Below are 51,140 nucleotides of genomic sequence, written 5' to 3'. Positions count from 1 at the left end.
TTATTTCTGTGTTGATATTTTGCCTAGTTGTGTATATAATATTCAAAGTGAGATACTGGAGTCTCCATTTACTGTTGTTTTTCCCTTCATTTCCCTTTTGCTTCATTTATTTTGGCACTCTGTTATTAAATGCACATATAAATGTTATAGCTTCCTGATGAATCAACCTTTTTCATGATACAGCCTTCTATATCTCTAGTAATATTTTTTCTTTTAAAGTCTTTTTCCCTCCTGGTATTAGGAGAGTCTCTCCAGTTTTCTGGTGGGTGTATTTACATATATATCTTTTCCTGATCCTTTTACTTTCATTCTTTTTGCATCTTTGAATTTAAAAGCATTTCCTATGGAGAGCATGTAGTTGCCTCTTTTTTTTTTTTTGTCTTAAACATACGGTGATAATTTCTGACTCTTGATTGGATTATCTTACCCATTATATGAGTATTTATATTGCACCTGCATTTTACCTTTTTTTCCCCAACAGTTCTCATGACTTCTTCAGTCCCAACTTCGCTTCTTTATTGATTTCTTTTCCATTAGGTTGAATATGTTGAATGTAGTATTTTACTTTTTAAATAAATTTTTCCTAAACAATAGGACAGGCTTCACATAGTCCCTGAGGCTTAGGCCAGTGAGTGGGGTTGCAAGGTCTGGAGAGAAGAGGTGAGGAGGTAGGTGAGCCAAGCCTGGGGACCAAGTCTAGAGACAGCCTTGGAGTCAAAGGCACTGCTTTGGAAAAGGTCCTTTATGAACACAGGAAAATGGACAGATTTAGTGCTGTAAACAAGGAGGAAAGAGGCTTAGGGCTTTGTGGCATTTTAGGGTCCAATGGGGTCTGTGCAGTCCTGTGGCTTTTCCCCCATGTTTTATTATTGTGGTAAAATACACATAACATAAAATTTACCATCTTAACCATTTTCAAGTGTATAGTTTATTGGCATTTACATTTATACTGCTGTACGACTATCACTACCGATCTCCAGAACTCTTTTCATCTTCCAAGATTGAAATTCTATGTCCAGTAAACAACTACCCACTCCATTCTGCTTGCTCCCCTGCAAACCACCATTCTACTCTCAATCTCTATGCATCTGGCTTCTCTAGGTACCTCATATAAGTGGTGTCATACAGTATTTGTCTTCATATGAATGGCTTACTTCACTTAAAATAATGTCCTCAGGGGCTTCCCTGGTGGCACAGTGGTTGAGAGTCTGCCTGCCAATGCAGGGGACATGGGTTCGTGCCCCGATCCGGGAAGATCCCACATGCCGCGGAGCAGCTGGGCCCGTGAGCCATGACCGCTGAGCCTGCGCGTCCGGAGCCTGTGCTCCGCAACGGGAGAGGCCACAACAGTAAGAGGCCCGTGTAACACACAAAAAAAAAGCCCTCAAGCTTTATCCATGTTGTAGCATATGTTGGAATTTCCTTATTTTTTAAGGTTGAATAATATCCCATTGTATGTATATACTACCTTTGATCATCCATTCATCAGTCTATGTACATTTGGGTTGCTTCTACCATTTGCCTAGTGTGAATAAATGATGCTAAGAAGATGGGTTTACAAGTATATCTTAGAGATTCTGCTTTCAACTGTTTTGGGTATATACCCAGAAGTGAAATTGCTAGATTATATGGTGATTCTGTTTTAAATTTTTTGAGGAACTACTTATTTTTTTCCATACTGATTGTACCATTTTTATATTCCTACCAACAGTGCACAAGGGTTCTAATTTCTCCACATTCTTTCCAACACTTCTTATTTTCTGTTTTAGTGTTTTCTTATATTACTCATCTTAATGTGTGTGAATATACCTTTATTTTAATGGGAATCATTACTGTTGCCCTCACAAATGCTGGATGGTGTCTGTATCACACCTACTATTTATATTCATACCTGAGCAATTCCTGAAACAGTGTTAATTTAATTTGTATTAGACGGTGGAAACATAAATAATTCCTGATGACATCCTTAATCATGGAGGCCTCTACCCTCCATAGAGGAAATACACAAAACACCTCTGGTTTCCCTGTTATCTTACATTCATTGTGAACTTTCCTTCAAAGCTCTTATTTCTGATTGACTGACTGATTGATTGGACGCTGTTTTTTTCTTTCCTTTATTATGCTTCCATGGAAGGGAGAGCAATAGATACAAATAAGGCCATGTCTATAAAGCTAAAGACAAATTGAACTGGCTCCAAAAATTCATTTTAATGACATTGCAACAGAGTCAGATGTTCAATGGGGCCACATGTTTTCATAAGGTTTTTGCCCAGGGCTTGAAATGGGAGAAAGAAAATATCACTGGTTTTAACAATAAATCTCTTCCAAATGCAACTTCTTTTTTTTTAAATTAATTAAATAGGTTGCATCAGGTCTTAGTTGCAGCAGGCAACTTACTTGCCAGCTCTTTAGTTGTGGTATGCAAACTCTTAGTTGTGGCATGCATGTGGGATCTAGTTCTCTGACCAGGGATCAAACCCCGGCCCCCTGCATTGGGAGCGCAGAGTCTTAACTACTGCACCACCAAGGAAGTCCCACAAATGCAACCTCTAATTCCCTCTCTCTTTTTTTTTTTTGCGGTATGCGGGCCTCTCACTGTTGTGGCCTCTCCCGTTGCAGAGCACAGGCTCCGGACACGCAGGCCCAGGGGCCATGGCTCATGGGCCTAGCCGCTCCGCAGCATGTGGGATATTCCCGGACCAGGGCATGAACCCGTGTCCCCTGCATCGGCAGGTGGACCCTCAACTACTGCGCCACCAGGGAAGCCCTAATTCCCTCTTTTAAGTAGCAAAAGCTATTATCTCCTTTTACTTTCTACTCCTAACCAAAAATATCTAAACAAGTTGTAATTACTGATAACCCCAACTGTATCATGCAGATAGACAATGCAATGACAAAATCCCAGCATCCACAGAAGCTTCTGAGCAAACCACCCTTAAATATACACAGACCCTCACAACATGTTACCAAATGTCAAACGTTATATGGGAGTCAGAGTATGTTACTCTCAAATAGGAAAAGAGATGAGGCAAAATATTAAAAATGAATATTGTATGTGGGGATAATGAATCTTTTAATATCTTACTTCTGATTTATAAACCAAATTTTATTATTCTTAACAGTATTTCTTTCCCCACAAACCTAAAAGCACCAGAATTATAAGAACTTGTTTCATGCTACTATATCCAGACCATAGAGTGCCTTGATTAATTTTGTGCTTAATTACATAAGTTTTGACGCTAGAGTGCTGGGTAGAAGAGGGATCATCAAAAGTTAACACTAAGACTAGGTCCCTCAGCACTGGACAGCTACATGTAAAACAATGAGATTAGAACAATTCCTCACACCATATACAAAAATAAAAACAAAATGGATTAAAGACCTACATTTAAGATCTGAAACCATGAAACTCCTAGAAGAGAACATAGGCAGAACACTCTCTGACATAAATTGTAGATATATATATTTTTGGATTTGTCTCTCAAGGCAAAAGAAATAAAAACAAAAATAAACAAATGGGACCTAATTAAACTTAAAAGCTTTTGCACAGGAAAGGAAACCACCAACAAAACGAAAAGACAACCTACTGAATGGAAGAAAATATTTGCAAATGATATGACCAACAAGAGGTTAATATTCCAAATATATAAACAGCTCATACAACTCAGTATCAAAAAAACCCAAACAACCCAATCAAAAAATGGGCAGAGGAACTACATAGACATTTCTCCAAAGAAGACATACAGATGGCCAAAGGCACATGAAAAGATGCTCAACATCAGTAATTATTAGAGAATGCAAATCAAAACTACAATGAGGTACCATCTCACACCAGTCAGAATGGCCATCATTAAAAAGTCTACAATAACAAATGATGGAGAGGGTGTGGAGAAAAGGGAACCCTCCTACACTGTTGGTGGGAATGTAAGTTGGTGCAGCCACTATGGAAAATAGTATGGAGGTTCCTTAAAAAACTAAAAAGAGAGCTACCATATGATTCAGCAATCCCACTCCTGGGCATATATCCAGAGAAAACTCTAATTTGAAATGACACACATACCCTAATGTTCATAGAAGCACTATTTACAATAGCCACGACATGGAAATAACCTACATATCCATCAACAGATGAATGGATAAAGAAGATGTGGTACATACATACAATGGACTACTACTCAGCCATAAAAAATGAAATAATGCCATTTGCAGCAACATGGATGGACCTAGAGATTATCAAACTAAGAAAATCAGAAAGAGAAAAACAAATACCATATGATATCACTCATAAGTGGAATCTAAAATATGACACAAATGAACATACCTATGAAATAGAAACAGATTAACAGACATAGAGAATAGACTTGTGGTTGCCAAGGGGGATGGGAGTGTGGAGGAGGGATGGACTGGGAGTTTGGGATTTGCAGATGCAAACTATTATATATAGAATAGATAAGCAACAAGGTTCTACTGTATAGCACGGGGAACTATATTCAATATCCTATGAGAAGCCATAATGGAAAAGAATATCAAAAAGAATATATATAGGGCTTCCCTGGTGGCACGGTGGTTGACAGTCCGCCTGCCAATGCAGGGGACACGGGTTCGTGCCCCAGTCTGGGAAGATCCCACTTGCCGCGGAGCGGCTGGGCCCGTGAGCCATGGCCACTGAGCCTGCGCGTCCGGAGCCTGTGCTCTGCAACGGGAGAGGCCACAGCAGTGAGAGGCCCGCGTACTACAAAAAAAAAAAAAAAAAAAGAATATATATAACTGAATCACTTTTGACTTTTGGTGATTTCAGCAGAAATTAACACAACATTGTAAATCAACTATACTTCAATTTAAAAAAAACCCAAAAAAACAAACCCCCCAAAGAAACATCCCGCTTTCCTCAGCTACCGCTAAGGTGGATCAGCCCTTCAGAGGAAGATAAGGTCTGCATTGGGGACCAGCGACTAGCATCACGCCAGGCAGCACCACACGTAGCACTCACTTGCACTGTGACCTCCACTGCCTTGTAGCCCACCTGCACCTACTCCTGCACCTACTGGGCCCTCATCCTGCATGACAATGAGGTGACGATCACGGAGGATAAGATCAATGCCCTCATTAAAGCAGCCAATGTAAATGTTGAACCTTTCTGGCCAGGCTTGTTTGCACAGGCTCTGACCCATGTCAACATGGTGAGCCTCATCTGCAATGTAGGGGCTAGTGGACCTGCCCCCTCCACCACTGCCGCCCCAGCTGAGGAGAAGAAAGTGGAAGCAAAGAAAGAAGAATGTGAGGAGTCTGATGATGACATGGGCTTTGGTCTTTTTGACTAAACCTCTTTTGTAACATGTTCAATAAAAAGCTGAACTCTTAGAAAACAACAAAAACAGCACAATCAAAAAATGGGTAGAAGACCTGAACAGACATTTTCCCAAAGACATACAGATGGCTAACAAGCACATGAAAAGATGCTCAGTATCCCTAGTTATTAGATAAATGCAAATCAAAACCAAAATGAGACATCACATCATACCCGTCAGAATGGCTATTGTCAAAAAGTCTACAAATAACAAATAGGGTGTAAAGAAAAGGGAACCCTTGTACACTGTTGGTGGGAATGTAAATTGGTGCAGCCATCATGGAAAACAGTATGGAGGTTCCTCAAAAAATTAAAAACAGAGTTGCTATATGATCCAACAATTCTACTCCTGGGTATATATCCAGAAAAGACGAAAACACTATTTTGAAAAGATACACGCACCCCAATGTTACAGTAGCACTTTTTAAAGTATGGAAGCAACCCAAGTGTCCATCAACAGATGTATGGATAAAAAAGATGTGATATATATATAATGGAATATTACTCAGCCATAAAAAGAATGAAATTCTGCCATTTGCAGAAATATGGATGGACCTAGAGAATATTATGCTTAGTGAAATAAGTCAGATAAAGACATATACTGTATGATATCACTTATGTGTGGAATCTAAAAAATAATACAAATGAACGTATATAGCAAAACAGAAACAGACTCACAAATGTGGAAAACAAACTAGTGGCTACCAGAGGCGGAGGAGAGGGGGGAGGGGCAACTTAGGGGTATGGAATTGAGAGATACAAACTACTATGTATAAAATAGATAAGCAAAAAGTATGTATTACATAGCAGAGGGAATTATAGACATTATTTTGTAATAACTTTTAATGGAATATAAACTATAAAAATACTAAATCACGATGCTGTACACTTGAAACTAATGTAATATTGTAAATCAACTATACCTTAAAAAAAAAAAACACTAGGTCCCTCAGCAAGAAAGGCCTGATTTGAATAGTGGTCAGTCTTTGTCCCTTGCTAGCATGTATACCTGACATTTAATCTAAATGCGTACACCTCAGTTGACTAAATGTGTTAAAATAATCAAAGAGAACAGTTTAGTTGATCTAAGCAAATTTATTTCATACATCATGAAGCAGGCGGTCTCTACTCTCAAGAGTCCAGAGAATTGCAAACCAAGGAACAGGGCTGCAAGCTTTTGTAGAGGAAGGCATTCAGGGAATAAGGAAAGAGTATGTGTGTTCAGTTCATTGGCGGGGGTTGCATATCTGAACTTATATGGAACAAAGTAATCGTTATAGATTCTTGGCAGTTAGAGATTGGCTGGCTGGCTGTACTGCATTTCCAGTCAAGTAGTGCATTTACAGGAACAGGAAAGTTATCTCAATTTTGGTTTATGTTTTGATGTGGCAGCTCCAAATTGGGCCTAGAAATTTACTTCCACAAAACATAATGAAAATACTATGGAGTCTGCTAAGGAGTGAATTTGTATATTATGAATAAGCTACTGTTTGGAAACACTTAAAAAGCATCAACTACACAGTAAGAAACATCTAAATGTTTAGATAATATGTAAGAAAGGAAAAACAGCACTGGACTGGCCCACTCAATAGTAAACCAAGTCTTACTCTGTTGAAGGGAAAAATGTCACAAACCTCCACCATCACACAATGCCGTTGCGTGACCATGCTTGATAACACAAGATCAAGGAAACTTTATATAATCATTTCTCTAAAATGGTAAAAGAGAACATAGTATCTACAACAAAGATGACCAAATTCTCAATGATTATGATCACCAATCACAGAATTACATTTACCTTCTCACAGCATCCAATAGAGAGTAACGTCTTGCTTCATCAAACATCAAATCACTAACACTAGTCCAAATGCTGTAAGGGTGCTCAAAATACCCTCTTACCTGTACACCCAGTCATTTATCGCTTGTGGTCATGCCTATTACTACAAGTCAACACGTAACTCTATGTGACTACAGGGGGGTCCTGGTTTTCTTTGGCAAGAGGGTACTGACAGAAACGTGTCTGTGATATTATGAGTGAATGAGAAGTTAGGTTAATCACAAAAATTTAAACTATATAAGAACAAAAATAAATTTTCCTGAGAATAAATTTCCCGAACTTGTATTACATGCTGGTATTGACTCAGAACGTATAATGATTAAATGGAGAAAATTAGAGTGGATCTTAAAATCCATAATTGAAGGGGGATATTTCAACATATGCTCCCAGTAAGTGAAAAATAAAGATAACATGTTAGTATAATTTGTATACGCAGCTAATAGAATATTTATAAGAAACATCCACATACGGTTTTGACCAAAAAATTGCATGTTGTTATTGGTGTTTTTACAGTATGAGAGGTAAGTTGAATTATTCTTATGATTTTGAATTTTGTCCCAGGTTTTTAAAAGTTTTTTCTTGCATTTTTACTTATTTATTTATTTACTTTTACTTTTTTTTTTTTTTTTTGGCCACACTGTGTGGCATGCGGTATCTTAGTTCCCCAACCAGGGGTTGAACCCATGCCCCCTGCAGTGGAAGTGCAGGGTCCTAACCACTGGACCGCCAGGGAAGTCCCTCAGGCTTTTATTTTTGCAGCTTATCTGCTTATAACGTTTGAAGCATATATACATTTTCGCTTCAAATGCAGATGTACATATAAAATGTCTATCTTTAATGCTCAAATCCAACACTTACCTGTCTTCTGGTTGAAATTCCAAGGTTCGGATAATGTCTGATCAGGGAACTTGAAATTTGAATACTGTTTATGGAAAATAAGATGCATATGGTTTATGGAAAAATGAAACCAAAATGCATATGGCTTATGGAAAAATGAAACCAAAACAATTTTAACAAAGTGAAACCAAAATGTTTATGGTTTATGGAAAAATGAAACAAAAACAATTTTAACGAAGTGAAACCAGGGAGAACATATGTTAATTTCCACGTTTCTCAATTTTCACAAGATTTGAGGTAAATAGGCCTTCAGTGTGACATTTCTTTTTTTTAAAAAATAAATTTATTTATTTTTGGCTGCGTTGGGTCCTCGTTGCTGCGCGCAGGCCCTCTCTAGTTGCAGCGAGTGGGGGCCACTCTTTGTTGTGGTGCGCGGGCTCCACGGCATGTGGGATCTTCCCGGCCCAGGGCCCGAACCCGTGTCCCCTGCATCGGCAGGCGGATTCTTAACCACTGCGCCACCAGGGAAGCCCCCAGTGTGACATTTCTTAAATAGGAATTTTAATGTTTGCCCTAGCTGTAGGTTGGGGGCTTTAATATACTCCAGTGTCCTTGTGTTTTTCTCCCCTGCTGTGTCTGGGTATCTCTAGAAACTCATTAGTAAGTAGGGTTTGGGTCTTGCATCTGTTTTTTTAATACACTGTTTTTCTACTGGAGCCTTGATATGGTGGGAAGGCATGCGGTGGGAAAAGGTTCTTTTATGTTAGAATTAAATCTGTAATGTTTTGGTGGGACAGAATCCCTGGACTATGAACTTCAGAACAGGTTCTTAGCATGTATTCCTCCTTTTTGTTGGAGAAGAAACCTGAAGGGTCAGGGAGCTGTCTGACTGCTCTTTCTCCAATCAGATTAGGCATTGGCAAATCAGTTTCCTTTGAGGAACCACGTAAGTTACAGAGAATGGAATGTTTTGTGAATATATGAAAATGCTTCCCTCCAATTCCTGCATGAGACAATTTTTGCCAATCTTCTCAGGAGAACCTATTTGGACTCCTGCAAGAAAAATTCACAAACTTTGTGTGTGGGGGAGTGGTCCCTTAACGTCCTCCTCTTAGAGCTCAAGCTAGTTCATATTGTGTCCAGCAATTTATCTATTACAGTTTATATGTTCCCAGAGGATGCTGGCTCCAGTGGCTTCTCTTCTCAGTAACGTAATTCTCTATATCCGCCAATCACTTGTTTTTGGAGCATTGGTTTGCCATATAACCTCAAATATCTCATGGATATATGAAGAGGTGTTGATTTTCAGTTTCTTCAGCATTTTTTCTTGTTCTAAAGATGAGAATGTTGACTCCAAGGTCTTTACTTATCAGAACAGAAACCATCCATTCACTTGTGTTGCTCTGTATTTTTCTCTTGTGAGATGATACCATTTTCACATAGACTGTACTGTAAGTGACCACGTGGGGGTTTCCTTTGTGATCAATGCATTCAAAAGCATTATCACACTGGGATCTCTGCATTTGGATGTCTTATCCTCATCTTCTCAAAATTCCCTCTCCTGTCACCTCTGCATCAATAAAGACATTTTCCATGGGTTACCTTCTGTTTTACCATTGCCCTTTTGGGGGGCAGGATTAATACCCTACTGAAAATGTCACCACATGCATCAAGGTAATAGAAATATGTTTATTACTCAAAGGTACTTACTAAGGAGAGTAGGGCAAGGGTAAGTGGGTTGAGGTGACTTGTGCAAAGGTTAATGGTTTGGCCCTTTAAGGTGTATAGGGGTAGAGGCTACAGGTCTTCACAGTTTGACCGTTGTACTCACTTACACAAAAATAAAAGGGGCGTGGGTCACCTTTCCTAATCTGTTTACCCCTTGTGGGTCAAGCAGGGTGAGCAGGTATCTGGAGCCAATTAAGAGTCAAACAACAAAAATGAGGTCAGGGTCTTTATTAAAGTTCACTCTTAGCTTTGTTGACTGAATGATGCCACATCTCATTTAAATGATTTTGAATCTGAATATTAATTTAAAGTACACTAATATGTACTTGTATAAAGCACAAGTACATATTACAATTAAGATGACAAAGCTTCAAAAGAACATTTGAATCCAGCTGTCCCAGTGTACTGGAGAGATCCAGTAAAGTGTTTAAGTATGATTCCAGAACTACATTCGAATATTTTCATTATGTTATTTGTCTCATTTGTAATTAGTGGCACCTTGCCAGTGTAGCCAACATACACACTGCAAGCAGCCCTTTTAGGGCAACAGAATTCTCTGGCTAATAAAAGTCCAAAGCTCATCAGCTACCATGGCTGCCAGAGAGCTGTCCTTCATGGAAAACATCTCAAACATTACCTGTATGCTACATGTATTTTGAGTAAGTTTTGGACATTTCATGATTGGCATTAACAATGTATTTGATATCATGTGTGCATAGGTCAGTACCAGTGACTCCCATGACATTGAGCATGTGAGTACAAATGGTAGGAAGACAGCACATTTGTGTTGGATGGGCCAGAGGAGTTTTAAAGGAGGGTACCCAAAATGAAATACTGACCTGCAGGGTACACAATACAGGTGATGTTGGGAGTGGGATATAAATGTGGTGGCCAGGGTGCACTATTACAATAAAACAAAGACAGAAATGTCTAGTATAGAAGGGCCTCTACTTCTCTACTTATAAGGTGCCAGTAGATTTAATGATCAGAATGAAGTAGTTGGCTCCAAAAACTGGGGATTGAATGTACCTAAAGCCTAGCACAGCAGAAAGACCTATTTAGAAGTAAGATTTGTCTAGGTAAACTATTAGGCCATCTTCTGAGGGCTGTAGCTGGGATCTTAAGAGAGGTACAAGGTCCCCTGAATACTTTTTTCAAGAGCCTAGTACTTTGTATTTTGAAAAATGAGTTGATACTATCAGTATTTTCTAGAGTGTCTTGGTGAGTCCTTACGTTTTGGCTTCAGCAGGTTGTTATAATAGAATGAATAATTTGTCTATATACAGTTTCTTAAATGGTCCAATCATAGCAAGTAGTCCAGCAGAGGGGGTAAGGGGCCCTACAAAGTCTATTTGCTGTCAGCTGTAGGGAACACTTCCTCAGCCTGGACAGTAGATGCATCAAAATTATATTAGCAGTGGTGCCTTTTCTTTTCTTATATTGAAGTAGAGTTGATTTACAATGCTGTGCCAGTCTGCTGTACAGCAAAGTGTCAGCAGTGGTGACTTTTCCTACATCAGGTGCATTAGTCAGTCACTAAGTTAGCCATGGCAAAGGAGGGAAGTCTCTTGAATTTTTTTAAAATTAATTAATTAATTAATTTTTGGATGCGTTGGGTCTTCACTGCTGCACAAAGGCTTTCTCTAGTTGTGGTGCATGGGCTTCTCCTTGTGGTGGCTTCTCTTATTGCGGAGCATGGGCTCTAGGTACGTGGGCTTCCATAGTTGTCGCTCGCGGGCTCTAGGCGCGCAGGCTCAGTAGCTGTGGTGCACGGGCTTAGTTGCTCCGCGGCATGTGGAATTTTCCCTGACCAGGGATTGAACCCACGTCCCCTGCACTGGCTGGCGGACTCCTAACTGCTGCGCCACCAGGGAAGTCCCGTCCCTTGAATCTTGCTTAAACTTTATGCTAGAGACCTCTAAATCGTTACTGATTACAGGAGCTCACAGGGCCAAGATTAATACCTACCGTAAGATCTCAGGTGTAGGCATGTGTCTCAGAAATACGAGTCAATTTGTCATCCTGAACAATGAAATGAGCCTCTACAGATTGAGGCAGTATGTGTAGGGTAAGCAGTGACCTTGATTTGTACTTGGGTATTTGAGGTGATATAGTCCCAGAGTTCTTTTGCTCAAAAGGGTGACCTTGGATAAGTTGTTGCTATTGGATGGATGAGACAGCTAGATCATTGTCAATGGCCAAAGAATCTGTAATAATGTGCAGATGAGTTTGATTCTTGGCCAGGGAATTCTCTAGTGCTAGTGCAATGGCCTGGAGCTTGACTAATCCATCTGATGCTTGGGTCCAGTTTTTGATCACAGGTGCCTGTTTGATCTAAAGACAGAACACAGCATCTCTGTAGTAGACTCCATCAGATTTGGTGACAGCACAATGTCCATAAAAATATGAACTCCATGGTAACTCATGTGCTTCTGACTGATTCTCAAAGACACCAATATATCTAGAAAGGTGACATCTTCCAGAATGGATTACATCAATCAGAGGACAGGGGGACACACATCCTCTTCAGGTGGGATTATGTTGGAGGTGCCAATTTTGGCTCTGTTTTGTAAGTACCAGTTTATGTTCAGTGAAGAGGCTTCTGGTTAGAAAGCGTGAGGGGTCCTGCATTTATGACCCAAGGACAAGTGAAAAGCTGACTTTGGAGGATCAACTCCGTTTACAAAAAGACTCTATCAGTTCCTAGTGGTGGCTTCTGTACTTGTGTGCAGCACTGGCTGAGAATAGTTTCTGGTACAAGAATGCCTTTGGCAATTTAAATCCACCATGGGTGATTTAAAGACTCTTAAGAGGCAAAACAGGAGGCTGCAAAAGCCTCTATGGTAAAGGAGTGTGGGGAGGGAGACATGAATGAACTGTTAAGTTTGAAAAATACTAGAGCCATTTATTTCCCAATTGTGTTTGTGAATAAGTAAGCAAGCAGATCTGATAAACATGCGATGCCTGTGGTCTCTGTGGCTGACGGAATGTGCCCATGACATGGATTCTGCCAATTGCTTCTGTCACCCTCGCAACTCACAGCCCCAGGTATTGCCTCAGATAAATTTTCCAGAGTGGAATAACGCATGGATTTCTAAAGATGTTTCCAAGTAAGCAGGCACAAGTAGGCTTGAGTTGGGAAACAATGATCTGGAAACGGTCTATGGATGGCCAAGGAAGGAAATCATGCTGGTTTACACGAATGAGGATGTCCCCAGGCAGATCCCACTTGGGACACACCTTTATGTTTCAGAACCACAGTATTTCCAAAGATCTGTCTGAGGAATCTGACTTACTCAAAGATAGATGCGGGAGCCCTCTCTCTTCACTCTTAGTTATGTGATGAGGTAATGAGAGGACGGGTGCAGCCCTAGTGGGTGTTAAGACATGGTTTTAAGAAAGGCCTGTTGTGGTCCATGTCCTTTTTCCCCAGCCCTTCAATTCTTCCTGGAAGGATCCCAGAATGGTGGGAAAAAAGGCTGAACATAATCAAAGTTCAGGAGAGTTTAACCATCTCCTAGCATATGAAGGCATTTGTGTCATTCATTTCCTCCCTCCCTCCCATCTATCAATCTATTTTACATATTTATAAAACTTTATAAAAACTCACAGCTATTACTTTTTAAGATTGAGGTATAGTTGATTTGTAATGCTGTGCCAATTTCTGCTGTACAGCAAAGTGACCCAGTTATACACATATAGGCATTCTTTTCCATCATGGTTTATCACAGGATATTGAATATAGTTCCCTGTGCTATACATTAGGACCTTGTTGTTTATCCATTCTAAATGTAATAGTTTGCCATCTACCAACCCCAAACTCCTGGTCCATCCTCACAGCTATTACTTTTGTCTCCTACTCTTACACAACACATGCTCGAAGTCTAAGCATATGGAAATGAAACCTCTGAATAGCAAAATGGGCCAATGGATCACTGATGCACAAAACTTCCAACCACTCCTGCAATAAAAAGACATTGGAAAATTTCTCATTTCTCCTTTTATACTAAATTAGGATATTACCCGAAATAATACCCTCTCTCTACAGCTCACCTCAATTATTCCTTGGATGACTGCATCTAAACGTCCACAGCTTTTTTTCATGTTTCCACTGGGAAACCACAGCAGACTTGCACAGTTATCACTCTACTCATAGGATAAACTCAGGATGGGCTAGAACAGTGTAGATGAATGTGCTTCCCTAAATGGGAGGAACTCCATGATTTAATGGGGGTAAACATTGTGCTGCTTAGTGTGTAAAGGAGCAAAATGAAAATGCCAAATACTGTAACATTTTAGAAAATGTAAAGGTAAATGAAAATTCCCTCAAATGACATAGCCCAAATCAATAGGAAGTCCCAAGATCCAGGTAACAATGTCCAAACTCATGAGCACATATTCTACATACAAAATGTTTAACAGTTGCAAAAACGAAGATGAACCATGTCTGTATCTTTTATCCTTATGAGGAATCTTTACCGTGAATCACAGGAATGCAGGATTTCTATACTGGTGCAATCTATTTAATTACACAGCCAAGCAGTTCCTGAAAGAGTGTTTAAGATGTATTATATGGTAGAAATTCAGTGATCAATAATGACATCATCATTCACTGAGGCACTTACCCTCAGAGAAAAGATATATACACACCGCAGGTTCCCTATTTTCTCACATTATTGTCTTACATTCCATCAAAGCCCTTATTTCCATCTATAAACCAAAGCTTTATCATTTACCATATCTCTTTTCCCACAAAAATATAAGCACCAGGACTGCAAGAACCTGTTTGTCTCATGCTGCTGTATCCAAATCCTACAGTGCCTTGATTATTTGTGCTAAATGGGGTACGCTGACTCTAAAGTACATGGCAATGAGGGATGTTGAAACATTAGCATTAAGAGTATAGTCAACCTAGCAATCCCACTACTGGGCATATACCCTGAGAAAACCATAATTCAAAAAGAGTCATGTACCACAATGTTCATTGCAGCTCTATTTACAATAGCCAGGATATGGAAGCAACCTAAGTGTCCATCAACAGATGAATGGATAAAGAAGATGTGGCACATATATACAATGGAATATTACTCAGCCATAAAAAGAAACGAAATTGAGTTATTTGTAGTGAGGTGGATGGGCCTAGAGTTTGTCATACAGAGTAAAGTAAGTCAGAAAGAGAAAAACAAATACCGTATGCTAACACATATATATGGAATCTAAGAAAAAAAAAAAAGGTCATGAAGAACCTAGGGGCAAGATGGGAATAAAGACGCAGACCTACTAGAGAATGGACTTGAGGATATGGGGAGGGGGAAGGGTAAGCTAAGACTAAGTGAGAGAGTGGCATGGACATATATACACTACCAAATGTAAAATAAATAGCTAGTGGGAAGCAGCCACATAGCACAGGGAGATCAGCTCGGTGCTTTGTGACCACCTAGAGGGGTGGGATAGGGAGGGTGGGAGGAAGGGAGATGCAAGAGGGAAGAGATATGGGGATATATGTATAACTGATTCACTTTGTTATAAAGCAGAAACTAACACACCATTGTAAAGCAATTATACTCCAATAAAGATGTTAAAAAAAAAAAGAGTATAGTCTCTGAGAAAAAAAGGCTTGATTGCAACAGTGGTCCTGTCTTTCTCTTTTGCTAGGTATGTGTTCTCTCACAAATTACCTAAACTTACAAACATCAGTTGAGTCATAAATGAGATATTAAAAAATACTTGAACTTTATAGTAAGGGGTGTCTAATACACTGTAGGAAGTACATCAGTGTTTGGATAACAAGTAGGAAAGGCAAAAGCTGTTCCAGAGGACAGGGAACTGGCCTGCATTCTTTGCAAGGCCAAGTCTTTTCCTGGTGAAGAGAAAAATGTCACACACCACCTTCATCAAAGGTATTCGTTGACTATGATGGACCAAGAGAAAAATTAGGGTATTTTGTAACCATATCTCTAAAAATGATAAAAGACAAAGCTCCAAATAATAAAAATGACCAGTATACCCCTCTTCTTTCTAATGTAACTGGGGCTTCTTATGAATTAAATTTAGCTCCACTACACTGTTTTTGCCTTATAGAAAACAAGGATTATGATAACCAACGAAAGAATAAAGTTACCCTCCTCACAGCATCCAATACAGAAAAACATCTTGCTTTCTTGGGTAGCAGTCAAATCCTCTAACACAAGCCTATAAGAAGAAGTATATAACTCCTATAAGAAGAAGTCCTTCTGAGCATCCTGTACTATTATACCTCACATCACTTAATGGTTTGTGCTCATTCTTATTAGAATTCATTACACTCCTCTCTTTGACTACAAGCGCAATCCTGTAGGTCACTGACAAGAGGGTGCTTAAAAAAACAACAACATTTAAGTATCTGGTACTAAGAATAAATGAGAAATTAATTTCATAATAAATATCCTAACTACAAAAGAATAAAAAATAGAACTTACCTGAGGAAAACATACCTGAACTTGTATGTACGTAAAATTGACTTAAAATATAAATGATTAAGTGAAAGAAAATTGGAAAGTTTATCTGAAAATACATAATTATAAGGGGATATTTTAATATATCCTGTCAGGAAATGAAATACATAATAATATTTGTTAGCATTGGACAGCTTAGAAAACAGTTAATAACATATTTCTATTAAAGAACTATAGAAGCATTCCTGTAACAAAAAAATATACATAGTTTAATCACATACAATCAAACAAAATTGAAAACACTGAGGTATTACATTGAGCTCCAAGAAACAAGAAAAACTCAGTCTCCTGACAGGAGAAAGGTGCTTATTCTCACATGGAAAGACCAAGTGAAGGCAGCCAGTGAACACTGCAGTAGAGAAAAAACTCCCATGTCATTCTTTCTGATTACATCATTGCAGATGTCATGGTGAATCAGGAAAACATACTCACTAGGACTGTTAACAGCACAAGGTGTTTCCTACACAAATCAGACCTTATATGGATATAATCTAGAGAAGAGGGGAAATCAAAGAATACTCCCAATCATGACAATCTGATTAGTTTCCTGGTGGACACAAGAGACCCTGGAGAAGCTGGATTTTTGATGTGGATCTTGGGAAGACATCAGTTGAAACCAGAGCTCTCAGAAAAATTGATATCATACAGTTATTTGTGGTTTTGAGGATACTCTTGACTGGAAGGGCAAAAAATATGGAAATGGGCTGGAAGATGGTATACCTGAAGCTCCTGTGCATCTGTCTCTCTCTGTATGTGAAATCTGATTACTGCCTTCCTCACTTCTGCCTTCCAAATCTCATGCAAGTCAGACTATTGGTGGATTCTAACAAGGAACCACAAAGGGGATGAGTTCTGGAAAATCTAGTTCCTAACATTACCTACAGGGGGAATAACTCCAGCTCTAGATTTTGTTGCCCCATCAGGCCTCTCTTCTTAATTCAAAGTCTATTCACCAAATTATAGTCAGAAGGAAGGACATAAAGCAAAGACTGAAATATGAAAATAATAATTCACATGGAAACTATATTCTTTTATAAGTGAGGCATACATAAATATTTATTCAACTGTTTATTAGTATGGAAAATGGAAAAAGGCTCTTATACTCTTCACCCCCAAAAAGGAGCTTTGTCAGTAAGAAAGATAAATATATATACTGGAATAGGATATCCAAGAACTGTCACAAAGCCATTAGGAAAATCCAAATACCAAACTCATTTTTCAGTGGCCCCTTAACACAGAACAAATGAAACATTATAAAACAATGTTAACCTAATTGCATTATTAGAAATATGCTTCAATTCACCTATGATCCAACAGATTTCAAACAGGAAAGAGAAAATATTATTAATTGATTTAAAGAAAAAGCACTACCTATTAATCTTATGTACTGCTGTGGAAACATATGACTTATATTTACAACTTTAATAACAACTCTTTCCTATTTTCTGGAATGTTATACATAGATTAGTTTCCATCAAGCTTTCTCATGTTACTTACATTTATATTCTTTTTCACATGTAAAGATGTGGGCTCACTGAAATCTTTCCCAGGCTGTTTAACTCAAGAGTTTTTGTCCAGTGAGTCCTTTCATCCTTTCAGAACTGGGATGACAAGGCTTTCCAACATTCTTTACATTTATATGGTGTCTCTCCAGTGTGTGTTCTCACACTTCAAATGGTCTTCAAATGGTTTGTGACAAATGAGGGGTTTACCACATTCCCTCTACTCTGATCTTTTTCACACCTTCAAAAAAAAAAAAACTCTGATACCATCTGAAGGCTTTTCCACATTCCTTACAGTCACAGGGTTTCTCTTCACTATGAGTTCTTTTGTGCATTTCTAATGAAGTGTAATCTCTGCAGGATCTACCACATTGCTTACAAGGTTTCTCTTCTATGGAAGTCCTTTCATGCGTTTTCAAACTCTGAAAATACCTGAAGGCTTTCCCGCCTTGTTTACACTGACAGGCTTTCTCTCCAGTGTGGCTTCTTTCATGTTTTCAAAGTGAAGTTGATCAACTAAAGGCTTTTCCATATTCCTTATTCACAGAATTTCTTCTCAGTATGAACTCTTTTGTGCTTTTGGAAGGAAGTATAATATCTGAAAGCTCTACCACATTGTTCACATTCATAGGGTTTCTCTCCAGTGTGCAGTCTCATGTGTACTCTTAAGGTCTGGTGATGGGAGAGGGCTTTCCCACATTCCTTGCATTCATAGGGTTTCTCTCCAGTATGAGTTCTTCCGTGTGACTGTAAGGAATTGTAATAACTGAAGGCTTTACCACATTGTTCACATTCGAAGGGTTTCCCTCCAGTATGAATTTGTTTGTGTTTGTGAAAGGAAGGGTAATATCTGAAGGCTTTACCACATTGTTTACATTCATAGGGCTTCTCTCCAGTGTGCAGTCTCATGTGTATTTTTAAGGTTTGGTGATGGGAGAGGGCCTTCCCACATTCCTTGCATTCATAGGGTTTCTCTCCAGTATGAGTCCTTCTGTGTGACTGTAAGGAATTATAGTAACTGAAGGCTTTACCACATTGTTTACATTCATAGGGTTTCTCTCCAGTGTGAATCCTTTGATGTATTCGAAAAGAACTAGGAGAAATGAAGGCTCTCTCACATTCCTTACATTTATAAGGTCCATCTCCAGTGTGAGTGATCATGTGTGCTCGAAGGCTTGAGAGACCTCTGAAGGCTCTCCCACATTCTTTACATTCATAAGGCTTTTCCCCAGTATGAATTCTTTCATGTTTTCGAAAAGAACTGGGACAACTGAAGGCTTTACCACACTGCTTACATTCATAGGGCTTCTCCCCTGTATGAGTCCTTTCATGTGTTCGAAAAGTATGATAATATCTAAGGAATTTTCCACATTGTTTACACTGATAGGGTTTCTCTTCACTGTGAGTTGTTTCATGTGTTCGCAATGAAGAGGAACAATTAAAAGCTTTCCCGCATTCCTTACATGTATATGGAGCATCTCCAGTGTGTGTTACCATGTGTCTTCGAAACGCTGTGCTCCACATGAAAGCTTCCCCACATTGCTTACATTCATAGGGTTTTTCTCCTGTGTGAATCCTTTCATGTGTTTGAAAGGATGCGCGGGAATGGAACGCCTTTCCACATTCCTTACATTTATATTTTTTCTCTCGATTGTGATTTTTTTCATGCGCCTCCAAAAACTGGAGATAGCTAAAGGCTTTACCACATTTCTTACATTTATATGGCTTCTCTCCATGTTTCTTATACTCATATGGTTTACGTTCAGTGTGACAGCTCATGTGTCTCTTAAGGGATGAATGACGCGTAAAGACTTTTCCACATGTACTGCATTCACGTGGTTTCACTCCAGTAGTTTTCTTGTTCAGATTGAGATTTGGAATAAGGCTGAAGTTTTCTCCACACTGACTACCCTCTTTACTTTCACAGAGTCTCTCTACTACATGACTTCTGTAAAAAACAAGGAGTATATTATCAATGAGGTCTTTATTAACAATTTTATACTCAATAGTAGGATATTTGAAGTACATTTTTATCACTTATAGCAATAGTGTAGGTTTTATGCCTTGTCTCAATTGTTTCAAGTTGAATATAAGAAATGCTCTTGCAATCATCAAAACAGTGACATTCATATAGAGTTTATTTATAGTGTTGAACTATTTTGCAAACACTGAACATCTATGTCACATAAGAAAGTAATTTTGGTGAAAATTTTCTAAGAATAACTAAATTTGGAGCATGCGTTATTTCTTTTATTTCCTTCTTTTAAAATTGCATAACATAAAAGGATACTCACATGAGGCACTATTTTATATTGTGAGTGTGACTTACCTTACTTTTCTCCCCTGGTTTTTGTACTGATCTTCAATGTCATGATCTTCCCATTTTTCTCCTAAATTGCAGACCAGGAAAAATGATTCCAAGATATTAGAAGTTATAGAAAAACTATCTAAGTCCATTGTCGGCTGTGACCATGCCTAGTTTATTTAGCAACATCCTGCATTTCCACATTCAACATCTTGGAACAATGTTAATGAGCAAGAAACATGTGTTCTCTAATTGACAAAGTAAAGGTAAGTTGTCATCCTCACCTACTGAGGCCAGGTTCCTCAATGTTTCCCGCATCACATCTCTGTAGAGTTTCTTCTGTGAAGGATCCAGTAAAGCCCACTCCTCCAGGGTGAAGTTCACAGCCACATCCTCAAAGGTCACTGAGTCCTAAAATATCCCAAATATGTGTATAGTAGGATGTGTGAGACTAACAGCACTGGACATCTGTACACCATTTATACGAAGGTTACGTATGATTCTGTCATCTCCAAACATTTATTCTATGACTTGGTCATCAGAAACTTACTCTCTGTCCACACTTCCTCATAAGTTTAACAGCATTGTGAAAACATGCAAATTATTTACATAGTTTTATTGTGATCTCATCACATCTTATTTTTCTCTAATTGCAGGGTCCAGAGCATGTTGGGAAATGACAGAAACGCTACACACATGAAACAAATATCATTTTAAGATCATGGATTCCTTGTGAGGAAAACTCTTCCCTCACCCTTCTTATTACCCACCATTTACAGCACACCATGAGCCAAAGGGTCAAATTTGCATAAGACTTTACTAAATAAAAACATAGTGAAAACTAAAAGCTTTTACTTCTATTCCTATCACCAAACACGAGAATCCAGAACACCTGTAGAAATCCAGCTTTTAATAAGGTCCAGTTGGCTATTTCATCCCTAAGTACTCCAGGCCTTTAGAAGTAGTGTGGTATGATGTAGCTGGTGGAATGAAAATATCCTTGTCAGGAAGTATTGCTTTTAACTTGTGTAATACTTACGACAGGCTCAGTTTTCCCTTTCTCCCTCTGGTTTGATGGACTAGAAAGTTATTTGGAACTTAGAGTTCAGATACTAGGAAGAAGATGTCACAACTTAGACCACAAAGTTCCTATACTTGTGTGCCTTGGGGCTGCTTAGAGACACACAAAGTGTGGTAATATGCCAGAAGAGCTCTTTATGGAAGAACCAGAACACTGGGCCTTGTGCCTTGTTGACCTTGAGGAACAGCTGCAGACTGCAAGTGTGTTCACTGAAAATCATAATGGATTCATGGCTAATTTGCCCATAAAATATATGAAGGATTCAGCAGTGTTTTCCTCCAAACGACTCTAAAATCTCCATTTTCAAACAGCAGGAAGAAGTGTTTCCTAATCAGCCATTCTAGAGGCTGTTCTCCCAATTTCTCTAATTCCCAAGCTCCTATCTGGTATACAGAAGTATGATGGCTTGACCACTGAACATACGAATTCCTTAGTTGATGACACCACATACTACCAATAGTGAATGAAAGGGTTTACTTCCATAATTGGGGTCTCTGGGGAAAGTAAGTCATACTTCTCCAGCTGTCATGAAATGGCTTGAGAGAGAAAGGAAAGGTGCCTGGACTTTTTTTTTTTTTAATTGAGGTTAGGGGGTGGGTTTGGGTGAGGGTTCACACACAAGAACAGGATCTTATAAGGACTGACTGTTTTGCTACTGCCAAAGGAAGGAGCACCAAGGCACTCTTATTACTTTGTATAGATGTGGGTCAAAGAGAAGTGAGGGGGGATGAGACTTTAAGGTTGTCAGCAGCCAGTCAACAAAAACTGGAGTCAGAGAACTCTGGTTTCTGGTTTTGGATGCCATCATTCCCACCCTCATAGAAAAAAGTGAAAACACTTGAAATCAACAACTCTTCTTAGTTCCATCAGAGCTCTGAAGTCACAGGAAACCACTGGTTTCAAAATTTGGAAACAGAAAATAAAGATACAAGGCCTATACTGAAAACAATCTATTTCACCAGAAGCTAGTTTGAAGACAAAAATGACAAACAATGCAGAACACAATATCCATGAACTGTAGGACAATGACAGAATGTTTAAAATACACACAATGGAAATAACTGAAGGAAAAGAAAGACAGAAAGGAACAGAAGAAATAACTGAAATAATAATCACTGAGATTTTTCAAAAATTAATCATTGATGGCAAACCACAGATCCAGGAAGCTCAGAGAACACAAAATGAAAACGCTAAAAAATGTACACCCACGACACAGTGGTTAAGAATCAGCCTGCCAGTGCAGGGGACACGGGTTCAAGCCCTGGTCCAGGAAGATCCCATATGCTGCAGAGCAACTAAGCCCGTGCACCACAACAACTGAAGCCCGAGCGCCTAGAGCCCGTGCTCTGCAACTAGAGAAGCCACCACAATGAGAAGCCCACGCACCGCAACAAAGAGTAGCCCCCACTCGCCACAGCTAGAGAAAGCCCACACAGAGCAACAAAGACCCAATGCAGCCAAAAAATAAATAAAATTAATTTTTAAAAAAGCACACCCAAGTATATCATATTCAAACTGAAGAAAAAGAATATATTGAAAAGAGCTAGCAGAAGAAACACCTTAGTTATAGAGAAAAAAAGATTAAAAATTTTTTTTATTTTATTGAAGTATAGTTGATTTACAATGTTGTGGTTTTTTTTTTAAAGACTAGTCCTTTAACATTTTATTTATTTATTCTTGTCTGTGTTGGGTCTTCATTTCTGTGCGAGGGCTTTCTCCAGTTGTGGCAAGCGGGGGCCACTCTTTATTGCAGTGCATGGGCCTCTCACTATTGCTGCCTCTCTTGTTGTGGAGCACAGGCTCCAGACGCGCAGGCTCAGTAGTTGTGGCTCACAGGCCTAGTTGCTCCGTGGCATGTGGGATCCTTCCCAGACCAGGGCTCGAACCCATGTGCCCTGCATTAGCAGGCAGATTCTCAACCACTGTGCCACCAACCACTGTGCCACCAGGGAAGCCCAATGTTGTGGTTTAAAATATATATATATATATATATATTACATTTATTTACTTATTTAGGCTGCACCGGGTTTTAGCTGTGGCATGCATGCAGGATCTAGTTCCCTGACAAGGGATCAAACCCAAGACCCCTGCATTGGGAGCTCAGAGTCTTACCCACTGGACCACCAGGGAAGTCCCTATAATGTTGTGTTAATTTCTGCTGTACAGCAAAGTGAATCAGTTATACATATATATTTTTTTTCATATTCCTTTCCATTATGGTTTATTATAGGATATTGACTATAGTTCCTATACAGTAGGACCTTGCTGTTTATCCATTCTATATATAATAGTTTGCATCTGCTAATCCCAAACTCCCAATCCATCCGTCCCCCACTCCCTCTTGGCAACCATTAGTCTGTTCTCTATATCTGTGAGTCTGTTTCTGTTTCATAGATAAGTTCATTTGTGTCATATTTTAGATTCCACATATAAGTGATATCATATGGTATTTGTCTTTCTCATTCTGACTTACTTCACTTAGTATGATAATGTTTAGGTCCATTCATGTTGCTGCACATGGCATTATTTTATTCTTTTTTATGACTGAGTAGTATTCCTGTTTTTTTTTTGGTGTGTGTGTATATATTTATATATATATGTATATATATACACCAATCTTCTCCATTCATCTATTGATGGACATTTAGATTGTGAATAGTGGCTTGGCTATTGTGAATAGTGCTGCTATGAACATAGGGGTGTATGTATCTTTTCTAATTATAGTTTTGTCTATATGTCCAGGACTGGAATTGCTGGCTCATATGGCAACTCTATTTTTAGCTTTTTAAGGAAACTCCGTACTGTTTTCCATAGTGGCTGCACCAACTTACATTCCCACCAACAGTGTAGGAGGGTTCCCTTTTCTCCACACCCTTTCCAGCATTTGTTATTTGTAGACTCTTTAATGATGGTCATTCTGACCACTGTCAGGTGGTACCTAATTGTAGCTTTGATTTGCATAGCGAAAAAAAGACTTGAATTAATTCAGACTTGTTTTCACAAACAACACAAGGAAGAAGAGAGTGGAGTAAAATACTGTACAGGCAGGCATACTTCATTTCATTGTGCTTCACTGTATTGTACTTTGCAGATTTTGTGTATTTTACATATTAAAAGTTTGTGGCAACCCTACATTGCCAGATGACAGTTAACACTTTTTAGCAATAAAGTTTTAAAATTGAGCTTTGTAGATTGTTTTTTTAGACATAATGCTATTGCATACGTAATAGGCTACAATATAGTATAAACATAACTTTTATATGCACTGGGAAACCAAAAAATAAGTGTGACTCACTTTATTGTGGTGGTCCTGAACAGAACCCCCAATCTCTGAGGTATCCCTGTATTTAAAGTTTTGAAAGAAAGAAAAACACTCTCTTGGGACTTCCCTGGTGGTGCAGTGTTAAGAATCTGCCTGCCAATGCAGGGGACACGGGTTCGAGCCCTGGTCTGGGTGGATCCCATATGCCATGGAGCAACTAAGCCCGTGCACCACAACTACTGAGCCTGCGCTCTAGAGCCCACGAGCCACAATTACTGGGCCCGTGTGCCACAACTAATGAAGCCTGCGCACCTAAAGTCCATGCTCCAAAACAAGAGAGGCCACTGCAATGAGAAGCCTGTGCACCGCAACGAGGAGTAGCCCCCACTTGCTGCAACTAGAGAAGCCCGCACGCAGCAATGAAGACCCAACACAGCCAACAATAAATAAATAAAATAAATTAATTAAAAAAAGAAGGAATAAAGTATGGTTCTTTAAAAAAAACCCCCAAAACTCTTAGTTTTCAAATCCCAAAGCTAGTCCTTTGAAAATATTAATTTAATAAAAATGATAAACATCTAATCAAGACAACTGAGAAAAGAAGAAAAACAGAAATTACTAAATCAGAAATAAAAGGAGGAAATAACCATGAAAAAAGATTTGACACCATCCAACATCCATTTATGATAACAAACTAGAAATTGAGGGGAAGGCTCTCTTCTTAAAAAAGAACAACTACACAACACCTGTAGGTAAGATCATACTGAGTCGTGAGAAGCTGGATGCTTTACTGTTAAGATGGGAATAGGGCAAGGAAGTTTCCTTTCACTGCTCCTATGAAACAATGTACTGGAAGCCCTAGCCAATGCAGTAAGGTAAGAAAAAGAAATAAAAGGTATACAGAGTGGGAAACAACAAATAAAACTGTCTTTGTTCCTTATGACATGATTGTTTATGCAAAACATCTGATAGCATCCACAACAACAGAGATAACCCCTGGAATTAGTAACAGTGTATAGTAAGGTTGAAGGATACACAAGTCAATTGCTTTCCTATAGACACACATAAATACAGTCAATTGATCTTTGACAAAGGAGTAAAGGCAATTCAACAGAAAAAGTCAAGTCTTTTCAACAGTGCTGTAATAATGGATATTCACATAGAAACACACATGAGCATAAACAAAATGAAAGTCGACACACACACCTTTCACAAAAATTAACTTGAAACAAATCATATATCTAAATGTAAAATGAAAAAGCAAAAACCTTCTAGAAGATAACATATGAGAAACTGGAGGTGACCTTGGGTTTGGTAATAAATTTTTCAATAAGACACACACACAAAAATCCACAAAAGAGAAAAAATGCTAAGTTTCACTTCATTAAAATGAAAAACTCCCGCTCTGGAAAAAGTGTTTAGAGAATGAAAAGGCAAGTCACACACCAGGAGAAAATCCTTTGTAAAACACTTATCTGATAAATAACTGATACCCAAAACATCTAAAGAACTCTTAGGGCACAACAATAAGATTACAAATACTCCAAATAAAAATGGGCAAAAGATGTGAACAGACAACTCACCAAAGAAAGACAGATGGAAAATAAGGAATTTGAAAACATGCTCAACATACATCACTGGGGGATTACAAATAAAACAATAAGCCATCACTACATATTATTAAATGCCAAAAATTTTGAAACACTCAGAACACCACCCATTGGTGAAGACGTGAAGATATAGATAATCCTTATTCATTGTTGGTGGGAATGAAATTTGACATGCCTGTATTGGAAGACAGGAATTTTCTGTCGAAACTAAATACACTCTTACTTCTCATACTAAGATCCAACAATCACACTTGTTGGTATTGACCTAAATGAGTTGACCTCACGATCTCACATTTTCACAAAACCCTACATATGAATGTTTGTAGGCACTTTATTCATACTTGGCAAGGGTTAAGAGTTAAGCAAGATATCTTTCAAGAGTCAAATGGATAAAGCAGTGGTATATCCTTACAATGAAATACTGTTCAGTGATAAAAGGAAATGAGGTATCAAGCCATGAAAACACATGGAGGAACCTTAAAAGTATACTGCTAAGTGAAAGAAGCCAATCTCACAAGGCTACACACTGTATGATTCCAAGTGAATGACACCCTGGAAAAGACAAAACTATGGGCCAGTAAAAAGATCTCAGGCTGTGAAGGATTTGAGGGTTGGAGGGAGGGATGAATGAATAGGTGGGGCATACAAGATGTTTAGGGAAGTGAAACTACTGTATGTGATACAGAAATGAAGGACACAGGTCATTAAACATTTGCCAAACCCACAGATCTTATAACACAGAGTCAATACTAATGTAAACCAGGCAATTTACTGTATCAGTATTTGCTGAGCAATTTTAACAAATGTACCAGTTAAACAAGAAGTAAAAAGTAGTGCAAACTGTGGACGCAGAGGGGTTATGTGGGAATTCTCTATACTTTCTGATCCATTTTCCTGTAAACCTAAAACTACCCTAAAACAACTGAAGTGTATTAGAAAAAAAAAGATGAAGACAAACGAATTACAATTCACCCCTGATTTGACTGACTGATGACTGAAACAGGACACCTTTCATTCAACTGATTTGAACTTATTCAATAAGGCAGTATGGTGCTCCATGAGCCTGAGACCAGTAAGAGAGGTGAAAACTTCCACTGAATGCCATGTTGAAGAGAACTGCACTGCATATTCTGAGAAGTGCCATGGTTACTATCAATAGTGTCTAGAACTCCAACATGGATGAGGATTGTCCTGGCAAGACCGTGTGTTCTGGACCTAGGGCATGTTAGACGAGATTTACCTTGATTTATATTTTTGGTATCTCTTGAGTTCAGAGATTCCTGAAGTTCTTTTACCACAAAGGGGCAACTCTTAGACAACTGTCCAAAAGTCTGTGAATACAAGTAGATGAGGCCAATTTTGGTCAGTAGTAAGATGACTGCCTGATGTTTGGTTAGTGTGACCCTGGTCATTCATCAGGGATATCACAATTAAGGGATGAAGAGCAGCAACTCTCCACGGAGCTCATCATGTAGGAATGCATATTGTCATCCTTAAAGTCTATGCACACCCAAAAGCTGTGCATTCCGTCAATCCCAGGGAAGCCTCCATCTGGGGAAGTGGTGACCTTTTCCAACACCAAAGCAACTTTCAAGGGACTGAATAGGGAAGAGGCCACCCTCCTGCAGGAGGCATAGGCCAGGACAGGCTTGACTCCATCATGTCACATGGAGGTGTTGGTAGGCATGCTGACCCGATGGGGTGCTATTTCCAAGGTTAAAGGCATAATGGGCAGCTCAGCAGAGGATCGCATGCTCAGCACTTGTGAGAGCCTCTATTTTCAAGAGAGCCCGGTACATGGTGATAATTGAAGTTCTAAGGCAGTTCCTTGCACCAGAAACCTACAGACAACTTAAGGCCATCATGGGTAATTCCAGGAGGCATTAGCCTCTATACTGAGGGAGACTCCAAAGGAACTAACAGGAGTGCCTGTTGTATGGTCATTTAAACACAGTCCAGAGCCTTCTGTAGTAGGGGTGCCCTCAAGGTAGGGGCCAATTTCCAAGTAATAGTAAAAATGGGCTCAAGTAAAATTCATAAATAAGGAATATGCTGTCTCCCCAACACCAAAAGAACCTGGTAGATCTTGTAGGTGCTGAGAGGGATTACAGATATTTCTTCACATTGTCAGGGAGGGAGCAGCTGTCTAATTACCAAAAAACATTCAGGAACTTAACCAAGGGCCTTACATATGTGTGGGGTCAATGGCCCATACACTTTTCACAAGCTCCTTTTTTCAATAATTATATGTTCTGAATGAATGAGAAATGAATGTCCTCAGAGGAGGATGTCGTTAGTGTGATGTCATACCTGTGCTCCTGGAACAAAGTGCATGCAGTTCAGATCTTCCTGCAGAGACTGTGGGATGGCCAAGCTGCTGAGGTTCCCTGAGGGTAACAAGGTAAAGGTGTATCATGTCCCTTCAGAGGTGAAGGCAACTGCAGCTGAGAGGGTGTTGAAATAGGCACTGAACAGAACAGACTTATCAAATCTGTGAGAGCAGGATATTTACCAGCCGCTGACTGGATGGAGTAAGTAATTTCCATAATGCTGGAGACTAGGAACAGGGGTTAATTTGATGCAACCACAGCTCGGGTTGCTGTAATCCACTATGAGGTGTCATTCATCCTTTCCAGGTTTAAGGGCAGACCAAATAAGGCTATTAAAAGAAGAAAATTGGCAGTAATCACTTTTCCCTAAATACATTTCTTATAATGGTTTTCAATAATTCAAGGCCTTGGGCTTCCCTGGTGGCGCAGTGGTTGAGAGTCCGCCTGCCGATGCAGGGGATACGGGTTCATGCCCCGGTCCGGGAAGATCCCACATGCCATGGAGCAGCTGGGCCAGTGAGCCATGGCCGCTGAGCCTGCGCGTCTGGAGCCTGTGCTCCGCAACGGGAGAGGCCACAACAGTGAGAGGCCCGCGTACCGCAAAAAAAAAAAAAAAAAAAAAAAAAAAATTCAAGGCCTTGTTTAATTTATATCAGGCCATATTAACTAATTTAACTGATAGCTAAGGTCTCTCTCTGGGGTCTCATTTTGTCTAGCCAATTTGGAAGTAGAAGACTTAATTTAATTTTACTTAATGAACCATGGGTTCAGAGCTTCCCTGCTCACTATGGGATATTTTGGGACAATGGGCCATATGACTATGAGAAATTTAGGCAACATGAGAGTTCTGCTGCTGAAGGCAAACTATACCTATTTGTCCTTTATATTATATTCAGTAATTCTTCCTAAGATGATGAGGTAAATTGTTTAAATTTAGTGGGATCCCCAGGTATACCTGTAATTTGAAACATAGTTTGATTAATTACATGAAGTTTTGTGAATTAGTGCAGTACAGGAGATGTTAATATTAAATCAAACCCATATTATAGAGGACCAAAAGCCAAGCAGTCCCCTTCCATCTTTTTGCTATGCAAATTTTTTTGGCATACTTTGGATTTACAATCGAGTGAAATTGTGTTCCTTTGTTTCAGTACCTTTCTCCTCTTGTTCCCTCCCTCCAGTCCTTCCCTGTTTTGTATTTTAGGTCACTGGATATACTCTGGGGGAGAGGGTGTCCTCTCTTCTCTTGTATTGATAATTGTTTTCCTCCAGAGAGCCTCACCCCAGTGCCATCAGGGTCAGAGGCCTCCTTCATGATAACTGGTTACTTTATAGAGATTAAGCACCCTAGGCTTAAATTGTTTTAAATTAATCCCTCTGCTGTGCCACCGTGAGGCTATGGGTTTTGTCCACCATAACTCAGAGGGTCAGGATCTTTGTTGCAGTAGAGGCAGGGGCAGCAGCAGCAGAGGTACTTAAGGGTCCTGGTGAGCCCTCTGGTATTAGGAGTGGACTCAGCCTGGCACCTACTGGCTACCTTTACTCTCCCTTCTCTTTCTCTCTGGAATAATTGTTCTTTTCGGAGTGACCATCCAAGGGGCTCACCTCATTCACAGGGTATAATCATCCGAGTACCCCCCGAAGATCCCACCCCTGCCCCAAGGTCTGGGTGAACCCAGCCTCAGTCACACCTTCACTCCAAACACAAATAGGTTCCATCCATGCCATGGACTCAGGACCACTATAAGGAGGGCCCCAGTGCCATGCTCCTGTTCCCAAAAGACAAGGAATTACCAAAACTGCCTCTGTATATAGAGCCCAGGCTTGGTGGATCAGCAATGCCACACAGGGCAGCATATCGCACAGGAGGAGACCCCAGCAAACAGCAGCTCACAGAGCAGGAGCCTCCAGGCTTTCTTATCAGCCTGTCCTGATAAGAAGCACTAGGGGAAAAGGGAGGGGTGAGGCTTATCTTTCAGTAGTCAAACATCAAATATGTGGATCCTGACTACTCATTATAAGAACAAACCCAGGGCTTCCCTGGTGGCGCAGCGGTTGAGAGTCCGCCTGCCGTCGCAGGGGACACGGGTTTGTGCCCCGGTCCGGGGAGATCCCACATGCCGCGGAGCGGCTGGGCCCGTGAGCCATGGCCGCTGAGCTTGCGCGTCCGGAGCCTGTTGCTCCGCAACGGGAGAGGCCACAGCAGTGAGAGTCCCGCGTACCGCAAAAAACAAAAAAAAACCCAAACAAACCCAGGTAAGAGAAACACGCATTCGCACTAGCTTGTTTTTATTTTTTTATTTTTTATTTATTTTTTTTTTTTGCGGTATGCGGGCCTCTCACTGTTGTGGCCTCTCCCGTTGCGGAGCACAGGCTCCGGATGCGCAGGCCCAGCGGCCATGGCTCACGGGCCCAGCCGCTCCGCGGCATATGGGATCCTCCCAGACCGGGGCACGAACCCGTATCCCCTGCATCGGCAGGCGGACTCTCAGCCACTGCGCCACCAGGGAGGCCCTAGCTTGTTTTTATATAAAGAAACATTAATGGGATGATCAAGAAGTAATCAAAAACTGGTAATGTGAGAGTGGGTGGAGTAAGAGTACAGGAGTGGAGGAGGATATGTAGGTAGGGAGTCTTCTTAAGTTTCTTATTTTAGGAATATTTTTTAACCCTCATGTGCATGATTTATTTAAAATCAGGAGAGAAACTGATATATGTCATATTTTCCCATGCTTAATCATTATTTTACATTAATTTTTGCTTTTTAAAATTAATTTTAACTTTTCTACATAGGAAACCACTCCAAGATTTAATCCTTTAAATGCTAACAGATACAAAACTGCACACCGTCAAAGACTTACAAATCCCTTTCTAACTAAAAGGACAAGAACATTATAGTTTGTCCCTCCACTACATTTCACGCTGGGGATATTTTCAGGAATGAGTGGCATAATGTAAAATATTAGGGGTTTGCAATTAAACCCTGAAATAGACTAGAAATTTAAAAGATGTATATAAGCTTTGAGGTGTTTTCTTTATATCAACAGAAATATAAATTCAATTGTTTTTGCCTCACATCCATTAAAGACTTCATTTGCTTTAAGAAGAGCATGGCCTATCTATCTATCTATCTATTTATTTATTGCAGTATGTGGGCCTCTCACTGCTGTGGCCTCTCCCGTTGCGGAGCACAGGCTCCGGACGTGCAGGCTCAGCGGCCATGGCTCATGGGCCCAGCTGCTCTGCGGCATGTGGGATCTTCCCGAACCGGGGTACGAACCTGTGTCCCCTGCATCAGCAGGCGGACTCTCAACCACTGTGCCACCAGGGGAAGCCCAGCATGGCCTTTTAAATGTCAAAGTTCCCTAGGGACAGGAGGGCATTACGCTAAGTGAAATAAGTCAGAGAAAGATAAATACTTAATAACTGTAAATGGAGTATAACCTTTAAAAATTGTATAATATATAAATAGTTTTTTTAATGGAAAAAGCACCTGAGCACTTAAATACACCCATCTCATGTTGAAGTTCTTTTGCCTAAATGGAACAAAATTCTAATTGCTTCCACAATTTTCTTGCTTTACTCACATTGTATCTCTCAATCAACTTACACACTAAAAGCCCCAAAGCTAATGGAAACTAGAGTCAAAGAACTGCAATCTTCAGCTGAGAAAGAAATGCAAAGAAAGAAACACATATTTGAAATGACTGTGTGATTTTGAGGATTCCAGTGTTTATGTGAAAAATTTAACAATTTTTGCAAAGTACTTGGAAATTGATATTGGCTTATTAAACCTCCTTAAGGTAGAATTTTAAAGCTTTGCACGCATTGGAACTCTACCTGGTTTTGGACCAACCCCAGAACAAAACAGAGGCACCTTTTACACACACACACACACACACACACACACACACACACACACACACACGACTACAATAAACCTGGAGAACTTGCATGAGGGAACTCACCTTAAAAGGAGAAATTGTATAGTTTTTAAAATTGTATAAAATAAAATCGTTTGCTTTGCTATAAACCACCATTAAAAATCACAGTGTTTTAATTTGGTACTCAAATACCATTTTTGGATCAAAAATTGTCACGGAAGTAATAAATGATTCCAACAACAACAACAACAAAAGAAACACAAATACTGGAATCAACACAGATAAGCAGCCTTCTAGCTACGGTTCAGAAGAAAAACCCACTTTCAGAAAGATGACCAAATTCCCAGACTTGGGGTCTAAGATATAACCCCTAGAGTGAGTTAGTCGCTGGAGAAGGAGGGTAGGGACAGCTGAGGAGCCACATGAATGAATTCTGGGAGCTGACACGCCCTCCCGCGTCCTGTAAGCATGGAAGTGCTGCCTCCGCTAGGTTCCAGTCTCACAAGTCAGGAAACTCTCAGCCTGATTCAGTTTAAGGTTCTGACCCAAATTCATAAACCCTTTGTCCACAAGACAGAGGATGTGATCGTAACAGACTCTCTCAATGTGCACAAATTACACTGAGTGCACCTACACTGTGGATGTACAACTCAAACATGACGTCTAGAAATGTCTAGGCCTATGGAACCACAACTACAACCTCAGAAAGGGAATCAATCCCACCTCCTTCCAGGTGCACCCCCAGCTTTCCAGGGCTCTGTAGCTTCTCTCAGCATAAGTCTCCTTCTATGATGGCTGTAAGCAGGTAGGACACCTGCAGGGGAGGCTCCCCAGGAAGAACAACTGGACCTGCAAGTCCTCTTTACAGGCTCAAGGAAGCGTGGATCACTGACTATAGGCCTCTGCTCGGCACTGGAGTTGCTTTGGAACATGGTTGATGTTTTAACTGACACAAATCTGGTGCTTGAACAATCCAGCAAAATAATTTAAACCCATCATTTATGTGGAAAGGAGATAAGAAAATTGTAAGCCACTGTTACTAGTTCAACCAGAAAACACAAAATATCTACTCGTTTCAGAAGAAAAGATGTCAGTTAATGATTATTTCCAAAGCAAGAAACTGGTTTGAAAATATTTAATCGCACTTGAACACTTGGTCTGCAAGTCACAGCAGACACCACACAATCTGAGAATTTCACTTGAAATCACCCAAAAGTAAAGAATAGTCCTCAGAAACTTACTACACACACCTGGGGGACGAAAAAAAGCAAAACAAGAATTTGTAAATGGAATGTAATTCTGGAATATTTTATTTTTTCTGAAATTCACCACTTTTGCCTCTTTGAAAATATTTTATACTACTGTCTTTGAAGCTGTATTGATTAAATACATTCTATCTGATTGAAAAATGATGTTTAAATACATGAATAAATCTTTTAAAGGTGACAATCCCAGGGAGGGCCAATGCTGACGGCACATATCACCCAGGAAAGTTTTAAAGAGGAACCTCCACCCATAGGATGTCTGTGCCCAGGAATGAGGCTGGGAGGAGAGGCACAAGGATTTTGAACAACCTAATTCCAGGAGGTTATTCTTTGCTTTCTTCTCATGGAAAACACCTACAGACAAAAGTAAACTGAAAAAAAAAAAAGGGCCATCCAGGGCTCTGGGGGAAAATGATAAATAGTTAAAATACTGGGTCTGTTTGAAATGTACCACGGAGGACAAATGGTTGATAATGATGCTGTGAATCAGAGAAGGAAAGATGGCTTTGGGAATTTGGGGTGGATTGTGAAAATTTAGGGATTTATTACCAGCCCTAGAAAGAGCTAGGTTGAAGGGACAGGGTCGTGGATTTGAGACTCTGTTACCCAAATAATTGGAAAACTCAAAGAGAAAACGGGTGCCCCCTGGGAGAAAGTAAGGACTGGGGACCCCCCAGACCACAGCTCCTCTCACGCACGAACCACGGAGCCCGCGTCACGATGGTCCCCTGATGACCCTCCCGGTGGTCACCACACAATCTGGGGCGGACGTGGGGCTGCGGGGCCGGGGCCAAAGCCGCGGCTTGCAGTGACGGGACAGGACACCGGGGCCTCGGCTGCCGGCCCCGCCCCCACGCTGCCGGACGGAGGGGACCGAGGTCCGAGCGGCGCCACTCGCGTCCTCAAGACTCCGGAGTTGACAGCGGGGAGGCCCGGTACCATCACAGCTGGTTCGGGTCAATTCCAACCAACGCCTCCTTCCCTCCCGCTCCACCTCCGCTCCCTGGTAACCCACACTCACCATTTCTAGGTTTCCTGGGTCTCTCTGAATCCTTCCTACGACTCCCATGACCACCGCAGGTCACAGCACGACAGACTCTGAGGCACTGCCACCCCCGTCATTGAAGGATAGGAAACCGGATCGCTAGCCTGGCCTGAGGGAGTGAAAACGCCCGAGCTAGAGCAGTGCGTCGCCCCACCCACCTGCCCAAGCGGCGCCCCTGATTGGACAGTTTGCAAGGCCGCGTCCCCCAGTGCTTGAGTGACAGCTGGGCGGGAGGACGTGTGACTCTTGGAAACTAGCTTCCGCCCCGCCCCTGCCCCGACCCGTGCTGAGGGCAGCGGGTGGGGCGGAAACCTGACCCAGCCTGATTCCTTTGCGTTGAAACAGAACTTTTTCGCCCAGCTCTATATGAACACATGAGCGCAGGGAATTTCTGACTGAGTTTCCCAATGGAGCAGCTAAGCACAGAGCATGAGGGTAGCCCAGGCAGGTGTATGATCAGGCCACCCAAGATGGCTGTTCTCTCGCTCTCTGTACATCCCCTGCTCTACCAGGCCCTGCTTCACCTACACCCTATTCACATGACTGATCCTCTCTCTTAATCTTAGAGCCTAATCAGTAAATGCTTAGGTACTTGCCCCGGGCTACTGAATCTTCACATCAGACTATCTCCACTTTCATAGCTTATCAAAGGGGTGGTGAGGTTTCCTGGTAACTGATGAGCCAGTCTGAGGTCAGTTTCCTCCATTACTGGTAACTCCCACCCAACGAAGACGGTTCTGCCTGACATCTGCTGTCTACAGTGGGGTGTAGCTCCAGGAGCCTTCTGCTTCGGACATGTAAGATCCCCTATCCCTTAAACCATTAATTTCTCTACGGCTGATTCCGGGCTCTTTCTTTGGTCTTGAGACTGGGCAGTTAATGGGTTTGCAAACCTGCAGGGTGCAACCCAACCCCTGGCCACACTGGAAAAGAGGGCCTTGTGTTCTCTAGGGGCCAAGGGTGTCGACTAAAAAAATATTCACCAGCTAAAAGTTGAGAGTTATGTTTTATTCGGCAGACATACTGAGGACTCCAAGCCTGGGAAGCAGCATCTTAAGCAACCCTGAGAAGATTGCTCTGAGGAGGTGAGGGGGTGGCTAGGATATACAGGAGTTTTGCAACAAAGGGCAGGTAGTAGGAACAAAAGATTACTGTTAATAAGAGAAAACTAGATATCTCAAGTTAAGGAATTTAGCACTTTTCTATCTATGGGAAGATGCAAGAGTCTGGACTCACTGAAATCATTCCTTTGATGTGTACCTCAGCTATAGTATCCTATGTTTTCACATCCTCAGTTTCTTCCAGGCTCACCACTGTTGGGAGTGGCTGCAGTCAGATGGCTGCTAGATGGTAGGTATTCTTTGTTTCCTTCCTGAGTTCCCTCAGGGCTCCCCGGCTCACTGCAGTTGCTGATAAATGTAACATCCTTTGTTTACTGACATGGCAGGCAGGCAGTATTTTATTTCTCAAGGGTTTGGTGTAAGGCTGGGAGGCCACTCATGGAACTGTGACCCTTTTTCAGAAACACAGAAACTGAAATGTGACCTCATCATCTGTAATAAAGAATCTGGCTTCATCTTAATCTTCAGTTTTAAGTTATTTTTTATTTTTTTAAAATTTGGCTGCGCTGCACAGCTTGCAGGATCTTAGTTCCCTGACCAGGGATTGAACCTGCACCCTCGGCAGTGAAAGTATGCAGTCCTAACCACTGGACCGCCAGGGAATTTCATCCATTTTAATCTTTGATCCTTGACAGCACTGAGCCTTCTTCCATCCATCCGTGGTCCAACCCCACTCATTAGGTACTTAAGAGACGGAATCCCAAGCACTTGGCTCTGGTGGGAAATTTGAACCCTACAGTCCTAGTTGGGCTCAAGGACTCTTTTCAGTCTAAGCACAGGGTGTGAGATGTATTCATTAAATTCTCAGGTAAGGAAATTTACTTTTAGATTAGTTTTTGCCTTTGTCCCTAGAGAACTTGAAATGTAAGCGACTATAATATCCCTAAGACAACTGATTCCTATTTCACTAATATAAGAAAACAATAAATCGTTATGTAAATTTGAGATGTACCTGGAACCTCTTCCCCCACCCCCAGATTTGTTGAGGTATAATTGATTAATAAAATTGTCTATATTTAAAGATTACAATGTGATGATTTTCTGATCTACATATACTATATTGTACATTTGTTAAGACAGTGGATTAAGAATTCTCACCACACATACAGACAAACAATGTGAGGTGATGGATGTGTTAACCTGGAAACTCCAAGATGCTGAAGAGACTGGATTGCAGAACTCTTACATTGCAAAGTGCTTAATGCATTTATTTACTTATTTCAACAGCTTTATTATGATATAATGTACATACTATACACTGCACCACTTTAAAGTGTATAATTCAGTGTTTTTTGGTATATTTACAGATAAATGCAATCATCACCACAATTTTTGAACATTTTGGTCACATCAAAAAGAAAACTGTCTTCCCTTTATCTGTCACCCCCAATCGTCCCATCTTCCTCCTCCAAACCCCAGCCTTAGGCAACACCTAATTTATGTTCTGTCTCTATAAATTTCCCTTTTCAGGGTTTTCATATGAAAAGAATCCTAGTATCTATGGTTTTTGTGACTGACTTCATTGATGTAGCATAATTTTTAAAAAAGGGACAACCGTGTTGTAGCAGGTATCAATTGTTCATTCATTTTTATGGCTGAAATATATTCCATTGGCTGGATAAAACATGTTTTGTTTATATATTCGTCTGTTCATGGATATTTGGTATGTTTTCACCTTCTGGCTACTATGAATAACATTGCTATAAATTTCATATACAAGTTTTTGTTCCAACATGTATTTTTCTTGGGCATATACCTAGGAGAGGAGCTAATGGATCATATGATAATGCTAGGTTTAATTTTTGAGGAACTCCAAGACTGCTTTACAGAGTGGCTACACCAGTTTATATTCGCACCATCAGTTTATGAGGGTCGAATTTCCCCCCATACCCCGGACATTTGTTATCTCACTTTTTGATTCCAGCCATCCTAGTGGGTTTTTTGTTTGTTTGTTTTGTTTTTAATATATTTATTTATTTATTTTTGGCTGCGTTGGGTCTTCGTTGCTGCACGCGGGCTTTCTCTAGTTGCGGCGAGAGGGGGCTACTCTTTGTTGCGGTGCACGGGCTTCTCATTGCGGTGGCTTCTCTTGTTGTGGAGCACAGGCTCTAGGTGCACGGGCTCTAGGTGCACGGGCTTCAGTAGTTGTGGCACGAGGGCTTGTGGGATCTTCCCGGACCAGGGCTCGAGCCCGTGTCTCCTGCATTGGCAGGTGGATTCTCAACCACTGTGCCAACAGGGAAGGCCCCTAGTGGTTTTGAAGTGGTATCTCCCTGGGGTTTTGATTTTCATTTCCTTGATAACTAATGATGTCCAGCACCTTTTCATATACTCTCGGCCATCTTTGTATATCTTCCTTGGAAAAATGTGTATTCAATCCTTTGCCACTTTTAATTTGACTCATTTGACTTTTTATAATTAAGTTATAAGAGGTATTTAGATATTTTCGAGACAAGTTTCTTATCAGATATACGACTTGCAAAATTTTCCTCCATTCTGTGGGTTGTGTTTCCATTCTCCTGCTTTAAAAATTTTACTTTTAATTCTGGTAATGTACACATGCCATAAAGTTTACATTTTCAACATTTTAAAACTGTATAGTTCAGTAGTGGGAAGTAAATTGACACTGTGAAACTAATCTCCAACTATTTTCATCTTGCAAAACTGAAACTCTTTTCCCATTAGAAAAAAAACCCTCTTCATTATCCCGTTACCCCAGACCCTGGTAACAACCACTCTACTTTTTATTTCTATAAATCTGACGACTCTAGGTCCTCATACAAATGGAATCATACAGGGTTTAACCTTTTTTGACAGGCTGATTTCACTTAGCATAATGTTCCTAAGGTTCATCCATGTTGTAGCATGTCTGAATTTGCTTTCTTTTTAAAGCCGAGTAATACTCCATTGAATGTTAAGTGCCAAGTTTTTTTTTTAATTAAAAAAATTTTTACTTTCTTTATTTAGGCTGTGTTGGGTCTTCGTTAAGGTGCGCAGGCTTCTCACTGTGGTGGCGTCGCTTGTTGCAGAGCATGGGCTCTAGGCGTGCGGGCTGCAGTAGCTGTGGCACTTGGGCTCAGCAGTTGTGTTTCATCGGCTCTAGAGCGCAGGCTCAGTAGTTGTGGCGCACAGGCTTAGTTGCTCCATGGCATGTGGGATCTTCCTGGACCAGGGCTTGAACCCATGTCCCATGCATTTGGCGGGCGGATTCTTAACCACTGTGCCACCAGGGAAGCCCCAGTGCCAAGTTTTTTTGATCCATTCACCTGCTGATGGACATTTGGGTTACTTCCACCTTTTGGCTATTGTGAATAATGCTAATAGACACACGAGTGGACATATATCTGTTTGAGTTCCTGCTTTTAATTCTTTTGAGTACTTACCCAGAAGTAGAGTTGCTAGATCAAACGGTAACTCAGTTCCAAATTTTTGATGAACTGCCATGTTGTTTTTCATCCTGGCAACACAATTTAATAGCCTCAGCAATAGCACACAAGGATTCCTAAGGGTGTTTTCACTTTCTGGATGGTGTCCTTTTTTTTTTTTTTTTGGCCAAGCGGCATGCGGATCTTAGTTCCCCAACCAGGGATCAAACCTGTGCTCCCTGCAGTGGAAGATCGGAGTCCTAACCACTGGATGACCAGGGAATTCCTCAGTGGTGTCCTTTGAAGCACAAAAGTCATTAATTTGATGAAGTCCAATTTACCTATTTTTTTTAACCTATTTTTCCTATTCCTACCTATTATTTCCTATTTCCTACCTATTATTGCTCTTGGTGTCATATCTAATTTTGCCAAATCCAAGGTCAGAAAGTTTTCCCTATGTTTTATCTAAGTATTTTATTTAATTTTTTAAACATCTTTATTGGTATTATATTGTTTTATGTTTAGGTCTTTGATCTTTTTTGGTAAATTATTGATTATGGTATGATGTAACGGTACAACCTCTTTCTTTGCATATGGCTATCTAGTTGGCCCAGCACCAATTTATGAAAAGAATATTCTTTCCCCATTTTTGGTACCTTTGTCAAAGATCAGTTGACCAAAGATATAGGGGCTTATTTCTCAGTTCTCAATATGTTCCATAAATCTGTATGGTCTAGGCTTGTGTCAGTTTCACACTATCTTTTTTTTTTTTGCAGTACACGGGCCTCTCATTGTTGTGGCCTCTCCCGTTGCAGAGCACAGGCTCCGGACTCTCAGGCTCAGCGGCCATGGCTCACGGGCCTAGCCGCTCCGCGGCATGTGGGATCTTCCCGGACTGGGGCATGAACCCGTGTCCCCTGCATCGGCAGGCGGACTCTCAACCACTGTGCCACCAGGGAAGCCCAGTTTCACACTATCTTGATTACTTTTGCTTAGTATAATGCTTTTGTAACAGGGGAGAGCCAAATCTGACTACACGTTGGATCTATTTCTTTTACTTTAACCTTTGTTTTCCGCTGCTTTTGTTCACTAAAAGGATACTGTCTATACATAATGGCCTGCCTTGGGGAACCCTGACCCTCTGCCTGAATGTTGAACCAAAGTGCCTTTGTTCAGGGAAACATCTGGAACCTGTCCACCTGTGGATGGCTACAAGAAAGAAGAAATTAACACATACCCTCCGAGGCTGGCCATTCCAGGTGATATTTGCAAAACTTACGGCCTTTTTACTTTACTTCCTCATCTCCTCCCCCTCTCTGTGTTATAAAAGAAACTGGCATCCAAACCCCAATAAAATGGTAATAATGAGACTTTGGTCTGCCATCTTCTCCGTCGGCCGGCTTTCCAAATAGAGTCGTGTTCCTTGTCTCAACACCTCGTTTCTGATTCATTGGCTGTCGTGCGGCGAGCGGAGCTAGAGCTCGGGCTCGGTAACACTTTGATGTCAGGAAATGTTAATACTACTACTTTGTTTTTCTTTCTTTTTTTTTTTGGCCGCACTGAGCAGCTTGTGGGATCTTATTTCCCTGATGAGGTATTGAACCCAGGCCCTTGGCAATGGAATCTCGGAGTCCTAACCATGGGACCACCAGGGAATTTCCTGTTTATCTTTCTCAAGATTGGTCTGGCTATTCTAGTTCCCTTGAAATTCCACATAAATTTATGAACCAGCTTGCCAATATCTATAAAGATTACAGCTGGGATTATGAAAGGTATCGTGTTGAATCTCTAGATCATTTTGTGGAGTAGCAGCAACTCAACAATGTGAAGTCTTCTGAACCATGAAATTGGGAGTTTTCCCATTTATTTATACATTTCTTAATTTCTTTTACCATGTTTTGCAGTTTTCAGAGGATTTGTTTTGTACTTTGAGTTTAGTTTGTTGTTCTTTTTCTAGTTCTCTGAGGTGTTAGGTTGTTAATTTGATATCCTTCTTTCTTAATATAGATGTTTATCACTATAAACTTCCCTTTTTCTACTACTTATACTGCATACGAGTGTCCTGTTTGGGTATCCCTAGAAAGCCTATCTTAAGTAGCCTGTGTCTAGCAACTCTCTGTTTCAATTCACTCTTTTTATACTGGAGTCCTGTTGATATGGTGGGAAGGTATTTGGGTGGGAAAATGTTCTTTTATGTTATGATTAAACTTGTAATGTTTTGGTGGGACAAAATCCCTTGACTATAAACTTCAGAACAGTTTCTTAGCAAAAGATTTATTCCTCATCTTTTGTAGAGAGGAAATTTGAAGGGTCTGGGAGTTGTCCTCTTTCCCCAATAAGATAAGGTTTTAGCAAATAAGTTTTCTTTAAGGAATGGTCTAAGTTACAGAGAACAGAATGCTTTGTGTGTTTATCATTTTCTGCATAAAGAATGAGGTCATTTTTTCCAGTCTTCAAGGTGAGAACCTGCTTAGGATCCTGCAGGAAAAATTGATGAGTTTGTGGGGTTCCTTAAGACTGAACTCACTAAAGCTTTTAACTCTCAAGCGAGTCCAATCTGGGTCTCCAGTAAATTCATTGTTAACATTTTCTGTGCTCCTAGAGTTTGTGGACTCCAGTTGTTTCTCCTCCAGGTAAGTGGTTATTCTCTGTATTCACCTGTCTCTCATTTTTGGGAGCATTGTTATGCCATGTAATCTCAAATCTCTCTTAAATCTAAGAACAGGTATTGCTTTTCAGGTTCATCAGGTATTTTCTTGTTGTGAAGACAAGAATGATCACTCTGAGTTTGTTTTTTTTTTTTTTGGTACACGGTCCTCTCACTGTTGTGGCCTCTCCCGTTGTGGAGAACAGGCTCCGGACACGCAGGCTCAGCGGCCATGGCTCATGGGCCCAGCCGCTCCGCAGCATGTGGGATCCTCCCGGACCGGGGCACGAACCTGTGTCCCCTGCATCGGCAGGCGGACTCTCAACCACTGTGCCACCTGGGAAGCCCCCACTCTGAGTTTTTATATATTGGAACAGAAACCATCCATTCACTTGTGTTGCTCACTTGTGAGACTACAGCATTTTTACTTATTCATTCTACTGCTAGAGCCTATGTAAGAAGCTTCAAAGGTTTTCTTTTGTGACCAATGCATCAAAAAACATTATCATACGTGGATATCTGTATTTGGATTTCTTTTCCTCGTCTTATAAAAATCCCCTACCCTGAATGTGTGTTTATAACCCCAAAGACATGTTCCATCGTAACCACTTTCTGTTTTATCACTGCCCTTTGGAGGCAGGATCAACCCCCTACCTAAAATGAATCAGATGTTAAGACTGCTGTCGCCACATGCATCAAGAAAATTTTTTAAAAATTATTACACAAAGGTACTTTCTAAGGAATGTAGGGTAAGTGGTTTGAGGTGGCTTGAGCAAAGGAGAATGGGTTGGCCCTTTAATGTGTACAGGGGTAGAGGCTGTAGGTTTTCAAGTTTGGACCATACTACCTGCTGACACAAAAAAGACAGAGGCTTATGTCAACCTTCCTAACTTGTTTACCCACTGTGGGCCAGGCAGGGTGAGCAGTTGTCTCAAGCAGATTGAGTCAGATATGAAAAATGAAGTCAGTGTCTTTCCTAATGTTTACTCCTTAGGTTTACTGACTGAATGATGACACATCTCTGTAAAAAATTAACAAATAGAAACCACAATTAAAATAGAGTTGAGAGACCAGAAGGGGGAGTTCTCACACTCTAGGACATAGCCAAGCCCAACAGGAAAAAAAAAAAGACTCCTCTTGGTTGCTGGCAAGGACTCATTCAATGAAAAGCCATGGACTCTTTGTTTCCTACAGCCCTCCCACCTTCCTTTCCCTCCCTCTGAAAGTGTTCTTTCCTTGCTGTGTGGGGACTTGCCTATGGCTTGCCATAGTTCCAGACCCTGAATTGTGGTTCTCTGCTGATCCCAAATAGACCCATCTTTGCTGGAGAAATATGTAGCACAAGCAACATAATTCAGATGACAATGCCTGAAGAAAATATTTGAATTCAGTCATCCCAGGGTGTTGGAGAGAGCTAGGAAAGTGTCAGTATACTTCCAGAATTCTGTTCAAATGTTTTAGTAATGTAATTACTTATTTTATTTTTTGCCCTTAAAAAATTTTTTTTATTTTACATTAGAGTACAGTTGATTTACAATGTTGTGTTAGTTTCAGGTGTCAGCAAAGTGATTCATTTATACATATACATATATCCATTATTTTTCAGATTATTTTCCCATATAAGCTATTACAGAATATTGAGTAGAGTTCCCTGTGCTATACAGTAGGTCCTTGTTGATTATTTTATATATAGTAGTGTGTATTTGTTAATCCCAAACCCCTAATTTATCTCTTCCCCACCCCCCATTTCCACTTTAGTAACCATAAATTTGTTTTCAAAGTCTGTGAGTCTTTCTGTTTTGCAAATAAGTTCATTTGTATCACTTTTTAAAGATTTCACATATAAACGATATCATATGATGTTTGTTTTTGTCTGGTTTACTTCACTTAGTATGATAATCTCTAGGTCAATCCATGTTGCTTCAAATAGCATTATTTCATTCTTTTTTATGGCTGATTAATATTCCATTGTATATATATATATATACACCACATCTTCTTCCATTCCTCTGTCAATGGACATCTAGGTTGCTTCCGTGTCTTGGCTATTGTAGATAGTGCTGCAATGAACACTGGGGTGCATGTATCATTCTGAAGTACAGTTTCCTCCGGATATATGCCCAGGAGTGGGATTGCTGGATAATATGGTACTTCTATCTCCAGTTTTTTAAGGAACCTCCATACTGTTCTCCATAGTGGTTGTACTAATTTACATTCCCACCAACAGTGTAGGACAGTTCCCTTTTCTCCACACCCTCTCCAGCATTTACTGTTTGTAGACTTTTTGGTGATGGCCATTCTGACCCGTGTGAGGTGATACCTCATTGTAGTTTTGATTTGCATTTCTCTAATGATTAGTGATGTTGAGGATCTCTTCATGTGCTTCTTGGCCATCTGTATGTCTTCTTTGGATTTAGATCTTCTGCCCATTTTTTGGTTGTTTTTTTTTTTTTTGGATATAGAGCTGCATGAGCTGTTTGTGTATTTTGGAGATTAACCTCTTGTTGGTTGCTTCATTTTGCAATTACTTATCTTAATTTGTTGTCTCATTTGTTGTGTTCCTGGGGCACCTTGCTAGCGGAGCCTACCCACGTGCAGCCTGCAACCCTTTTAGGGGAACAGAACTCTCTCTGATGGCTAATAGTCAAAAGCCAAGTGGTCATCAGCTACCATGACTGCCAAGGAGTTTTCCTTCAAGGAAAACATCTGAAGTATTAGCTGTCTGCCACCTATAATTACAGTGTTTTGGACATTTCGTGATTGGCATTAATGGTGTGTTTGTTGAATGACATCATGTGTGACCAGGTCAGTGCTAGTGACTTTCACTACAACAAGCACCTGAGTGCAAATGGTAGGAAAACAGCACATTTGTGTTGGATGAGCTGGAGGGATTTTGAAGGAGGGTGCCCAAAATGAAATACTGACATGCAGGGTACACAGATTACAGGTGATGTTAGGAGGAAGAGCAGGGAGTGGGATAAAACAGTGGTGGCCAGGGTGCACCATGACAGTCAACTGAAGACCTGCATGAGTGACCAGTCTGACAGAAATGTCTGGTATAGAAAGGCCTCTACTTATAAGGTGCCAGTAAGCCTGATGATCAGACCAAGTTATTGGCCCCAAAGACTGGGGGAGTGAATCTAGGTAATGCCTCAAGCAGCAGGAAGACCTAACTCTAAGAAAGCAAGGTTTAAGTGGGCATTAAGATAACCTATGAGGGTTGTATACTAGGGTTGTAAGAGAGGTACAAGGTCTACTGAATGCCTTTTTCAAGAACCCAGTGTTTTGTTTTTCATAATTCAGTTGATAATATCAATAATATATAGAGTGTCTTGGTGAGTCATTTCATTTCGGTTTCAGTAGGTTCACGTATGATAGAATAAGTAATTACTCTATACAAGTATCTACCATAGTCAGAGCATAGCAAGTAGTCAGTAGAGGGAGTGAGGGGCCCTAGAAAGTCTGTTTGACTTTCTGACTTCCCTGGTGGCGCAGTGGTTAAGAATCCGCCTGCCAATGCAGGGGACATGGTTTTGAGCCCTGGTCCGGGAAGATCCCACAGCTGCGGAGCAACTAAGCCTGTGTGCCACAACTACTGAGCCTGCCCTCTGGAGCCCGTGAGCCAAAACTACTGAGCCCACGCACCACAACTACAGAAGCCCGTGTGCCTATAGCCCGCGCTCCGCAACAAGAGAAGCCACCGCAATGAGAAGCCCGTGCACCGCAATGAAGAGTAGCCCCCGCTCGCTGCAACTAGAGAAAGCCCACATGCAGCAATGAAGACCCAACACAGCCAAAAGTAAATAAATAAAATAAATTTATAAAAACAAAACAAAACAAAAAAACAATGGATCTCCATTTCCTTAAAAAAAAAAAAAAAAGAAAGTCTGTTTGCCATCAGCTGTAGGGACTCTTTCCTTGGTCAGGAAAGTATGTCCCTTGATTATATTATCAGTGTTGTGTTTGTTCACATGAAGTGCATCATTGGTTGGTCACTAAGTTAGCCATGGCAGAAGAGAGAAGTCCTTTGAATTTTGCTTAAACTTTAGAAGTCTCTACATGGTTATGGATTACAGGGACTCACAGGGCCAAGGTTAATACCATCAGATCTCAGGTGCAATGATATGAGCCTCTGCAGACTGAGGTTTAGTATGTGCTGTATAAGCAGTGGCATTGATTTGTACTTGGGTATGGTGAGGCAAATTATTCTCAGAGTTCTTTATTTATTTATTTATTTTTTGTGGTACGCGGGCCTCTCACTGCCGTGGCCTCTCCCGTTGCGGAGCACAGGCTCCGGACGTGCAGGCTCAGCGGCCGTGGCTCACGGGCCCAGCCGCTCCGCGGCATGTGGGATCTTCCCAGACCAGGGCGCGAACCCGTGTCTCCTGCATCGGCAGGCGGACCCCCAACCACTGCGCCACCAGGGAAGAAATTACAGGGAAGAAAGTACACAGATTACAGGTGATGTTAGGAGGAAGAGCAGGGAGTGGGATAAAACAGTGGTGGCCAGGGTGCACCATGACAGTCAACTGAAGACCTGCATGAGTGACCAGTCTGACAGAAATGTCTGGTATAGAAAGGCCTCTACTTATAAGGTGCCAGTAAGCCTGATGATCAGACCAAGTTATTGGCCCCAAAGACTGGGGGAGTGAATCTAAGTAATGCCTTAGAGAGAGAATAGGGATTCTCAGAGTTCTTAATGCCAAAGGGGGCGACTTTGTTTTTATTGGTGAGACCAGATAGGTAGATCATGGGCAATGGCCAAATGATCTGTAACACTGTGCAGGTGAGTTAGATTGATTCTTGGGCAGCGACTTATCTATTGCTAGCATGGTTGCCTGGATTTTGACCAGTCTAATGCCTGGGTCCCGTCTTAATCATGGATGGCCCGTTTGATCTAGGGACAGAATGCAGCATCTCTGCAATGGAACCCATCAGAATTGGTTATGGCACATTGTCCATAAAAAATATCAACTTCCTGGTCATTCATCTGCTCCCAGTGACTCCCAAAGTGGATAATGTGCCTAGAAAGTTGGCCTCTTCCAGAATGGATTGCATCAGACAATACGGGAACACACTTTCTTGTCTAAGTGGGATATGCCAGAGGTGCCATTTTTGACTCTATTCTGTAAGCACCAATGTATATTTAATGAGGAGACCTTTGGTTGGAAAGCCTGAAGGGTCCTGCATTCATGACCAGCCCCAAGACCACTGCAGCCCCTCAGCCTTCTGTGGCAGGACCCAGCCCACTCACTAGCAGGCTGGCACCAGCCCCAGGACTCCCTGGGCCCCGGCCCTGCCCACACCAGAAGGCCAACACCAGCTTTGAGCCATTTTGGGCCCCTCAGCCAGCTGCCACGGGATCCAGTTCCACCCATCAGCAGGCTGACACAAGCTTTGGAACACCCTGAGCCCTGCATCCAGCTGTGTGAGGAACCAGCACTGCCCATCAGCAGGCTAACACCAGCTCCAGGACCCTCAGAGCTCTGCAGCCAGAATTCCCAGGATAGGGCTCTACCCACCAGTAGGCTGACACCAGCTCTGGGACCCCTGGACCCTTCAGCCAGAGACTCCAGGATGAGCTCTGCCTGCCAGTGGTCCAGCACCAGCCCTAGGACCTGATTTCACCCCCCAGTGGATGGGCACCAGCCCCAGGATCTCCTGGGCACTAACCCCACCCACCAGCGGGTAGACACTAGCACAGAACTACTATAGCCCTACAACATGCTGTAGCAGGGCCCAGCCCACCCACCAGCAGGCCAGCACCAGCTTTGAGACACCTCAGGTCCCTCAGCCACCTGCCCAGGGATCTGGTCCCACCACAAGCTGGCTAGCACAAGCTTTGGGAAACCCCAGACACTGCAGCCAGCTGTGCCAACAAATGGTCCTGCCTACCAGTGGGCCAACACCAGCTCTAGGATCCCCAGGGCCCTGCAACCAGAGATCCTGGGACCTGGCTCTACCCACCAGTGAGCCAGCACTAGCCCCAGGACATCCATAACTAGATCCACTTGCTTTAGACTGTCGTATAAAGTCAAACGTATTCTAAAAGATCTATTAATACATTTGTACTGTCCTCCTCCACGTTTTGTGATTTTGATGTCCTATTTTACATCTTCATGTTTACCCTTTTGCTGTTGATTGTAGTTATAATTGCTTTTACAAAAGTTTTTTGATTGTTTTTTAATCTACGTACTGGCTTATTAAATGATCTTCAATCCCTTTGTATATTTGCCTTTCCTATTGTGATTTTCCCTTTCCTATAGATTCATGCTACTTTTCTATTTAGAAAAGACCTTTCAATATTTCTTTTAGGTTAGGTTTAGTGTTGCTGTATTCTTTTAGTTTTTGCTTGTCTAAGAAATTCTTTGAATCAGGAAGAAATAGAAAATATGAATAGACCATTCACAAGCACTGAAATTGAAACCGTAATTAAAAATCTTCCAACAAACAAAAGCCCAGGACCAGATGGCTTCACAGGCGAATTCTATCAAACATTTAGAGAAGAGCTAACACCCATCCTTCTCAAACTCTTCCAAACAATTTCAGAGGAAGGAACACTCCCAAACTCATTCTATGAGGCCACCATCACCTTGATACCAAAACCAGGCAAGGATGTCACAAAGAAAGAAAACTACAGGCCAATATCACTGATTAACATAGATGCAAAAATCCTCAACAAAATACTAGCAAACAGAATCCAACAGCACATTAAAAGGATCATACACCATGATCAAGTGGGGTTTATTCCAGGAATGCAAGGATTCTTCAATATACACAAATCAATCAATGTGATACACCATATTAACAAGTTGAAGGAGAAAAACCATATAATCATCTCAATAGATGCAGAGAAAGCTTTCGACAAAATTCAACACCCATTTATGATAAAAACCCTGCAGAAAGTAGGCATAGAGGGAACTTTCCTCAACATAATAAAGGCCATATATGACAAACCCACAGCCAACATTGTCCTCAATGGTGAAAAACTGAAACCATTTCCACTAAGATCAGGAACAAGACAAGGCTGCCCACTCTCACCACTCTTATTCAACTTAGTTTTGGAAGTTTTAGCCACAGCAATCAGAGAAGAAAAGGAAATAAAAGGAATCCAAATTGGAAAAGAAGAAGTAAAGCTGTCACTGTTTGCAGATGACATGATACTATACATAGAGAATCCTAAAGATGCTACCAGAAAACTACTAGAGCTAATCAATGAATTTGGTAAAGTAGCAGGATACAAAATTAATGCACAGAAATCTCTGGCATTCCTGTACACTAATGATGAAAAATCTGAAAATGAAATCAAGAAAACACTCCCATTTACCATTGCAACAAAAAGAATAAAATATCTAGGAATAAACCTACCTAAGGAGACAAAAGACCTGTATGCAGAAAATTATAAGACACTGATGAAAGAAATTAAAGATGATACAAATAGATGGAGAGATATACCATGCTCCTGGATTGGAAGAATCAATATTGTGAAAATGACTCTACTACCCAAAGCAATCTACAGATTCAATGCAATCCCTATCAAACTACCACTGGCATTTTTCACAGAAATAGAACAAAAAATTTCAAAATTTGTTTGGAAAAACAAAAGACCCCGAATAGCCAAAGCAATCTTGAGAACGAAAAATGGAGCTGGAGGAATCAGGCTCCCTGATTTCAGACTATACTACAAAGCTACAGTAATCAAGACAGTGTGGTACTGGCACAAAAACAGAAAGATAGATCAATGGAACAGGATAGAAAGCCCAGAGATAAACCCACGCACATATGGTCAACTTATCTTTGATAAAGGAGGCAGGAATGTACAGTGGAGAAAGGACAGCCTCTTCAATAAGTGGTGCTGGGAAAACTGGACAGGGACATGTAAAAGTATGAGATTAGATCATTCCCTAACACCATACACAAAAATAAGCTCAAAATGGATTAAAGACCTAAATGTAAGGCCAGAAACTATCAAACTCTTAGAGGAAAACATAGGCAGAACACTCTATGACATAAATCACAGCAAGATCCTTTTGGACCCACCTCCTAGAGAAATGGAAATAAAAACAAAGATAAACAAATGGGACCTAATGAAACTTAAAAGCTTTTGCACAGCAAAGGAAACCATAAAGAAGACCAAAAGACAACCCTCAGAATGGGAAAAAATATTTGCAAATGAAGCAACTGACAAAGGATTAATCTCCAAAATTTATAAACAGCTCATGCAGCTCAATAGCAAAAAAACAAACAACCCAATCCAAAAATGGGCAGAAGACTTAAACAGGCATTTCTCCAAAGAAGATATACAGACTGCCAACAAACACATGAAAGAATGCTCAACATCATTAACCATTAGAGAAATGCAAATCAAAACTACAATGAGATATCATCTCACACCAGTCAGAATGGCCATCATCAAGAAATCTAGAAACAATAAATGCTGGAGAGGGTGTGGAGAAAAGGGAACACTCTTGCACTGCTGGTGGGAATGTGAATTGGTACAGCCACTATGGAGAACGGTATGGAGGTTCCTTAAAAAACTAAAAATAGAACTACCATATGATCCAGCAATCCCACTACTAGGCATATACCCTGAGAAAACCATAATTCAAAAAGAGACATGTACCAAAATGTTCATTGCAGCTCTATTCACAATAGCCCAGAGCTGGAAACAACCTAAGTGTCCATCATCGGATGAATGGATAAAGAAGATGTGGCACATATATACAATGGAATATTACTCAGCCATAAAAAGAAACGAAACTGAGCTATTTGTAATGAGGTGGATAGACCTAGAGTCTGTCATACAGAGTGAAGTAAGTCAGAAAGAGAAAGACAAATACCGTATGCTAACACATATATATGGAATTTTAAAAAAATGTCATGAAGAACCTAGGGGTAAAACAGGAATAAAGACACAGACCTACTTGAGAATGGACCTGAGGATATGGGGAGGGGGAAGGGTAAGCTGTGACAAAGCGAAAGAGAGGCATGGACATATATACACTACCAAACGTAAGGTAGATAGATAGTGCAAAGCAGCCGCAGGGCACAGGGAGATCAGCTCGGTGCTTTGTGACCGCCTGGAGGGGTGGGATGGGGAGGGTGGGAGGGAGGGAGATGCATGAGGGAAGGGATGTGGGAACAGATGTATATGTATGACTGATTCACTTTGTTATAAAGCAGAAACTAATAAAAAAATAAAATAAAATAAATTCTTTATTTCTCCTTCTATTCTAAATGGTAATCTTGCTGGGTAGAGTATCCTACATTACAGGTTTTTCCTTTTCAGGATTTTGAATATATCATGCCACTCCTTCCTGGACTGCAAAGTGTCTGCAGAGAAATCAACTGATAGCTTTATGCAGGGTCCCTTGTAACTGACTCTTTATTTTTCTCTTGCTGCCTTTAGAATCCTCTATCTTTAACTTTTGCCATTTTAACTATGATATGTCTTGGTATGGGTCTGTTTGGGTTCATCTT

At 40.8% G+C, this 51,140-nt stretch overlaps 1 protein-coding gene across 1 annotated transcript; it reads right to left on the bottom strand.

The window, feature by feature from the left end:
• Positions 1-17,293: 17,293 nt before the first annotated feature.
• On the bottom strand, positions 17,294-34,630 carry LOC132486585 (zinc finger protein 709-like). Its single transcript, XM_060093980.1, has 4 exons — positions 34,504-34,630; positions 20,335-20,461; positions 20,075-20,135; positions 17,294-19,693 (listed from the first exon to the last, which is right to left on the bottom strand). The coding sequence occupies exons 1-4, from the start codon at positions 34,549-34,551 to the stop codon at positions 18,283-18,285; spliced, it is 1,647 nt and encodes a 548-aa protein (XP_059949963.1). The 5' UTR covers positions 34,552-34,630; the 3' UTR covers positions 17,294-18,282.
• Positions 34,631-51,140: the final 16,510 nt, after the last annotated feature.

Source organism: Mesoplodon densirostris, chromosome 3 (genome assembly GCF_025265405.1).
Source record: "Mesoplodon densirostris isolate mMesDen1 chromosome 3, mMesDen1 primary haplotype, whole genome shotgun sequence".
Lineage (NCBI taxonomy): Eukaryota > Metazoa > Chordata > Mammalia > Artiodactyla > Ziphiidae > Mesoplodon > Mesoplodon densirostris.
Note: the sequence above shows the minus strand (reverse complement) of the source record. Positions and strands in the feature narration are given on the sequence as shown.

Coding starts and splice junctions, on each gene's coding strand:
- LOC132486585 (XM_060093980.1), bottom strand. CDS start 34,551: ATGGGAGTCGTAGGAAGGATTCAGAGAGACCCAGGAAACCTAGAAATG. Junction 20,136..20,334: donor GAGGAACCTGGCCTCAGTAG/GTGAGGATGACA, acceptor TCTGCAATTTAG/GAGAAAAATGGGAAGATCAT. Junction 19,694..20,074: donor AACCAGGGGAGAAAAGTAAG/GTAAGTCACACT, acceptor TGTTTTTTACAG/AAGTCATGTAGTAGAGAGAC.